The 72,089-nt window shown below is 39.1% G+C and overlaps 4 protein-coding genes across 4 annotated transcripts; 2 read left to right on the forward strand and 2 right to left on the reverse strand.

Moving 5' to 3' along the window:
* The first annotated feature begins 1,104 nt into the window (after positions 1-1,104).
* Positions 1,105-15,362, forward strand: rasgrp4 (RAS guanyl releasing protein 4). The gene is made up of 17 exons (XM_053320578.1): positions 1,105-1,200; positions 6,449-6,624; positions 7,335-7,446; positions 7,656-7,718; positions 7,838-7,969; positions 8,105-8,246; positions 9,082-9,255; positions 9,386-9,502; positions 10,264-10,539; positions 10,632-10,712; positions 10,958-11,062; positions 11,210-11,319; positions 11,450-11,600; positions 11,772-11,808; positions 12,668-12,796; positions 12,912-13,114; positions 14,689-15,362. Exons 1-17 carry the CDS (start codon positions 1,184-1,186, stop codon positions 14,803-14,805), a joined length of 2,142 nt encoding a protein of 713 aa, XP_053176553.1. The 5' UTR covers positions 1,105-1,183; the 3' UTR covers positions 14,806-15,362.
* Positions 15,363-16,012: 650 nt separating this feature from the next.
* Positions 16,013-32,136, reverse strand: hnrnpul1 (heterogeneous nuclear ribonucleoprotein U-like 1). Its single transcript, XM_053320577.1, has 16 exons — positions 32,056-32,136; positions 31,239-31,542; positions 29,741-30,058; positions 28,905-29,118; positions 28,227-28,300; positions 27,268-27,407; positions 25,322-25,421; positions 25,090-25,202; positions 24,603-24,869; positions 24,036-24,158; positions 23,815-23,943; positions 20,297-20,465; positions 19,114-19,377; positions 18,698-18,846; positions 18,360-18,590; positions 16,013-17,110 (listed from the first exon to the last, which is right to left on the reverse strand). The coding sequence occupies exons 2-16, from the start codon at positions 31,504-31,506 to the stop codon at positions 16,994-16,996; spliced, it is 2,676 nt and encodes an 891-aa protein (XP_053176552.1). The 5' UTR covers positions 31,507-31,542; positions 32,056-32,136; the 3' UTR covers positions 16,013-16,993.
* A 1,154-nt stretch (positions 32,137-33,290) lies between these two features.
* Positions 33,291-35,746, reverse strand: opa3 (outer mitochondrial membrane lipid metabolism regulator OPA3). Its single transcript, XM_053320973.1, has 2 exons — positions 35,599-35,746; positions 33,291-34,230 (listed from the first exon to the last, which is right to left on the reverse strand). Exons 1-2 carry the CDS (start codon positions 35,738-35,740, stop codon positions 33,893-33,895), a joined length of 480 nt encoding a protein of 159 aa, XP_053176948.1. The 5' UTR covers positions 35,741-35,746; the 3' UTR covers positions 33,291-33,892.
* A 2,450-nt stretch (positions 35,747-38,196) lies between these two features.
* Positions 38,197-56,390, forward strand: ppp1r13l (protein phosphatase 1, regulatory subunit 13 like). The gene is made up of 12 exons (XM_053320860.1): positions 38,197-38,377; positions 44,667-44,729; positions 45,999-46,569; positions 47,203-47,295; positions 47,404-47,492; positions 48,154-48,514; positions 48,648-49,114; positions 49,868-50,005; positions 51,932-52,065; positions 52,292-52,458; positions 53,501-53,694; positions 53,795-56,390. Exons 3-12 carry the CDS (start codon positions 46,143-46,145, stop codon positions 53,828-53,830), a joined length of 2,106 nt encoding a protein of 701 aa, XP_053176835.1. The 5' UTR covers positions 38,197-38,377; positions 44,667-44,729; positions 45,999-46,142; the 3' UTR covers positions 53,831-56,390.
* The last annotated feature ends 15,699 nt before the right edge of the window (positions 56,391-72,089 follow it).

Raw genomic sequence — 72,089 nt, forward strand, 5'->3', positions numbered from 1 at the left:
CACCTCTGCAGAATTGGGCACATTAATGTCCCCTGTTTGGTCGCCTCTTCCTCTTGGTGTGTTCAAACAAGGATGCCTTTGAGTCCCTCTGTCCAGCTGCACGGCTACATTCACAAGCACAAACACTACCTCCCTGTGTAATCACTTGCCACCCTGAGAAATGACAGAGGGAGTAAAAAAAAAGAAAAAAGAAAAGGAAGAAATCAGGATGATAGACTTGATTTGAGGGACCCTGGAGAGCCTAGATGAACAAATCTAGAAGGGAGACGCGAGTCAAGATTTAACAATGTTATCAGACAGCTGATTACTTTTCAGGAACTGATTCTTTTGCCAAGTTCAGTCCTTGAAAACTTCATGAAAAAAGTGACATTTAGGTGTGGCCTATTTTTTTTTCTATGTTGATGCTGTGAAAAAAAAAACACAAATGTCGCTTCCTGGAGTACACTGATGGTGCTCAGATGATTGCTCATCACTATCTCTCTCTGTAACTCTCCTCCTCCTTCCTCTATTGGTACTGCATTTGTGTTCACTATTCTCTCTCTTTCACCCGCTCTCTCTCTCGCTCTCTCTCTCTGTCCTCTCTCCCCTCCCCCTTGTGTATGCACACACACACACATATACACGCACACACACACACATACACACACACAGAAACTGATGTGAGTTCCCCTATCTGTCAGAGCCAGTTCCTCCATTTAAGATGCTGACTTGTTTATGTTGAAGAGGCAAGTGAATTACTTTTGTCAGACCTGCACTGTACTTCGAGGATCGTTTTGAGGCTTTTTTCTTCTTTAATGTGCCTGCTCTGTAACAGGTGGAGGGGCATGAAGTCTGTTTTGTTGCTGATTTGTGGCTGATAGACATCTTCAAATAGCAGGGAGAGAGACAGAGACAGGTTGACGTGCAGAGTGGTTAGATAAGCTGCGTTCAGGCGTGGAGTTTAGTCGATGACTGGTAGGTGGGCAGCCTTCACCCCCAGCAGCTCTCTGTCTCGTGCCCAGTCTCACTTCCCTGGGCACAGAAAAACATAGAGGACACAGAGGAGGAGAAGGAGGAGGAGGAGGAGGAGGAGGAGGAGGAGGAGGAGGAGGAGCAGGGTCAACCATGGAGCTGTAGAGACACGCTCAGATGCCCGTGGGAACACCAGTAGAGGAGGAGTGCCGCCGCGGAGAAGAGCTCTGCAATGAACAAGACCAAAAGGTAATTTTAAAAAAAAGAAAAAGAAAAGAAAAGAAAAGAAGAGGGTGCAACCAAACTGAAAGTCTGCTGCCGCTCAGACACGCTTGCAGTTCAGTTTCTCAGCAAGTGTAAGTCTAAGTATGTGTCAGCAGCAAGCGTTCTGTGTGCAGAAGAAATGTGTGAACTTGAGGTTATATCTGAGATGCAGTGTGGTTTGTGCGAAAGCTATTGTCAAGTCGAAGAGAAATGAGGGCATTTACTTTTATTTTCCGCTTAGTGAGTGCGTGTGTGTATGTGTGTGTGTGTCTTCTGCTGTTTATTTAAATCTAGCCAGAGTGCAAATGGAGACAGAGCAAGCTTTATGTGGTATCAAAGCACAGGTAGCAGACACACACACACAAGTCACACACTGGCACACGGTCACAGCTAATGTGTTTGACCTGCATATCAGTGAAAAATATCAACTTCTCAAATTGTTTGTGTGTACTGCACACAAGCAAGCCCTGACATTCAACAGTTGTTGCGTGCCTGTTGAGTTCTGCCTGCTCACCTTTCCATGGAAGTTCTGCTTTTTCCATTCTGTCCAGTAGTCTGAATTTACATGTCAGTTCAGGGATATTTGTGTGTGTGTGTGTGTGTGTGTGTGTGTGTGTGTGTGTGTGTGTGTGTGTGTGTGTGTGTGTGTGTGTGTGTGTGTGTGTGTGTGTGTGTGTGTATTTGAGATTAGATACTGTTGAGAAACTACATGTTAGCTAGCTTTAATAGCCCTAGATTGGTGCTGTTGTACTGTTGCTCTTATTGCCTGGAATGAAATGGTTGTGTTGAATATTAAAGTTAGAAATGATGTGTGATTGAGCTACCTGAGTTGGACTGAAAAAGTAGGTCACATTACTGTACATCCCCTACACTGTTTAGCATTAACACACAGGGTGAGGATTAGGTTTCGTTAACACAAAAACAAGAAAATATCAAATACATTTTGTTACAATGAGACTTGAGGGCAAAGGAAAAGGAAATAATAATAATGTATCAGTCAAGAACAAAAAGACGAAAAGGAGTGTGTGAGTTTTTAAAGATGCATTGATGCAGAAGGTGACTCCAGTAGTTCAGGTGTGGTGTCCTTGCCTCTCCACACAAAACAGATGAAGAGATTTATGGACTATTCCTGCAAGTTCTCTAATGCTAAGTACAATGGTTGGTACAGTGACTTCATGTTGGACCAAATAGATGAATGGCTCATTGCAGTAGATGCATCCCCTTGATGCAGAGGGGGGAACAAGAACGCAGGTTGTGAGAGGGGAGAGCGAGAGAAAAAGAGCAGCACACAAACAAGGCCTTCAAAGGGCCCTTGCTTCAATTAATCAATTAAGGGAAGAAAGAGAGGAATTTGCATATCCCCCCGGCCAGTGTGAGAGCGAGAGAGAGAGGAGAGGGAGGGAAGGGGACTGGATCTGTAGCCAGGAGTCCTGACATAGATGGGAAAGAGAGTGAGAGGGGGATTTCCAAAGAAAAAAAAGGAGAAGCTGTTTCCTGAATGGCTTGAATTGAATAAGGATGAAGAAAGAGGAAAAAAGTGGGTGGAAAAAAACAAATGAGTGATATGATGCTGTTAAATATAGAGAGGTGGTTACTATGTTTTACCCAAGTTCTTTATCAGATTCCTGGGAAAAGGTGAATTCAAATGTCCAAACAGTATCTAGCTGTGCTCAAATTTGCATGGGAGTTCGCCATTCTCTTGACGGTATTTACCAACAGGTCTCCTCAGCTCATTACACAGAAAAGAGACCATTGATTGCTCGGCTGCCTATTACCTGCTCAGCACTCAGGGGGAAATTCCCTGACAAACGTCATGACATCAATAACATTTCCCCATCAGCACTTCTGTTTGTAGTAGCGACGATTGCGTCTCCTCATATGAGCGATGGCTTCGACAGACCGAGCTGGATTCACTCTGAGTCAAAGACAGAGATGACAAGTTGTAAAGGGCACTGAGATAAGAAAATCAAAGAGAGTAAAGTTATATGATGTTGAAAGGATTACTTTATTCATCAGTTTGTTTATATTTAATAGGTCATAATCATTTAAGCCTTTTTATTATAGTTCATATAGTATAGTATAAGTCTTGCTATTTGCTTACACATTAGTTTACATGTTATAAAATACAAAAACCTAAAAAGTATATAATGCATATATGAAGATATTCACAGACTGTATATATACTAAAGGACAAAATTAAAAAAACAAAGCTAAATAAAGTCATTCATTCAAGCAAAAGTGGAATATTCATATTTATATTACTGTAATAAAAAAATATTTGAATATGTTACTGAGAGCTCTGGGAACATATTATGGTCATTTTAACAATTTATTGACATTTTATATTTTAATAAATTAATAGACTGATTAATAGTGGAAATAGTCATTAGCTGAAAACTTGGAGTCATATATTAATTTGCACAACGGTAGAGTTGAAGGAGCCCAGTGAGGCCCAGTGGCCTAATGGATAAGGCATCAGCTTCTGTGGTTGGGGACCTCTATAATAATGTATAATTTATACATTATCATTAAAAAGAAAGTGTCTATTTGAGATTGCTAGGCATAAGCTAAACATATTACTGCTATGAGATCAAAAATCATATAGAAGGAGATTAGAAGAACAGCCTTGTTTTTCCTCCAAGCTTGATATAAAAAAAAATTAAAAACAAAAACAAATAAAAACTGAAATGGAGATTCATGGATGGATCATTTTTATCAACTCACAGAGAGGTCGAGTCTCATCCTCATTGCAGAGTATCTAATGAAGGTACACACTGTGCTGTTTAGTGTTAGTGTTTGGGATTCAGTAGCCAGCTGGTGTAATGAGGCAGTGGCACAATCTGAATCCGGTCATGGCTGAGGGAGGAACGAGTAGTGCGATAACTGTGATGGCTGCATGGAACAGCTCGTCCAGGCAAGCAAGCAGCTGGTGGTATAAATACATCAGTGAACGTCACCCCGTACACCTGTATGAAACCGTGCATCCATGAGTGTCCGTTTATTTGTTGTACATAAAGCAAGAAACCCGACGATCTTGTGAGACTGGGGGTTAGATGCATTTGTATGTTGAGTAATATATTACTGTGTGTGTGTGTGTATGTTAACTCTCTGTGTGTGTGTGTGTGTGTGTGTGTGTGTGTGTGTGTGTGTGTGTGTGTGCGTGTGAGTGTGTGTGTTTGTGCTGAGAATGAGAGTGGGCTGGGGAAATGAGCCGCGCATACAAACACAGGTTAAGAGAAGGGGATGTAGGTCTGGTCATTCAGGGAACTTGTCACCAATTCTCTGAACTCGCAGTGTTTCCTGGTAATGTCATCATATTAGCTGAAATATAGAGACCGACAAAGTCTCACTGCATTACACGACGCGCACTGCTTCTGGCGATACGTGAGGACAAAAACTTGAAACCTGAAATTCTCAAGTAAAACACAGAATGACTGAAAACTTTTTGAAAGAGGTCGACACACTCATCAGGTTTCATTTACACTTTTATTTAAACTTTGGTGTCATTTAACAATTTGGCAGGAGGCCTGTGACTCAAACCTTTAAGTCCTCTGCAATCTAAAGCCAAGATACAGGTTTAAATCTAAAAAAGTATGAAAAGTCAGTAATTTACTTGTTATTGTGAAATACCATTAGACATTGCTAAACTGCTAAACTGAGCCCCTGATCTGAAGAGGAAGCATTAATCTTATCATGAAACAAGGGAGTCCCCTTTCAAAATGTTTAAAACTAGCTCCACATTAAGACTGCACAATTATACACATAAAAGGCTAGTTTTCATCTGACTTTCATGAGATCAAAATTCTTCTGTAGTTGCAAGTGGACCCAAATCAATCCAGTTTCACTGTAGGGTGGGTTAGGGTTAGGGTCAGGTGCAGCCAAAAAGTGTGATCTAACCAAACTCCTCACTGAACACAACTACTGTCCATGCAAATTGCTTCTGTTTGCAGAGTAATATTGAAACCTAAAGTGGATGTGATCAGCATTGACACTGTCCTACAGCTGTGGTGCCTTAAAACAAAGTGATGTCCTCTTGACAGCCTTTCTCACAGGTTCAATTGGGGAGTGTCTGTGAGCTGTGATGAGCTCATTGTACCAAAAGAAACCATACCACAGAAACCTTATAAAAAATAAATAAATAAATAAAGGAAGATTAGCTATTTAGCGAGGCAGAATTGTAAACATGGGGTGACAACACTGTATGTTTATAGCATTCATATATTTCTATTTATAGATTTTTCTATTAACAGCAAGGATTTGTCAGACAACTTTTTTTTTTTAAAAACACTTGCAAACAGATTTTGCATGCTGTCATTTCTTGCTGTTCAGGGTTTACAGGCAAGGTGTCAGATGGCAGTGAATACATATCAGAGGCTAAAAGGAGTTTCCTGAGGAAATCCTGAAGAATTTCAATGGTTTGCACTTTAGAATTAGATGTGTGATGTATTGTTGTACTGACCTCATCCAAATGTGATGTAATATTGCTCTGGAATAGTATGATTTTCAGCCTAATTTTAAGATTGTAAGTGCTGTAGTAATGTAGCTACATCTTCAAGTCACACAGTAAAACCATTTAATATACACAGCAATTTGTAAAGGGCGTTATAGTAGCCCTGATAATTATAGTTATAATAATTGAATTAGATAAAATATTATAGATAGTCATGAACTAATTTAACTCATTTCCTTTGTAGCAGTAAGATTACTTGAAAACAACACATGTGTGAAGTGTGAGAAAGGGAGGTTAGCACTTGGCAACCAATGCCAAAAACAACAAATGTTCATAAACACTTCACATCAACACAGAGAGGTGAAATCGAGTACACCTGTTTATGGCAGGGTCAATGTTGTGCCTCTCTTGACCCCAAACCCCGCCCCCCGCGCTCCCACCCCACCACACACACACACTGAAGTGATCCAAATCTGTTTTCTGGACTGTTCTGCCACTATCTGTCTGCCAGGTGGCTTCAGGGCTACTAACACAGAAAGCAGTGCGTTTGTTTGCAGTTGTTATGCCTGTGCATGATGGTTCAGACAGCTGCAGTGCTGTAGCACATCTTATCAGATGTGGGGAGCTGCATTTCCTCAGAGGTTGACCTGCACTACCTCACCACACTCTGCTCTACTTATTTCTAGTCTACTTATACTGTGTGTGTGCGTGTGTGTGTGTGTGTGTGTGTGTGTGTGTGTGTGTGTGTGTGCGTGTGTGCGTGTCTGTCTGCCTGCCTCTCAGGAAACCCAACGTGGAGAGCTCTGGTGTGCTAAAGAGCAGGAAGCTGGTCCAGCGGAGGAGGAATACATGTCCCAGTCCTCAGGACATCAGCCGGGCCCTGCAGAGCCCCAGCTCTGCTCCCAGTGCCAGTGCTGCCAGTCTGGATGAGCTCATACATCGCTGCCTAAACTGCTTTGGTCAGTGCCCGTCCCTACGTGTTTACATGTGTACCCAAAGTTTGTCATGTGTCCTTATTATCGAACACAGGTTATATAAAAGAGGACGAGCGAGACTGAAGTGGGGGAATCCAGGGTGAGAGAGACAGACAGACAGTGAGGGAGGGAGACAAAGGGCAGTCTCATACAATGAAGCTTTGTTCTGTTTGGCTGCAGAGACCAACCAGCTATTCCCATGCACTGTTTAACCATACCAATATCTCTCCTCTGCCGGTCTCTCTTTCAGTGGCCTCTCTCTCTCTTCATCAGTCAGTTCAACTAAATGGATACCACTAGAAGTACATAGCATAGCATAGGTTAATGGCTGGTTTTGAGATATTCAATTATGAGAATCCAGTGAGAGACATTTACCAAGACCTAGTAGCAGTTATGTCCCATTATGATAAAAATGATATAATGTATATAATGTATATATATATTAGCAGGCTACAGTCACCTAATATATCTCATACAGAAGGGAAATAGCAAAAACACTCAAGGAACGTTGTCATTCTTAAAATCCACCTGAGCTGCATATCTTTGGGTTTGACAGTAGAAAACAACTATGAAAATTTAAGCTCATGCATGCAGGCTCACTGAATGAAATCTTTAATGTACTGAACCGAACGCCACCGTTCAGAGTTTGTGTTATTGTTGTTTTTAACTGCACTAATCCTCCCTTGTGGTTGCAGATTTAGAGGGAAAGCATTCCAGCCCCAGAGGGTCCCAGCTGGTCCACATGACCCTGATGATGCACAATTGGGTCGTGCCATCTCAGACGTTCGCCCAGAAACTTCTCACTCTATATCCTCCACTGTCGCTCAGTGCTGTAGTCCATTCCACTGTTCACAATCACATGACCAAATTCATTAATCAGATCAGGAAACAGGCATGGCTTTGTTTTTTGTTTTTTGATTCCTTGTCAGCAAAGCAGATTTGAAGTATATACCCCTGCTGTTTAGCACTGGGCCATATCTGCACAGTGTGTTCAGATCCTTGACTCTTTCTCCCACCTATAAGGATTGTCCCTCGGATAGGAGAGGACTGAGGCGGGCACAGATCTGCCATCTTGTCAGGTGAGTAAGGGCAACAGGCGCCTGAGCGTATTGTATGATGACAATGAGCGTGACAGAACTGGTTGTCCTGCTTTTTTTTGCGAGTAGTAAACATATTTTCTGTCCTGCTTCGTGGCAAGGCAGTGGATCAGCCAGTTCCCAGCAGTATTTGAGGCAGACCCCCTTCTCGAGCAGACTATGGGGGACCTGTGGGCACTGGTCCGGTCAGACAGAGAGGAGACGCACTCGCAGCTCATCGACACCTCCTGTCTGTGAGTCTTGTTTTGATGTTTATTCACCATCATGCCCTGGAGGATTTGTAGTTTGCTTATTTGACCACAACACCAAAAAGTCTTTCTATAAATAGAAAACCGTCTATTTCTGTCACTTGGCTTTTCTTTTCCTAGAAACCCTCATGCAAACATATCCCAGGCACCCTCACCTTCTGTGAAGAAGAGGAAGGTGTCTTTGATCTTCGACCACATGGAGCCAGATGAGATGGCTGAACATCTCAGCTACCTGGAGTTCAAGAACTTCTGTACTGTTTCAGTGAGTTCAGAGAGCAGCTTCTCAGTATTTGCCATGCTTACTCTGTTTAATGAGGCCTCATCATGTTGACATGACTTGCAGTGATGTTGCTGCTCACAAAACAGAGACTCAACAGGTGAACGTGTATAACATGAATATTTAATAACACATTCAATTGAGTAATCACCAATTAAATTGCTAAATATGTTGCTGATGGCTGATTAAGACAGATAATTGTATCACCAACCTAAGAAAACATCATTTTAAAGCTAAGCAGAAGCAATCCTTTTTTCTGCATGTTGAAGCATATTTGAAAGGTGCATAAAACTCGACTCTAATGCACTGCTGTTTTTGTTTCATTTGAGTTTCATGCAGTACAAAGACAGTTTTGCCTGAGTCAATATGAAACAACAGGGGTGTGACAGTATCAAACACACTCCAATATTGTCACGCCACATGTTAGGGCTGCACCTTCCTATGACTTAACTTTTAGAAAGTTCAAGCATTTTATCAGCAAGATTAAATGGATAGTTTACTCAATTAACATTTATATCTCTACACTCAAACACCGTACAAAGAAAGTGGTAACACAAATTCCCTTTTATTATGAGGTCAGATGAGATATTTATTCCATGGCCTTGCTGTGTGTGGTAATAATGAAACACTGTTTTGGGAGTCAAAATGAGTTCATCACTCCAAGTCATGAATACAAGGGAGGAAACAATGCCACAGATATTGGAGATAAAAGTTTAAAGTAAAAGTTTAGGATGCAGCTTTTAAAGCCTGCTTGAACAGCTTGAGTGAAAGCGGTGCTAAGCTGCAGCCACCTGCTGACCGCTGCTATCTGATTGGCCAGTTCCTGGACTACCGCATCTACGTGGTACGAGGCTCAGTGAGAGACAACCCTGCTCTGGAGCGCTCGGTCATGATGTGTAATGGAGTCTCCCAGTGGGTCCAGCTGATGATCCTCAGCAGACACACAGCCCAGCAGAGAGCGCAGGTCTTCACCAAGTTCATTCATGTGGCTCAGGTAAAAACTGGCTGAATAATGAAAAACATCACAAAAACTGGACTATCAGAGAGATCTTTGTTTAGCTGCTAAGAGCTTAACTTTTTTTTTATTACTCCCTTCATTTACTCTTGTGCTTTTTCCTCAACAGAAACTTCGAGCTCTGCAAAACTTTAACACTCTAATGGCGGTAACTGGAGGCCTCTGTCACAGCTCAATCTCCCGCCTAAAAGACACAGCAAACCTGCTGACACCTGACATCACTAAGGTACGCTCAACATCACACATCGACTTTGAGTCAGCCTGTTGCTGACTGTACCTCACCACAAGGTTATGATGAGAGAACGTTTCTTTCTTGAATCATCCTCCTCCCTGAATTTTGATATGTATGACCTCTGTGTCAAATGTATCAGTGTCATCATGTCGTGCTGACTATTTAAGCAAGACCAGTTTTTGTTACTGCCGTCTGTCTGTCATGATATATCTCAGTTTAGTGAGATTTGGTGGCAGATATGGCCTATAACTATTAACCTAAAAACATACCAGTTTGTGTGCAGATCCCAGATATCAATTTTACTTTAATGAAGTTTTTGTCTTGTCCTTCATTCTCTCATTTTAGTTGTATGAGTTGAACAAATATCACTCTTCCCTTTCTTAAAATAAATAATTTACTATATGGCTTGATAGAAAGCCATTGGTTGTATTACAAACAGTAGATGCTACATTGAAGAGGGTTTTATAAAATGACATTTATTACTGTGCTCTTAAACCACTGAGATTTGTATAAAGTGTGAGCATAATTCAAATGATCTTGTTTAAAGGCACAAACAAGAAATACTTATTTATGTTTTATATGTGTCTCAAAATGATGAAACAAAACCAAATTGTCATTAATTATGAATTAAGAATATTGTTTGAACCAAATGTTGTTGTATGATGACTTCAATTTGTTAATCAGATCCTTTTATGGTTACATTAAAGCCAAACTAACAGAGACTCATATATCATCACTCTTCTGCTCTCTATCAGGCCCTGAGCGAGATGACAGAGCTTCTCTCCTCGAGGAGCAACTACAGCAACTACCGGCGGGTTTACAACGAGTGCAGCGGCTTCAAAGTGCCCATCCTGGGTGTGCACCTGAAAGATCTGATCTCGCTGAATGAGGCCCTGCCAGACTACTTAGACGAGGACAAGATCAACCTGGGCAAGCTTCAGCACCTGTACAGCAACATCAACGACCTGCTGGCCATTCACAGCTCCACACCACCGTTCGAGGCCAACAAAGACCTTCTGCACCTGCTCACGGTATGAGACAGAAACAAGGAGATGAGTTTTAAGGATTCAGATGAGAAGAGTCAACGAGGAACGTCTTAAGTTATGTTCTTTTAATGCTTCAGCTCTCTCTAGATCTATACTACACTGAGGATGAGATATATGAACTTTCATACACCAAGGAACCCAAAAACCCCAAGATCCAGGTCAGTAGATCTTCAGCTTCGCACTTGTTTTAACGTCTTTTTTTTTTCGCAAGAGGAGGGACATTGTTGCATTTTCTGTGGGTGTAACATTTTTGAAAATAAAGCAGAGACTAGGTGCTATAGTACATCAAAGTCAACCACATCAAAGCGCTGTACGTTAAGGGAAGCGTGTTATGTGGTGGGTGTGCTCTTTTTTTCCCCCATTGTTTCTCACATGTGCAGTGTGTGCATTTATTGGTCCACAGCCTGTAGCTCCAGTTAAGTCACCCGTAGTGGCTGAGTGGGGTTCGGGGGTCACACCTCGGCTCGACCCCGACACCATATCCAAACACGTCAAACAGATGGTGGATGTGAGTATGTGACTCTGCAACAGCCTCCTGTCTTTCACTTCCTTTTTACTTGGTGGACTAAAGCAGAACTAACTAACAGCTCCTTGATAAGTGCAACTAAAACTCTTTTCTTTTCTTTTTTTTTGATTGCTCTGTTGCCCCCTGCAGTCCATAATGAAAAACTACGACCAGAACCAGGACGGCTACATTTCACTGGAAGACTTTGAGAAAATAGCAGCCAACTTCCCCTTTTCCTTCTGCACTCACGAAACTGACAGGTGAGGAAGCTGCAACACGCATACAGGCCTCTCATCATGACGTGGCTGCAAAAGCAGATTAAACACGAGACAATTGTTGAATGGTCTTACTCACTTTTTGACGTGCACTTTGGAACATTTTTTTGCCCAGGCAGGGACAAATCAGCCGTGAAGAAATCACCTCTTACTTCATGAGGGGAATGTCTATATGTGCTAAGCTGGGCTATAACTTCAATGACGCGCATAACTTCCATGAAACCACCTATAAACGGCCCACTTTCTGTGACACTTGTGGAGGCTTTGTGAGTATCCACTGTTCTCATTTTTGGTTATACATATACATATATATATATATATATATATATATATATATATATATATATATATATATATATATATATATATATATATATATATTTAGTGGCCAATCAAACTCTAATATCACATATCATATCATATCTGCCCTCTTCTAGCTATGGGGAGTCATCAAACAAGGCTACCACTGTAAAGGTAAGATTATAAAGACAAACATTAAAGGTTCATCTGCAAGTTCTATATAAAATAAAAGGGGTTAAAGGGTCAGTTCACCCAAATTACAAAAAGAACATATTTTCGTAACCTCCAGTTGGTATCTTAACCTGAGACACCAGATGGTAGAGGCACATTTAAAAAATACCTGGTAGGTGACTGGATTAATTATCTGTCCATTACTTTGTGACGCAGTTGGATTTGCGAGACCACAAAATAACGCAAGATTCTTCATAAGACGCTAATATGTCAGAATCACCGGTGGTTCAGACGTAATTGCATAACTTGAAGCCTGACATGATGGAACTTGCAAGGTCATGATCTCACGAATCAAGCTGCCTTGCAAAGCAAATTTGATTTGGCCATGCAGATCATTTCGGTCCAGATTTAGAGATATCACTTTCTCAATTTAATTCAATTTAATTTAATTCAATGCCTTTACTGTCATTGCACAACACATTCTGTTGCCACCTACCATTGAAGTGAAACTTGTGTGGTTTGTGGTGCTCAGAACATGGAAATATTAGATTTGAAAAACTCAAAAGTAGTATGTCATTTGAGAAACAATGTCCTGACTACTTTCATAATTATTTATTTATTTATCTTTGTAAAAAAATTATACTAACTTCCAAATGTTAGCTGATTAATATTATTTGATGTACTGTTGTTGATTATGTTTGTCTGGTAAGGTGTCCTTGAGTGCTTTGAAAGGCGCATTTGAATAAAATACCTAATTATTACTATTATTATTATTATTATTAATTAGTTAGTTTTGTAATTTGAGTCAACTGATCCTGCTGAAGTTGAAGTTTCAACATTTTTTCTTTTTTCTGTCTTTAAGACTGTGGCATGAACTGTCACAGGCACTGTAGGGATCTAGTAGGAATGGAGTGCTTGAAGAAACATAAAAACACAACCGGGTCCTGCCCGTGCACCCCTGCGCCTGAGTCAAGAAGCAAGAACAGTTGGAGTATGTCAATTTTCCTTTTTTATATACAGTACACACACAAAATTCCCAATCTATGAAAGCAACATTGAATTGAACCCAATGAACTTACTGTATGTCTTTTATATTCCCCCGTCAGGTTCAGAGGATGAGACCTTTGTTTTCCCCCAAAGTAACGAGTCAGAACACAACAAGGGCACTTCCATTTGGAAAAATTACACCGATGATTCAACGCTGTCACACCGCTCCACTCAGACAGATCCTGGAATATGGACACCTGAGAAAAAGGACAGGAGGGGATACATCCACAACTCTCTTGTACACGCATCCCCAGAAAGAAGGGTGAGACACAGCGTTAATATAATACCTACAGTATGATCATACAGTAGGATGAGGTTTGTTAATCAGATTTTTAGGTTATTATCCCTCATATACTGCTCATATTCTGACCCGCAGATCATTCATTAAAACCTCATCAGTCACATACATGAATGAGTGATTGATCCTCAATGAAGCTTTCAAAGAGCAGAGTTCATTCTGTTTACAGAGAAAAAACATTTACAATCACACTATAAAATAGTCCTATGTTAAATTAAACAGAACATAATGATTTGATTTAATTATATTAAATATAATAATTTGTTTAATTATTTTCCATTAATTGTTCTATGAATTTCAAATGACCATAATATACTATAATAATTTAAATCTGAACTGTAAATATTGTTATTGATTTACTTTAATAGCTATATTAATTAAATGTTATGTTATTATGTTTTATCACTGGGTAACACATCATCACATTATTTCAAAATTGTTTCATCACTATGTAGCAAGATGTATCAAATGAAAAAATTACAATAAATAAAGTATTCTTCAAGAATATATATTAAATATGGGGAATGCAACTATATTTTCAAAGGTAATTTTTGAATAAATATGGGTCAGACAGTCTACAAAAATGTGTATCAGCTGCACAATTTCTTAAAAGTTGAAATATTTCCATTCTTTGTATATTTTGGTTCACAATAGTAATGAGTCATTTTATCAAATGAACAAATATATGCCAGTCTAAATCAGTCAATCAACAATATTATACCGGCTGGAGTTTAATCTTACTACTTTGGCTTCTCCTTACTATAATGTAGTATTTTCACATAGTTGTTGAGGACATATTAAAATAAATAGTTCCAATCTCCCGAAAGTACTATGGTGTAGCCAGTTTTGGAAAGTCAAGACTTACCTTGTAGATTATTTTGCTGTCATGACTCACTACATGTATTATCTTTTAATGATTAAGGTATCTTTCAAATTATTCTAATCTAATTGTCAAATTTCTGCCTGTCAGAAACTATCAGAACTATTTTATATTATTACAACTATGTTTCATTGTCATTAATTATGTTTATGCATCACTTTCCACTTATAGGTTTTAAGGGCTTAATGTTTCCAATTTTTACTATAATTGTTTTTTTTTTTAATTGTATGTTTTTATACTTCCAGTTCTTAGTGTTAAATGTTAGTTTTTATGTAAAGGACATTGAGTTACCCCCTGGGTATGAAATGCATTATATAAATAAAGCTGCCTTGCCTTGCCTTATAAGTGCCCACAGGATGAGTTATATTAATAAGCACTTCTATCTGCTTATAACTACATTTCAATATAGCTTCATCATGGTTGTAGAAAGCCAATCAATGTGTATATAGTGGGTTTTTATAGGGCATATAAATATAAATCTGCATATAAATCTAAAATTCTACATATCTCAGTTCAAGTATGATATTTTTGGAGATTTTTAGGCAAAACGAAACTTCATAAAAGCTTTTCTTACTAGAAACTGAAAGGGGAGGAGGGACTCCCCACAATATAAAAGGAGCAGTTTTTCTCGATGATAAATATGTCTCCTCTGTCACAGGTCAACACGCTGCCACACAGAGCTCGAGGCTGCTCCATGCCTGTGCCTGTTTCCTTCCTGCAGGAGAAGATGGAGGAGCTGCATCTCTACAAAGACAAGAGCAGAGAGCCAGACTGACCCCAATATCACGTTTAAAAGCCCCCCCCCCTCTTCCCCCTTCAACCCCCCATCAACAATGGACAAAATATCCAGATGTCACCATGTTTCTGACCAAGACGTGTCAGACTGGTGTTGAACTGATGAAGTCTTCTGGACGTTCTCTTTTTGAACGCCAGCAAAGATTTAACGAACTCCTTCGTGTTTCAAGTATGGTCTTGTCACGTTTTATGATTTTATTTTTTTGTCAGCCTTATTAGTCGGACGTGTTATTTAGGCTTCAAACAATGGATTTCCTACCATAATTTATGAACACCTCATTTGTCTCTAGAGCAAGTGCCTTTGGTTCTCTGGTGCTAAGATTCTTCACAACCTCAAAACCGTGTGGTTTATTTTGTCAACGATCTACAGAAGATGTAGGGATAAAGGATTTCCTGATCTTAAATACACACATATATAATAAATTATCCAGGGTAGGAAATTAACACTAACCACCTCAACAAATTCCTGATAACTTTGGCAGCTATATTTGAAAACTCAGCTCATAAATTTGGGAACCAGCATAAAATTGTAATTTGTTTGGCTTAGAAATGGATATGATGTTATGTTATATCATTTAATATCTCAAGAAGTAGATATTACTATACAATTTATAAGGGATCTGTGCCTTTAATATCTCTTGTTGTATTAAGCAATGATAATGTTGCAAAACATTGAGCAGTGCTTCTTTGTTGCAATATGGGATTTACTGGATTTTTCCATTTATGTGATGAGCTACTTTAAATTGTTAAGAATTTAATTAGGCATTTACTTTCAATTCATTTCCAGGAACAATTATTAAGCATAAATCTATTATTACTACCACTGTGATGGGAGACTTTCTTCATATCACTGATCTCTTCTTTGGCTGGTTAAGTTAAATTCATCTGCTGCTGTGACTCACAGTGGAAACAGTGTATTTCCTGCCCTAAGAACATTTTTGCCTTACAAATGTTTTCAAAAGTTCACTCACGGTTCAGCAGGACTGCACTGAAACTGTACTTGTGCTCCAAAATTGGCAATTATTTTTTAGAAAACATGTTTTTGTGTTGTTGTTTTTTTCTTTGTCCACGATTTCAATCTAGTTAAAAAAAAAAAAAAAAAGAGAGAAATACACCAACAGTGACAAATCATTGAGTATGTGTTGTGTTTGACTTTACTCAAAGGCAGAAAAAAAAGGGACAATATCAACATTTTCAGGCGTATACAATTGCATTTATTGTATAAAGACATGAAGACAGACAGCTTAGGGTAACTGGTCATTATCAGATTTTCATTTTTAGGTAGAAAAAAATGGGTTTAACAGAACAGGTTTTTAACTACTGGACTTTATGAACATCAATCACAAGGGGGATTTAAAAAACAAAAACAAAACCCTGCACGTACAACTACTCAACAAGAGTGGCAAAATATTCTGCTCAATCAATCAAAGAGTGGATTAACGCTTAAATACTACAGTATCAACATCTATAATAAAAATTTAAAAAAGCGGCATAATGTTTGAATTCTATTGGGAGTAAATAAAAATGTGCTCCCTCGATAACTGAAAAAAATGTAGAGCAAGACAAAGGGGGAAAAAAAAGAGGGGGTAATGAAATTAAAAAGCATGCATTTTTGTTCTTTTTGTTAAGCTTCTCAAAAAACAAGCAAACTTATTTAGGCTTTGTTGTAGTTTTTTCTTTTTTCTTCTTCTTCTTTTTACTGCCCCTTTTTTCACACTATTGCATCCTAAAAAATATACACAATGAACCTCTTCAAACCTGTTGGGGGGGTGGGGGGAAAATGTGGAGCTTTGCTAGTTCAAGACATCCACATTCAGATGCATAGAATGTGGTAATAGATAACATTCGTTTATGTTTTGATACCTATCATCTACCGCCTCACTGTCACTGCTTAAAAGTAAGACTTCATTCAGTTAAAAAAAAAGAAAAAAAAAAAAGGACAAAAGACATCAAACTGCATACATGTTAATGTGTACACTGATTGGTGAGGAATGAAGGCTGATGTGTTGAACCCTGACACAGACAGTCGTGGTAGGTGACTCATGGAACTGTACAAAAAGGTTGTTCTGCTGCAGAGATCTGAAGGAAGGAGGGTTTTTTGTTGTTTCTTTTTTTAGGACACAGGTGGTGGGTGCAGGGACAGATGCAAAAAAAGGGGGCAAAAAAAGCTACTGGGAACCTGAAGATGAGCCTTGGCTGCCCTGTCCAGGGTAGCTGCCGTACTGGCTGTAATACTGGTTCCACTGGTTCTGGTTCTGGTAGTACTGCTGCCACTGCTGAGCATACTGGAGGGCGAGAAAACAAAGAGGAAACAACAGTGAGAGCATTGTTTTTTAACTCCAAAATGTACTCACATTTTTTATAGCACATCCCCAAAGAACAGAGGATAACATTCAGAAGAAATACTCAATATAACCCTCACATACCATTCATATTCTGACCCATCTGTGTGAAGTCAATTCATTGATTTACTTCTAAACACATTATACATGTTGGAAAATGGTTACAGAAAACATGTGAAAAGGGCAGGCTGATAACTATGCAGTTGTTGTGGAGATAGAGCCTTATCATAATTTTTCCTGATTTTCTGAGCCTGCAAAAAAAGGGCTCCTCCATGACGTAGTGGTTTGCCCGTGTGACCTTGGCCCCTCCCCTACTATATAAGATCGAGAGGCCATTCTCCTCAGTTAACCCGCCTAGTGGCGAGATATTGTTACTACATCTAGCACCACTACTATTACAGTCTACAGTTAGCCAGTTAGCTGAGTTAGCAGAAGAAAGCTCTCAGACATAGCGTCCATGTTTCAGGTAGCTGTGGTGATTTTGATTGACAGGTGGCACTTGATAGGGGGCAAGTGTTCAGCGTATTCAGCAGACACGCCCACAGCGTTTGGGAGCAGTGACAGAGGCTGATTTTTACACAACATTGAACCCTAAATCATTCAAATGTGGCAGGGTGGTTAACAACACACTTTTCTGTGGTATGTCAAACTCAGAACACATATTTATACTTACTTTACATGGACTAGTATCCCTTTATAATTAATGGCTATACAAAATTTTGAACCACAAATGTATGTTTTATTCTACATTTGACACTATTATAGTGAAAACACATTCACAATCACACTTTATTATGTCATCTAAAATGAGAACATAACAGCCATAATTAATTCTGTTAATTTATTTAAAAGTGATAATATTGTGCAAAAAAACAGAATTTTAAAATATATATCCATTTTTGGACATTCTAAGCCATTATAGGAAAAGTTAAAGGTAAATAGTATGTAAGGGTTATGGTGTGGAAATCCATCTGGAATCACACTTCAATGATGCCATTTGCAGAAATTGCAATTCATGGGATTTTTTTTCCTGTTCAGACTTTATAAAAATCAATCTAGATACAGTCTGGATATGCAAAAAAAATAAATTTGAGCCATATTGACCTACCACAACAGATCCATGCCCTTCAATTGCTCCCTTGATTTGTTTGTTTTATGATTGTGTGTACAAAGCGAGGACAGACAGTGTTACCTGCTGATATTGCTGGTTGTAGCTCTGTTGTTGTTGTTGTTGCTGCTGCTGCTGCGGCTGCTGCTGCGGTGGCTGCTGTTGCGGCTGTTGCTGGTGGTGGTTGTACGTCTGTGCAGTGGTCGGCGTCTGGCTGTAGCTCTGGCTGTATCCTGGGTACTGACTGTAGTTGCTGTAGTAGTTCTGGTTGTAGCTGCCCTGGTTGTACCCCTGGTTGTAGCTCTGGCTGTAGCCCTGCACATGAAGCAAAAAAAAAAAAAAGAATAGATTCATTTAGAGCTACTTTTATTTTGTTTATTTATTTTTTTTTAAATTCATACATAAAGGTGATCATTTAGTACCTGCTGGTATCCTCCTTTGCTGTAAGGAGCCGGGCGATTGTAGCTTGCTCCTGACTGCTGGCTGCGGTTATATCCACCACGTGTGTCAGAGCCTCCATCACGGTAGTTGCTGCCCCAGCGGTTTTGGTTGTAGCTGCCACGATTGTAGCCTGGCAAAAACACAACACAAATTGGTACAGACACTTTTTATGAGGGGATTCTTAGACCGGGTCAAAACTGACCCAGAACATACTGTGAGGGTGTAGAATATGAAGAGTATGTAAGGGTTAAAATCACAGAGTTAAACATGTGATGATCTTTTTAAACCAATGTAAAGTATTCTCAATTTTAAAAGATGTTTTGGGAATTAACTTTTAGCCGAAACATGCCAACATATACCAGCTTTAAATGATGAAAATGCCGACTGCTTCGCTTACCTCCTCTGTATCCACTGCCTCCGTCTCCGCTGCGGTTCTGGTAACTACCGCGGGAACTGTCGCGGTTGTCGTACCGCTGGAAGCTACCGCTGCCGCGGCCACGGAAACCACCCTGCCTGTTGTCAAAGCGTTTCTCGGGGGGCGGTCCAGCTTTGCGACCCTCCTCATTGTACTGCTTCAACAGCTTGTCAGCCTCGTCGCGTTGCAGCTCAATGTACGTCACCGCCTCCAGGAAGTCGCAAGCCTCAGGGATAGTAAAGTTGGCTTGAAGAGTGGACAGAGGTGACCACACAGGAGGAGGAGAAGAAGAAAGAGACAAGTCCATCCAGCGAGAGACGGATGGACGAGGAAGAGAGAAAGAAAGGGGTAGGGGTGGGGGAGGGGGGGTTGTAGTGAAGACCAGAGCAGCCACACCACCGGAAGACAAAACGAAACAATAATTAGTAACGTACAGGGGCGGCTCAAATCACAGAGAAACTAAGAGCAGATAGATGAAAGCAGATGGCAAGGTACAGGGAACAAACATCACCTCCAGGGAAACATGAAGGAAACATTTGTTTAAGCTTGACACGGGAGAGGGAGGAGACTTCAGTAGAGGTGGGGAGAGGGGTGGGGGGGGGGGGGGCAGGGACAAAAAGAAAAGGACAACTAGAAGGTTGGTGAGAAGAGGAAAACAGCACTGCAAACCAAGGACTCCTAATTTTTAACACTGTTAACGAATGAACGTCCAACAACTTCGGTAGGTGGCTGCTTGTAAAATTTCCATCAGAATGATGAAAAGACCACATTCGGGGTAGGGAGGGGGGGCGGGGCCAATTGTGCAACATTAGCTCTACAAGTACACGACCTCAACCAGGCCCACGTCTCAGTTTGCAGTGCATTAGAGATAAGCTGTATGGCAAGTGGCAGATAGAGGGCAACAAAATAAGAAAGAATCAAAATATTTCATGTGGACTGGTTTTTAAAAACAAAAATGTCCAGGTCTGATATCAGGCCAAAGGCTATGATTGGATGGGGTGGGGTAGGGAGTGGGGAATGGGAGGTGGGGGTAAAGGGGAGGAGGGAGGCATCTTCCAAGTTTGATTTTTTTTTTTTTTAAGAGACAACACATAGAAAAAAGTTTTAAAAAAAGTAGATCTGGTGTTTTTTTTTTTTTATTTGTTGTTTTCCACAGCATTCCTACCTTTCATTTCTAAAACAGCATGATCGGGCACATCCTTCCCCTGCTCATTGGTTTGCTTTAATGTTCGTTCTTTTAAATCCTCGTCCGTGGGACAAATTACAATAGCCTTGCGTTGAAAACCTTCAAAAGGACGCATTTTTCGTCTCCTTGCTGATCCATATACATTTGTCTAGCAATGGTGACAAGAAAGAGGTAGAAGCTTGTTTGTTATTGTTTACTTGTACTGGCTTTCCACTGGAAGGAAGCTGGAACCCTGCAATAATGAAGTGAGAGAGGTTTGGCTTGGATATCAAGTCTACGGTTTTTACTCAGGTGCTAATGGCCTCTCATCACTCCACAGACTCACCTCACGCTCGTGCGTCCAGGTGCGGGCGCCAAGATGCCTGCTGATGAAGGTTAATTACGGACACAGAGGGGGACCCCGTAAATATCTAAACCCCGACTATATGACTGTATTTTTAACCCTCATTCACCCTGTAACATAAAAACATGCGTTTCAGATTAAATCAATGATGAATAGATATATTTATGACGTTAATGTGCTTTTAAGGGTTATGTTCTCATGACAATGTGCTGCATGTTATGGTTTAAAAATGAATTCTACTGTGAGGAACTGCGTGCAGTATTTTCACGGTCTATGCCACAATTTATAATGTACGCATGTTATTGCAAAACAGTACAAATAACATCCTAAATGCAGAGTAAGGATACTACAGCATACTTATGTGACGCTACTGCAATAGTTTACAAATGTGCCGCCTGTAGGACGTTACGTTTGAACCCCTCTCTCTAAATTAGTTTTTTCATTAATTTCAACTATTTCAGTGTGTAAAAATGGGTGTCTCACATTTCAATGATATTGCATCACTTCCCGTCTCTCGCTCTCTATAAAAAAAACTTCTTTTTACTCCACCTTCCAATGCAGCTGATTAAAACACTTCAGCTTTCTGACAAGCTCAGACAACATCTTGTAACAACTTGTTCTAATCTAGCACAAACAATCCTCAATACTGAGTCAGATTCTGGTTCCTACAGAGTTCAGGTTCAGATTTTCTCTTCTTTAAAATTATTAAAACATGTACAACTGGAATAAGAAAACATGCAAATACAAGCTGCCTTCAAGTATCGATTGTCATAAATTACGAGGTGCTGCAAAGCTCTTATTGGTTACACATTGAAGTATAAATATTATGTCATGCCCTATTTAAATTAGTTACATTGGTTACATACTACATTTCTGAAGCATTATAATAACTGGTAGCATCAAAGGTTCATTTTTATTTATATTAGACAGAATTTCGGCATCAAATTCTATAAAATGCTATTTATGCAAATAAATGCATATATATAAAAAAAACTGCACCCCTCCTATCAAAGTTGGGTTTTGCTTCTTGTTTGAGATTCATTGTGCAGAATGATACATTTGCAAAGTTTGACCCCGGAAGCTTTTCATTAATTCATACATTCATTCATTAACCTGCTGCAAGGAGAAAAGTCTGTGCTTAAATCTGCATTAAGGGCGTGTACACACAGGCACGGTTTATGATCTCACCAGATTGGAGCAAAATGAGGTCCAGTATGCAACTTGCACAAGTGTGATAAGTAGAAACTTGAAGCCTCCAGCACACATACATCGAAAACGAATGGATTTTAAATAAGACTAAAAAGCTTATCAGACACATGTTTTTACATCTCTTATAAACATATGTGGAAATGATCTTTTTTTGTTTATTATTTACATTATTGTGATTACACTACTACGGTCATGTATGAAACTTAGCCACACTAGCTGCACTATCTCTAGTCTGCTATATTCTAATAATTCATTTTCATTGACACAACTGTCTCCAATTCACTCAATAAATAAGGTTCATGCTAAATAAGGGAATTACATTTTACAACTTGACAGTAAACCTTCTTGTTCAGTCCAAAACTCAACAAAATACCAGCCGCAGTCAAATAATCACCCCGTTCACTCCACATTAAATCAGGAGTGTCTAACCTGAACAAGGCGACAGTCAACACAAAATGACATAACACTGTGTCAAAAAAAGCCATGCGGTTCAAACATGAACATAAAGACTAAAGCTCCTTTCTTCATGCACTACAACCCTTAGGTTTTCCGGACACTATCTGGAAGAGCTGTATGTGTGAACGCAAATTTCAAAACCAGTTGAACCGGACATTAAACAAAAGGTTTTACCCTGGAAGTTCCCTAATACAAAAAAGTCTGTGTAGTGTCATTATGTGTGAGAAAAAGTGTATACAGCAGGTCACTTTCCAAAGAATTCACAGCTAGCAAGTGGACGTGTTGATGAGGTTTCCATCACGCAACCAACGCTGGATAAATGCAGCAGGTCAACATTGTTTTGACTGAGCCTGAATGCCCTGTTGTGAATATATAGCCCTAATGAGAGTGAGAGGACTTCCTGTGTTATTTCTGGTGAAAGTTTAAAAATTCTGAAATACAACCACGGCATACTTTAAATGTCATGTCTTGCCTCGTGCGCACTCAACCACACACAATCGCTCGCCTAAACCAAGTAGTATTTCCAGTAGGCGACAACAAGTCTGACACGGACAGGATGTGAAAAGGGCTTCACATTTATAATTTTAAAAAACAGTAATTAGTACATAGAATAAGTCTTAAAAGTATTATGAACCATTTTTGTCGGTGTAACAGTTTCACTAATGTCATAACTACCGGGAACAACCAATCTTGCTTGTACCTAACATTTCCATTAATGACCATCTACAAATCATACACAATCTTCATCATTTTAAGAGTAAATTCTATGGGAAGCGAACATTAGAGCACGAGCCTACTCCTGACGGGTCCCCCACACTTACCTCGACTTACCTCATCTTCATACAGACTCTAGTCCCTTTCAGACAACAACAGACAGATATAACCTACCTGCTAATACTCACAGCATCCATGGCAAAGACAAGGCACCGCCCTCAGACCCACCTACCTTTTTTAAATCACATTTGCTGACCACAAGGTTCTGAAAATCTAAAATCTGTTAGTCATTACTTACCTTCAGGGTCAATTTATTAAAAAACACACTCAAAAGTTCCATGTATCTCACTTAAAAATAGCTTTTAACAAAGCTATCAACTCTGTCTTATGAAATTAGCAACAGAAGGTGTTTTTCTTACTCACCAGTCAGAGCTTACTTGTTTCTCAACATCTTTACATAGTCATGGTTTACTTGTACATTGTTGAAATTCACAAGACAAACAATACTGTAAATTATGACAAGAAATAGCAAGTGCAAATATACTGAGGGATGAAAACATGAAATATTTCTGTCACTTATGAGAGCCATTAATCATTTTCTGTTACAATACATGACAAAGCAAGTGACAAAAAGGGTGATCAATGCTTCTTCTACTCTATAATACACAGAGCCCCCCTGAAAGATAAATAAATAGTCCATTAGAGAGTGATCATCAGGGCACATTGACTGACTGTGGTGAGAATCAGAGCAGAAGTGTGGTTGGGAGGGCAGTACCTGATCCAGGATGTAGTTGCGCCTCTTGCGTGCAGCGATCTCGATCAGCCTGTTGAGACACTGGGTGGCCTGCTGTATCAGGACATCCCACCGGCCGGAGTAGTTCTTCTGGCGACGCAGACCCATCACCTGCGGAGCAAAATAAGCAAAATGAGCCAATGATGGAATGTGAAGCTGTTATTTTTTGTTTGTTTCTGGAGTGAGTGGTGGCCCAAACCAACCTTCATCTTGTCCATGATGGCGTTGGTGCCCAGGATGTTGTACTTCTTCTCAGGGTTGGTCTCTGCGTGCTTTATGGCCCAAGTAGTCTTTCCACAGGCGGGCAAGCCGACCATCATCAAGATCTGAAAGTGAACAACTGGTTAAATTCTGAATGAGCATTATTACTTGATAACCTTACTTGACATGAACGTCAGTTGATTCATGTATTTGATCTTAACATATTTAATCTCTCTTAATTTATCAAAACTTTGTTTCATTTACAGCTTTTTCTTTTCTTTCTCTTTCTATTTTTATGTACTTTGTTTTATTTTTATCATAATTGAGTTTTTTTTTTATTGTATGTTTTAATGTTTGCAATTTTCACTATTCAATTGTACTTTTTAACATTTGGTTCTTTTTTTTTTATGGTATGTTTTTATGCTTCAAATTCTTACTGTTAAATCATCTGATATTTGTTTTTGATGTAAAGCACATTGAGTTGCCCCTGTGTATGACCTGTGCTGTACCTTACTTTTATGTGTTATGAGAGTTGTATTTAGTGCGTCATAATTTCAGCACTGCCGTACCTCGCATTCAGATTTGCTGGCAGGTCCTTTTGTGCCTCTGATCTTGTCCTCCATGTCGATGTTGTGGATGTAGGTGTATCCCTCTGGCGGGGGAAAGTAAGGCTCCCCCTTCTGGCCAAAGTTGAACTCGACGGCACAATTTTTCACTAGGACGTGAGGGAAAAGGGCCCGACCCGCCAGTGCTTCCTTGGTCGTCCGGAAAGCAACGCCCAACGACACACCGTTCTTGGAATAGCCCATCTCCACCTCTTCACCGCTGTCGAAGTCCTGACATTAAAGTCACAGGGGAGAAAAAATAAATTATTTAAATAAATCTTTAAAAAACAAAAAAAACAACAACACAAAATCAGTTATGAAATAATCAAACCGATGTTAATTACACTTAGTTGCCGTAACATTAGGTGATTAAAGGTAATTTGCATCATTACTTCAAGTCCACATGACGCTATTAAAAGATCAATCTTAAAGTACTGTTTCAATTACTTACAATATAACAACCGATGACATCGTTTTCACCAAACTTCTCGCCAAAGTCTGCAAATTTACAGTCAGACGATTTCTTTCCTGTTCCTCCATATCCAAAGGAGAAGGGCTCCTCACCTGAAAACATAACAGAATGAAACGCATTGTTTTTTATTGAAGAGTAATGTACTCAGTTAAAGAAAAAATGAACTCATGCCAAACATAATTTTGACCCTTCGGATAATTGATCCTCTCACCAAGCTGAGTGCTGGTGTGGTTGATGGACCATCCAATTCTGACCACGTGGGGGTCTGGCTCACTGCTTGGCAGGTGCTTCACGGGAATTTCCTCATTGATCTGAAACACAGCAGAGAAGTCAGGTCAAAAACAGCTAACCTACTACCTAAAAAAAGCCACCTACTTAGAGGGTGTGTAACAAACAAATGACTTAAATGTAATTGTGTATTATTTTAACAATTTCCTAAGTTGTGTGAAAACAGAATGTTATGACAGCTGGTGCTGATTAGGTAATGCATGATATTATCTCCATTCTTCATTTGTACGAGGATGCTTACATTGACATCAGGCCAAAAGAGTACTGTAACGCTTCTATATAAAAAGATACTGTATGTTCACAGTAGAAAGAAAGCTGCTCATCCACTGTTAAAAAAATAAAATAATAAATGTGTACTGCTTGTCTCATGTTTTAGGGATTGTTATGTCATGTGTGGACACAGCACACAAAAACATTTATTTACAGAAGCTCAATGTTTCACCACATCAAATTGTTGTCACAACAGAAAAATTATGAAGTTGATGCGATACCCGCCTAAACAATCAATCCTGATACTGAAACAATAACACAACGACAACCTGAAACACAATGTTTCCTCTATGTACCACCGCTGTTGAATTCTCAGCGCCACTGCAAAAATGACTGCTTGATCACTGCTCGATTTCATTAGAAGTCGCTAGCAACTAGTTAACCATATAACTTCGCTTTTGGCTTCGGTGGAGGTTAGGCTTCATAACACAACCTGCCCCCTCCCTTCATAAGCTACTGAAGTAGGGGGAGGATAAAAGCAGACATCCCAACTCTCCCACATATTGATAGCGGCTCCTTGATGCCCACAAATGAGACACAATCTCCCGGAATCTGGAGCGAGCAAACAAGAGCGCGCACTAGAGTGACTGAGCACTAGTGTGTGTGTGACTATCAATGCTGCGCATGTGAGAGCACAGCGTCTTGATAGATCTGTGTTGCTGCTTATTAGACCAATCGCACCTAAATCTTCTCAAGTGTAGGAACAGTTCACACTACATAAAACTAGAAAGTGTGTGCTGGATCCTGCCGAGGTCGGCACGAAGCGTGTTATTTTGTTAAAGCTATCAGACATTAACTTTTAGTTGTTTTGTTTAAATTATTATTTATGATATAAGATTACTTTAACTCAGGGACGTCCAAGAAGCAATATGTTGTTTGAGCACTTTTTTTGCATTGTCAATTTGAAATAATGTTTTGTTTTTGAATGAAGGGGTGGAAATTTATTTTTTAAAATAAATTATATTTAATAATAATCGACTGATTAATCGATTATCAAAATAATCGTTAGTTGCAGCCCTATTAGTGTTGCTAGGTTACCAACACACAGCACCACTGCTACAAAAATTTCTAGGGGAAACACTGTGAAACATCATAAAAATAAAGGAATAATATTCAGTTTGGATGTGAAACTTCAGTCTACATTTTATAGACTTGCACTGCAGGCTTGCCCAGACTGCTGGCTACGTAAGTGAAATACTGCCATATTTCACTCTGTGCATCTGCTTTGTCAGCAAGTCGTTGATGGTCTCCAAGAGGACTTATTCTAGCAGCTATGCCCCCTGTTCTGTCACCATAAAAGCTGCGGTGGGAGTAGAAGCAGAGCGCTGCACACACAAACTGCCCCAGTGTCACACATCAATGCAAATCATTCAAAACACGTCTCTTATAAAAACACTGTACAGTCATAAAGTACATGTAATAATAAAAGGTGTATCACCGTTTTCAAGGGCAGGGCTCTGCAATACATTTCTAGTATCGCTATATTGTGCAACACTGACCCTTAGCTCTGTCATAAAAGCTAACGCAGCCATTTTATCGTTTGTATGTGTGAAACATATGTCTGCCATTTAATGAGTGATATACTCGTGTGTAAATTACCTTCATCTCGTAGCACACACGACCCTGGGTGACACCATGTGTAGCTCGTGCTCCAGCCCACAGGTAAGCAAAGCCTTCGATCGTCAGTGGGTAACCGCTGTAACGATCTCGGGACACTTTGAAGTGCAGATCACAATTGTCTGAAAAAGAAAAAGAAAAAACAGATATTAAGATATTATTATATATATCTTTGTGAAAATCTGGTACAAAGAAAGTACTGAAGCTCTAAAATAGATGACTGGGCCAGGACAGGGCTCTGACTGGTTAATGGCAATTGTACAATGCCCCATGCCCCACTGGTACATTGAAATTTTCACAGCAATACATCAAGTGGTTACTGAGACATTTCACTACATGTAGATCAACATATTGAACAGACAATATTATGCTAATATGGAGAAAATATTAAAAACTATGTAAAAAATATATATTTTTAGAAAGTTAGAAGTAAAAGGAGGACAAAAAACTAAGATAGTTAAACCCATTGGTGTGTACAGCAGCAAAAAAAAAAAGAAATATGTTGACGTAAAACTGCTTAAGCACTGTATTGACTGGGTGTACTCTAATTTCATCCCAAGCCGGCATTTCTTTACTGCACATGTACTAGTTACTTTGAAGAGATTCAAAATCTGAAAGCAGGATATGATGATTAATTGTTGCATTGCTATAGTCTCAACTGCACAACTGTATGGGGGCGGGGGGTAGATTAGGCGCCACTCAGACCAGCTTTCACCAAACACTTCTTGTGCAGTAAAGTCAGAACTGCAGCCTCTATGGCGAATAACTGTTTGTCGTGTTATCCCAACACCTCCAAATCTGTCTTTAACAAACACCGCCGCAATTTACGTAGCAACCAAAAATATTTGAAAGGAGAGAAAGAAACCTCATGGAAAATGCCTAAAGGATAAAAACCTGTTAGTTTACAGTCAGAGGGCAGAGATTTTCATCTTCTTACTTACACGTATCAATTGTAACAAGCGTGTCATCAATGTTTTCTTCCTCATCTTCTGCGGGGGGCTGTGGTGTGCGGGATCTGAACAATATCAACAGAGTATGAAGTTAACAGCCATAACAGACGCTTTCATTGACAAAATTCATTTTAGACTCATCAACTTTGTTTGTTAATGATAATAAGAATAGCACAAAAACAAAAGGTTTTATTTTGAAAGCTTAGACCGGAAGCCAACGCAGCTCCGTTAGTTTGACAGAAGCTGAAACACACGCAAAATGTTTTTAACTGTAAATAGAAATGTACATTTTCCAGCCTACGTTAGACAATGCCGAGTTTACTGACTAATTATTAAAAACCAGGATGTGTTGCGTGAACTATCATCACCTTAACCCGCTCAGCAGGCACAGATCTTCTGCTGTTTGTTGAGCGGCAGGAAGCACTAAACACTGAAAAGGGTCCCGTCTGAAACAGTGTTGCGAGGCGCAGCATTCCGAATGTTGTGTAATGAAATATGGCGGTACATTAAAAATTCATATCATAACGAAAATATACACTGGTATTCGGTGTGAACTGGTATACCGCCCAGCATTAGAATATACACTTCACCTATTCTCCTACCAGTGTATTATACTTTTGTGCTAATTTGAAACAGCCTAAAATGTTAAATACCACAATGTATAATCACCTCTTGTCCTCGCGGTGCTCATAGTAGCCGTAGCCCCTGTTCTCCTCATATGGTCTCTTGCGGCTGTAGTTCCCGCCTTTATCAGCCTCTACTTTAACTTGCTCAGCCTGAGCTGCGCTGTCTTGCTCATGCTGCTGCTCCGTCCCATGATTATCCTGCTCTCTGTCTACAGGAGCTCCAGAGTCATCTTCAGTTTTGATCTCCACTTTTATTTCTGAAATGAGAAACAATGACAATGAGGCACATGTAATGACTTACAGTCAGTCAGTGTGCAGGAGGAAGTTTTCCTTTGGGAGAGATAATTTGCGATTGAAAAAAGGTAACGAATTGCAATGTACCGCAGCATATTACAATATATTTAAAATCGCAAATTTATTGTATTGCGACACAAGTATCGTGATAATATCGTACCTTGGAGCCTTTGGTGATTCCCAGCCCTAGTTTTTACAAAACTCTAAAATACTAGCAGTGTCATCATGATGATTCAGTTTTATAGTAGACTTGTGAATTTACTGACACAGGGACTGTCTCTCCTGCTGGAAATGAAGCTGGCCATTTGCAAGTTCTTCTCTCTGATGTGATGTGACAATACAGATCTTAAAGCTCTCTCTTCTGCTTAGGTTTGAAATGGGAAGAGAGTTGCGATAAAGTACTTTACCAACTACATGTATTCAATGATGAAGATGGAACTAACAAAGTAATACAAATTAAGCCAAATTAGTGAAAATACCTGCACGGACAGACCATGTGTGTAGGTGCCTTAAAGTACAAAGCTTCAACTTAAATAAAGTATACATATTTCCTTGCAGAATCATTTATGACAGCAGGAAAGTCACCTTCTTTGTTCTCAACTTTCTGCTCTGGCTCTGGCTCTGGTTCTGGCTCTGGTTCTGGTTCTGGCTCCAGCTCCGGCTCAGGGACAAGCTTGTTCTCTTCCTCGGGCGTCACGTTGGATTTGTGAATGTCGACGTCCGCTGTGAAGTCGGGCATGCTGTGACCCGAGTCTGAAGCTGGTTGACTTTCGTATGGCTCACCCTCTGCCTCCTCTTCCTCGTAGTAACCACCTGAATCTCTAGCCTCATCATCTTCCTCTTCTTGAGGCGCTTCACCTTCACCTTCACCATCACCATCATCGTCCTCATCCTCAGCTGCTTCTACACAAAAGAGAGATAGAAAGAAAAATGTATGGTGAGTTTGATTTAATTGAATTAAATCAGAATAAGGGCCAATCTTATACAATAATTCTCTTAACGGTACCATTTTGATCAAAGGTGTGGTCAAAACCCAATGATAATATGCAATTGATTATACTTGGTGTCAAATATGGCTCGACTGATACTTGATTTTTTTGGGTCAATACGGATATTTAAAGGTGAAAATAATTCTGACATTAAAGTGTTGGATGTATACATTAACTTATATATGCAGAATATATACATTAACACTAATTTCTTGAAATGAACCTTCAAATATGATTATGAAACACTTGACAAAGATATGTAATGGAGCGATCATTACATTTTAACTTAACAATAAACTTTAATGTATAAAATCACTGTAGTAGCACTGAAATAGCAAGATTTACTGGGAATTTAATGATTATAAATAACTATTATATAAGAAACGCAGAACATAAAAACATATGTACATATATTAAACCTTAATCAATAAAAAAGATCAAATTTGCATAAAATTCTGTTTATATAATTTCAAAAATAAAAATATTGCCGCATATCAGACAACATATACAACGATACCGATATATGTGCAATAAGCCAGTATTCGCCGATAATATCAGCTAACCAATATACCCCTGGCTCTAGTGTCAAATCAGATAGGTGAAAGGGTGTAAGCTAAACTTAAACTAAGCTTAAGGCATAAAACACTCATTATTTCAGTAGTGGTCTGTTTAAAAACTGCATTTCAACTTCAGTGTCACACATCTACAAATTACATAATAACATAAGATGTCCCCCCCTTAGGAAAAACTCAAATAAATAGTAATACAGTGGAAAACAAGTAGCAGTGTAAGGGTGAAAGTGTACTATATACGATAAAATAAATAAAACACTATATACAGTAAACTGGATCTTTCAGTAAATAAATCTGCAATATATCCTGAGATCATGTACAGAATATACCTTCATGTAGATAAAAATAAATGTGCAATGTGCAGAAAATCTAAGATATACATGTGCAATGTTCCTGGGACTTACATAATAAGGTGCTTTTAAAAAACGTGTCTGATTTTAACTGTGAGTGAGAGGTGTATGGTTTAAGTCTTAATCCTTAAAGGGCGCAAAATATAGAGAAATACCATGAAACCAGGCCCACCTTGTTGCTCTGGAGCATCCTCTCCATCATCGTTATCTTCATTATCTTGGAAGTCCTGGCAGTATTCGTCGCCCTGCTCCTCCTGGTCCCCCTGCTCCCCCTGCTCCCCCGGCTCCCCCGGCTCCGAGGTATCAGCCTGAGCTTCAGCCTCCAGAGCGGCTTTCAGTCTCTCCACCAGGTCCGCCTTCAGGCCTCTGGTGTCCAGGCCACGACGCTGGAGCTCCTCTTTCAACTCGTTAACTTTCAGTTTCTTCACGTCAACGCTCATTGTGTTACTGGTATTTGTGTGTTTTTATGTGTTTTGCTGTAAACGAGCAGAGAGAATAGACAATGGTCAAGTACAGTTTACAACACAGCTATATCTAACTTTCAAATGGGTGTCCTTATCGCGGCAGTGCGTCTTCAGCCCAATCGGCTGCTTTAGCTGGTCAACGTTACCCGGGCTAGCAGCGTTGGATAGATACTGTATTTATCCCTTGCACCACTACGCGTTTATAAGCATTTAATCGAGTACTTACAACTACCCCAACCAATATTATAATTGCTTGCGAAACTAAATAATCACTAGATCATTTATTACTGTTATTATTCAATCTAAATCGTCGCTACGTGGCTAACGTTGGTAACCTTATTAGCATGTAGCTAACATACAAACAACCGCTGCAGGACGAGTTTAACTTTATCTGTGATGGATTTAAGAGCTGTGAGCGTTTCTCTAACTTAACGTGCAAGTTCTTTGGTTAATGCACGGTTTGCTCTGGTCTATAATATTGTCAGAATGCAAATTTAGATAATAAATAACAACGTTGAGGCCTACCTCCTCTTAAGCGGTTTGCGCGGGTCAGCCGTGGTGAAGATTTGTGACGCCGCCTAGCGACGAACACCGCCGTGACCTCATACCGGAAGGTAACCGTACGTGCGCGCCCACACCGAGGCGCGCGCACGCGCGCACACACACACACACACACACGTTCTTTTAAAAAACATTGCGGCGCATTTATGTACCTATTTTTACACGGTGACACTTTGTACTGCTAATAATTGTTAAAAAGCCACATTTAAAGGAAATTAGTTTTGATAGTTTGTTCATCATTGGAACCATAGGTTGGAACACTCCAAATTAGGAAGTGATGTAGTGTTTACATGGAATGCATGCTGGGTAATGTAGTGTATAACCATTTTAATCACAAGTGTTGGGGAGTAACTATACACGCAACAGCGTTCGCAATTTAATTACAAAATACATGTAACTTGTTATACTTACTGAGAAAAAAAATGTAATTAAATTAGTTACTTATGAAAATGTTGATAGTTTCAAAGGGGGTTGAATCTGAAGTCAGGCCTAGATTTTGCTCAGATTTTCCTCTTTTTAAAATATTTAACATGTTACTGAATACATACGTTGCTGTTTTTAATTCTTTGAAATCAATATTTCCTTATATTGTGTAAATAAATCATGACATGGGCTTATTTGGTGTCACAGTAGCAATTAAGCCCATGCCAGACTTTTGACTTTTTTCATCAAATATCTTTATTTTATATTCCAAAATCTACATGAACTAATGAATACATGTTCAAATGAGAGATAAAGCTTGCTTTATAAGAAATGATCTCCCTTATCCCTTATCATGTCAGTATCCATGAAAAACAGCTGAATTTAGATTTTGGTGCTTAATGGGTACATTTACAGTACCTTGACAGTTGAAAAGATTCATCAGAAAATTTGAAAAGTAATCAAAAAGTAATAACATGTAATAAGTTACATTACTTTGATTAAGTAATTGAAATAGTTACATTACTATATTACATTTTAAATAGGGTAACTAGTAATCTGTAACCTATTACATTTCAAAAGTAACCTTCCTAACCCTGCTAATCACAAGAGGCAGCAGCAAGCAGTTTGAACTTTTCTTACATGAAGTGAAGCACAATGTAATCAAACGCCTGTTAGTTCTGGAGTGAACCACAGCAGGGTGGGGGTGATTTGTCTCAGTTCTTTATTTTCAGTGCACTTTCTATTCTCTGAAATAGTGTGTACAGAAAACTCCCTACTAACAGACAACATACCATTTTCTTTATTTTACACCATCCTCTTACAGTTTTCATCACATCCAATGTACATTTTTTGGCTTTCAATGGAGTGCATGAAATGTTTGAGATATTATAATTCAGTGTCACTCATAACCAAAGCCTCTCAACTAGAGTTCCAAGAGGATTATGGGAATTATGATGTTCAATGATTCTTCTTAGATCACTGAAATTAGATTAGAGAATATTGGAAAAAGTAATATCCTTGAGCTGTTCAATCAAATATATTAACTTTGCGATCACCACTGCCTTACACTGTAAATCTTCATACACTCAACTTCACAATGAACATGCAAGGTCAGTCATAGAAATACACTATGAATATCATAGTAATCCCCCTTTACACAGTAGTTGCTCAAAACATGAGCTAATTATAAACACCCAAATCCACAGCGCACTGATATGTTAATGTCCACCTCTGACCCTGCTTTATGGTCAGAGGACAGTATGTAAAGCAGGGCTGTTATCAGGCTGTATATATATGGCAGTACTATGTTGGTACTATGTTGTCCCCCACACTCATCGACCAACAGAGAGTACCACGATATAGTAAAGAACAAATGTGATTATTTGGAAACAGATTGGGTGGGAACAGGAAAAGACAGCAGTTGCCTGTTGATCTCTCTCAGCTGAGCATCTAGAGTCTCTGTGGTTAGTGCTAGCTCTGCTAGTTCAGTCCGTAGGCCATTAATGGTCTCATTCAGCTCGTCCTCTTTACGGCGAGAGTTAGTAGCCTGCCTGCTGTACTCCAGCACCATGCATCCGCCGCCGATGAGGAAAATGATCGCCTCCCCCAGCAACTCTGCGCCCAGCTCTGCAGCCGCGTCCTCGTTCAGTGGCTTAATGGTGGAGCCCCGAAAACCCATGATTCTCATCTTTGTTCTCATCTCAATCCAGTGATACACTGTGAGGACAAAGAGCATACAGCACACAAGCACATGTTAGGTTCTCCATATGCACTGATGCATCAGAAGTGAACAGTCCTAAATACATGGAATAATGCATGTATGGTCAGAGGTGTGTATATTTTGAATATGAATTCATTGTAAACTTCAATTTAAGACTGCCAAGACAACTTTGTAATGAGCATATAGTATGATAAACTTCTCAAGCACAGTTTGTTTTCCTCTTAAATATATCAGGGAATATTTTGCAGTCTGCACCTGATGCCAAGCCCTAAACAGCCCCGGGCCAGCTGTGAAGCACAATTGGTTTCAGCTAGATCTTGACACATTGAAATACTACAATAAGTGTCAATAATCACATGTCCATGTTACTGTCCTTTTATTTCATGCTGTCACTGAGGCATGGCAAGATTTTCTCCATAACGTAATGTGTTATTTTTTCTTACTCTTTGTTTTGTTGTTCTGTATTTAACTTTGTGTGAATTCTGTATTTTATCACTAGACCTTTTTCTATGTGGAGTCATTTGAGACAGGTTTTCTTTTAGAGCACCTCAGTTTAAAAAGAAAATGGTATTACACTCAGTTACTTGAATTAGACTGAAATCCTCCAAAACTAGTACTACATGTCAACTTCATAGCCTCTTTCTGAGGTAATAGCCATTTTAAACAAGGACAGCAAGTCTATAAGATTGCCACCTTATCTTCACCTCCATATCTCACTCAAATTCATATCATGTGTATAGTGTATATTTGTCTGTCCTTCGCGGTGTGTTTATTTTTACCTCTACATATATATTATGTTAGTTTATTTACACTCAGATTTATATTTATATCATTGGCATTTATACTTCTTTTTTTTATTCTGCTACTTTGGCACACACATAGTTCTTATTATGCCAATATGGAAACACTACCACTGCACAGAAATGTAGATTACTGTCCTTTTTTTTTGTTAAAGTTTATTGCTTTTTCTAGAAGACATCCAGGCCACACAGACACGTTTTACTTGCTGCTTGGCAAATAAATCTGATTATGAGAAGATGAAACAATAGGCCACAATCTCTGGCTAAATATTTATACATCTATTGTCACATTTTGGACAGGATTAGGGGTTAAAAAAGACATTCAGGTTGCTAATCTAAAACAGGCTTAATACAACCTGTTCAATGACAGACACAGCCCGCCCTCTACGACCTTGCCTTGGCTGTTATTGGTCAACCGGATACACCGATGGCTATGATTGGCTAAGCGGTTTTGACAACTACAATCCCATTGGCTGTTAAAACCGTCCTAGCTTGATGTGTATCACCCGGGTGTCCGACCATGAAATGTAGCGGTCATTGAAAGCCGTTAGCTCGGTTACTCACGCTGAGCCGGCGGCAGACAGACGTATGTCTTAAAGAACTCGCTTCTCCGGGCCCCGGCTTTGATCCGGTTCGCTACGGGCTTGCTCATCTGCCTCACTCCGAGGTAGAGGAGCTTGGCGATAGGGAAGGCACCGACAACCATCTTGGCGGAAACAACTTCAACACACTGAGGGGCGGAGCACGTCGACCTTACGTGATGACGTTAGAAGAATACGTAAAGTCAATAACCTGACGCAATGGGGGTTTTGTTTTTCCTAGGATGGCAAAGTCATGAACTGCCATACTATACAGTACATTTTATTCTACTGGAAGCCAATCAAAGGCAAAGCCAGGCGGATTATGATTTCGCCGTCCTGTGAAAAAAAAGCCCAACCTGAACCGTGAAATTTAACAATAATAGAATCGATCTTTATTGTAATTGCAAGTATACAATGAAACTCCGTTTGAGCAGTCCTATTGCAGCATAAAAAAATAAAATAAGATATACAATATATACACATAACACACACACGAGCCAAAACACATCTCACCCATACACATTGATACCCATACCCATAAAACTTAACATATTCCCAGTGGTATTTATTGACATTTCATACAATAAAGTTTATTGTTAAACTGTAATATATCAATATCCATTACATATCTTTGTCACAAGTGTTTGATAACCACATTTGAGGGATCATTGCAAAAAAAAAAGTGTGTTTATGTATATATTCTGTACATATAACATTATCCAGAGGTGGAAAGAGTACTGAAATATTTGACTCAAGTAAAAGTACCACTACTTTGATGAAATTTTACTTGAGTACAAGTAAAAGTACTGGTCTAAAAATATACTCAAGTAAAAGTAAAAAGTAGCTTGTTAAAAAAATACTTTGAGTAAAAGTTACTTAGTTACTTTTATAACTGGGGGGGGGGGGCTGTAGGACAAAGTGATGGCTCATAAATCTCTAACTAGTTGTTTTAATTAAAGATAAAGGTATACATTTACAAATTCAGTTCAATGACAAAATATGTCACAAGTGTTTGATAACCACATTTGAGGGATCATTGCAAAAAAAAAAGTGTGTTTATGTATATATTCTGTACATATAACATTATCCAGAGGTGGAAAGAGTACTGAAATATTTGACTCAAGTAAAAGTACCACTACTTTGATGAAATTTTACTTGAGTACAAGTAAAAGTACTGGTCTAAAAATATACTCAAGTGAAAGTAAAAAGTAGCTTGTTAAAAAAATACTTTGAGTAAAAGTTACTTAGTTACTTTTATAACTGGGGGGGGGGCTGTAGGACAAAGTGATGGCTCATAAATCTCTAACTAGTTGTTTTAATTAAAGATAAAGGTATACATTTACAAATTCAGTTCAATGACAAAATATGTCGACACACAACATTTAAAACATTTATGGAGATATGGGTCATTTTAGTGAAGACCATCCCATAAAACATTTTCAAATAATACAACCATTACATGGTTTTTTTGCTCCTTAATATCAGTATCGGTGTCGGTCCCTAAAATCCAGTGTCAGTCAGGCCCTACTCTTGAGTATCTGATTGATTCCAATATTCTGTATAATGTATGTTTTTTTTCACAAATATAAATTTCCCGAATCTAATTTTTCTCCTAGAACTAAAGTATCTGCTTAAATCACACAGTTTATTAAACAATATCTTCATTTTATGTTCTTCATATGTATTTGTTATTCAAATCTGATTTCCATGTGATGCAACTGTATACTTGAATGTTTGTATAGCCTATTACCTATTTGTAAAACCTCACCCACCCACGTGCCCAAATACGCAGTACTTACTTTTCCACTCGCATATTGCCCCACTCGGCTTCTGATTGGCTCTTACTCAGATATTCGTCCCTCATGCCTGAATCTAACCAATCAAACCAACGAAGGCAACTAGTATTAGCCAATCAGAGGCAGAGTAGGGTGGGTCTTCGCTGAATACGGGTGGGGAAAAGAAACAGTGCAAATTTTTAGGTTTTCTTAAGTCTCTATCCGCATTAAAGTAATGTCAATTTACACAGTCCATTGGAAGTGGTCCATTTCTTTTCACAATCAGTGATGTGGTGATGGACCTTAATTTTGCATCATCTTCTTTGGCATCTTTTGAGAACATTACCCTTAAAGAAAAACAGACACATAATTTATAGGGCTTAAACTGCCATATAACACAGAATAAATTCATTAAACAGCGTTGCCTTAGATACCAACTGTCATTAGAGTTGCACAGTAGCCTGTGTAGTACCAAAGGCATACTTTACAAGATACACTATGCAGTTATGTGCGTTACAATATATAGGACAGTTGCCATAATTAAATAAATAGGCGTAGGCTAAAACACATTAATAGCCTTTGAACATGCTCTGCCATCCTTATCCTACTATATCATTCATCATCAGCATAAAAAGTGCTCATAACTCTCAATCATTTACAGGCTGTGTATCTGCCACCAAATCTGCCCTACCTGTACAGAAAACGCAAATTAAAAGTTGCAAACTCAAACTATGATTCACCTGGGCCAGCTGTGGAAGTAACACCTGGCTCGGGTTACGGCGGTGTAGAGAGTCAGAGGGGCTGGACTCTGTGCCAAATAACTCAACTCAGCACGCAGATAGGACTGTAAATGTCTGGAGACACCGCAAGAGACACACAGACTCAGTAACACACACGACTTGAGGAAGACAAGGAACTGGAACAGGACGGGGAACTTTCCTCTCGAAGTTTTAGGAACACAAAAAAAGAGGCTCTCATTTTTCTGAGGTAAGGAAGATTTAATGCACCCATACCGTGCGCACCTCTCTGCGTAAGAACCGTGTGAGGTGAAGATTCACGATGAATAACACTTTTACTGTGTTGTACTATTAGTGTGTCGTTGATTTTGTCGTTTTAGTCGCTTCGTAGCTCAATTCATAGTAGTGAAAACGCCCTTTTCTCCTTTCTGGATAGTTCTTTCCAAGATTTTCTACTTCATTGTGAGGGGCAATGAATGTAAGGAGGAGCTTATTGTTCTCAGACTAATGAAAATCAGATGTTTGCCTACTATTTTTGTCTTGTGTCTATAACCACAAGAAGTGCAACAGTTATAGTGGCTGGACATTGACAGACGAAATTGCAGCAATGTAACAGCTTTCACCAATCACTTGAAACTGGCAGTCATACAATATGCAGCTATTTACTGCATGGAAACCACTTTAATCAGGAGTGACTACCCACAGGAGCCTATAGGGATTTTGAAATTAAAATAGTGGTTTAAAAGTGATCTTAGTGTGATATTAGGATGCTCATCATAATATTGTGACCTGTAGAAGCAGAGTTTGGTTTAATTTGATTAGGATCCACATTAGCTGCAGCCTTGCTGAAGCTATTCTTCCTGGGCCCAACCATAAGCATACAAGAACATAACGAATACAAAATATAACAATATAACATAATAAAGTAAAAAAGAAAAAAGAAGAAGGTAGAGTGTGTATATATAATCACTATATAGGCCAATATATATATATATACGAATATATATATATATATATATATATATATATATACTATATATACGAATATGTATATATATATATATATATATATATATACTATACTATACTATACTATATTATAGTCCTATATATACATATATAGTGATTTTAAGTGTGTCTGTGATCCTTTAATTGCTGGAGTTCCTTATATTCTGCTTCTTGTGACATTATAGGACAGACATGTATCAGTTATTTGATTCATGTAGGCCACTGTATTAGTAGGATAGATCAATGAGCCTAATCTGTAAGTAAACCAAGTCTTCCTGTAGAGTAGGATTTAATTGGCATTTAACCAATTTAGGAGTTCTGCTGTGGGTGTAGTTACCACATCAAAACCAGCTGGGTGGCATTGTATGATGCACTTGCTGTAACCTGTTGCCCTAATAGTTTTTTACTTTCTCATAAGCTCAATTCCATGCAAGAAGCTCTTGTCTCTTCATTTTATGCATCCTGTTTTGCACCTTGAACACACAGAGTAGTTTGAACATGTAACTTCCCAAAAATGTCTGTTATGTTGTGTCGCGCTGAGAGATTCCTGAATCACATGTGGTGGAGGACAGTGTGGCCCCAGAAGCAAGGAATGTACCCTTGATGTCTGCAGAGAATGGTTGTTTCCCTCAACAACTGCATTGTTAAAGATTGTTTTCTTTGGCAGTGACAGTTTCTTTAATGAATAGAGTCGACCATATGAGTGTGTGTGAGTGTGTGTGTGTGTGTGTGTGTGTGTGTGTGTGTGTGTGTGTGTGTGTGTGTGTGTAGTTAGAAAGGTTAAGCATTTCAGTGACTAACCAGAGAAGAGGTGAGGGTGTAAGCATTGTTTTCATATATACTGGGTGGAGTTTTATTGCTAGGATTTATATTTGTTGCAACGTGGAAGTAGAAGTCATGATTAATGTATGAGCCATAGATCAGATGTCAGTGTGGATCTCATCACTCATTTGAGTCAGCTGTAACTGAACAGCTCATTTTGCTGGGGAAAAAAGTAAAAAGTAAATACAGTGTTCTGCATGGTGGCAGTTTCCTCATCATTTTATAACCTGTAACACCTGAGGCAATCTTTGGATTAACCTTTTTTGGTAACCCATATGAATGATTTCCCTACTTGAATGACGTGACACACATTCTTAATGTTTTACACAACGGCTACACAGCACCTCCAACCTGTAATTGCGCAATTAGCCTCAGTATTAACTCACCGCATTGCACGCCAGTGTGTAAACACTACATTGGATATTACCATGGACTCCTGACATGAAAATACGTCAAAGGGACTTTAAACCTGACAGATATGCCAGATATTTCAAATGTGTCACCACAGCTGCATAAAATCACATCTGGGATCAGTAGGAGGTTTTTTCACACCTGTGTGACCTATTTTAGTTTGAGTTGTCTGCATGGTGACATCCTGCCAGACTTATTTGACAGCCTGCACTCCATGAAAAAGAATAGTAAAGTGTTCAGTTGTGTCAGAAGAATATTTTTTTTACCATAAGTTTCAGCATTAAGTTCCCGGCGAGGGAGGAAATGAATGGATGCCTGGATTGAAAATAAGGAGTACAATAGAAACTAGAGAATCAGTTAGATGTGTAATCGGGTTTGTTTGTGAAGGACATGAAAGGGTTGGGAAAGAGGGAGGGACTGCTAGTAGTCATGGTCAGACACACCCTGGCATTCTGCAAAGCTAATGATTATTGTCTTTAATCCTTCGGTCTCCCTTCTGCTGCTCCCAGGATCTATTTACTTTTCTGAGTGTCCACTAACAAAGTTTTAAAGTTCCTCTGGAATGCAGAGGTAGATTTTTTAAGCACTCCTTCCTGTTTCTATCTGGTGTTCTCCTGACACTACCGCATGAGAGAGCTAGTTGTTGCATGTTTAAAATGGTTGAATTGGCTGACACTGTTGTCTAAGTGCTGAAAAGGAACTGGAAAGAAAATGAATACGTTTTCCAAAACTCTTTTAAGAAAGCAACAAAAGTGCAGCAGCAGGTCAGCAAGCCTGGAATAGAAGATGGCACTGCTGCAGTGGTCACAGCTGACAGCCCGTTTTAACTTCTCAGATTTTTAATATTTTCCTGTCAGTATTTAAAGATGGGAGGCCACCCTCCTCTGTACTTGTATATTTGTGTGTTTGTGCTGAAGTACTACAGTTTCCTCCTTTAACTTTCCTTTTAACAAGTCTGCCCTAGGCTGTTTACCTCAGTCTGTTTGCACAGTAATAAAATATGCTGATAAGAAACACAAATGAAGACAAGATGCAAATGTCCAAAACATGCTGTCAAGATCAAAAGAGATCATAGAAAGTCTATTATTGCGAAACCACCAGACAACAACAAATGATGCGAATCCAGAAATGTGGAAATGACAACAAAACACAACATGGTGGAACATGATCCATCATGAAGCATAACATCCGTAAGGAAATAAGGCAATAGCTTTGGTTCAGTGTATTAATCTGTGGATTTACCTTTCAAAATGGCTAAGATGTTGACAATAACACTGATGAAGATAGTTTTTAGTTATGTGCTGTAACACCCTTTTTCTTAGCAAGTAACACCTTGTTATAAGTTATCATGTAATGAGTAAAGACAAAAAAGATGAACTTCCTTACCAGATACAAACATAATTAAGATAAGATGATCCTATATTGGTCCCACGATGGGGACATGTACAGTATAGCATTACAGCAGCAAGTGGAAAGCAAAAATAGAAGAACATCACTAATAAAGGATAGAACATTAAATAAGTACACAACCAATAAAAACAACTGGAAATAAAAAACAACAGTAACAGTATGCACATGAGTAATATTGGGAGTAATAATTACTCATTAACTCTAAGATGAAATGGAAATGATAGTTTTGTTGTTGATAGTTCCAAGTAACACAAACAATAACCGACGCAGTAAAAGTTGTCACAGTTCCAGTGAAGCGAAAACACAGGAAGGCCATACTGTGCTGAAGAGTTTACCAGGGAGGGAAGAGGTGGGGTGAATGAATTACTGAGCAGGAAGCCAAGAGTTCAGTGAGCGAGAGAGTGACCTGACCCCTGTGAGTCAGTGAGAGTGTCATTTCTTTTTGTGTGAGCTGCTCTTGACAGAGATAAGTGTCCCAGACTGTGTAAATGCCTCACTGGGTGGAGTGGTGAGGAATGTGAGCATGCAACCTGGCCTGACTGAAACACAAAGAGCCCCTGCAGTGGTTCAGCAGAGCACACTGTGTGAAGAACACCTATTATCTGACAGCACCAAACACTTCACATTGATCGTCTTATGTAACATGTTGTCCCCTTGCAACTGTCTGAGGTTAAACTGGTTTCGGGGAGCCGTATTGGGGAGTAACAAGTTAGATGTAACAGCATTACGTTATTTAATTATAAAATAAATGTAACTGTAATCCGTTAAGTGTACAGTTATTACACTTAAAATGTTGAAGTCAGGCCTTTACAATTTTGCTTAGGAGGGTTTTTTCCTTCATTTTTAATATTTAACATGTGACTGAATACATATATTGCTGTTTTTATTTCTTTTAATTCCATATTTTTTAATATAGTGTAAATCATGATATGGGCTTATTTGGAGCACACATGATCTTAAATGGTGTCACAGTACTAATTAAGCCCATGCCAGACTTTTTTGATTTTTTTCATAAAATATCTTTATTTTATATTCTACAATCTAAATGAATTAATGAATACATGTTCAACTGAAAGATAAATCTTGCTTTATAAGAAATTATCACCCTTATCCATTATGTCAGCATTCATGAAAAACAGCTGAACTTAGATTTTAGTGCCTAATGGGTACACTTACACTAACAGCTGAAAACATTCCTTAGGAAATTAGAAAAGTAATCAAATGTAATAAGTTACATTAATTATTACATTTTAAGTAGGGTAACTAGTAAGCATTTCCAAAGTAACCTTGCCAACCCTGTCGGGACATTGACAGTGACTAAGAAAGGTATGTTTTATCAGTTGGTGTTTACGGCCTGCATAGTTTTATAGACTCAGCAAGGTTTTCATGTACAGACACAGAAAGAAACAAATGAAAAATGTCACTGCGCCTTCTCTCTTCATGCCTGAACTAAATCCAAAAGGCTTCAAGGAATTGTTCAGCTTTTTCAGAAATGTAATCTAATAAGTAAGATCATTATCAATTTAATCTGAGCTCCTCATGTGCTAATACAAATCTTGTTTTTCTGTTGCTCTCGCTCTCTCTATATGCAACTAAAGAAGACCGATTTGACATTATTGGATGGTGTATTTTTTCACCTCCAACAAGCGAAAGGTTGTAGATAAGAGCTTTGTCTAGGCATGTAATGCACTGAACACAACATACTGATGATATATTACAGTTTTTAGAGTAGCTGTGGTTTGTTTTTGAAGTGGGTAACGTACCATAATAGCTCTCAGAAATGTTGCGCGGTCAAAAAGCAGGCCAGGCAGTTGAATCATCAGTGACAGTGGATCCTGTGTTTTCCGTGGGCTGAGAGACTGACCTCACTCTCTGTTGGTTTCTGTATGACTTCACGTCCATGACCATTGTTAGCTAAACTAGGACTTGACTGTAAATGACGCATAGCTGGCTCAAAACATTAGGATAAACATATGATTTCATTGTGATTTGAGATATTTCAGTCGCCCCAACATGCACATGTGTATTATTAGTCATAAACTCAATATTAAGGCTTTACAGTAGTTTAACGAAAAAGATGCACTAATAATGTATATACTGTATAGTTCATGAAGTAGTTTGCTTTTCTTTTTTTTCTTTTAATGTCTTTTGTAAGGAATAATCACAAATTAATCCAAAATATATTTTAAAGTTGCCAGACTGATTGCCCCTTAATTGAAGATCACAATTCATCTACCCAATTCACAAAATCTGATATGTTATATTAATGAGAAGAAAATAAACTCTAAGTGTTCAATTCTAAACAGTTATTCTCCATGTAGATATTTTAAGTAGTTGTTAAACATGCAGGAATTCTTTGGTATTCATTTATTTATTTTCCACCCAGTAATTGACCAGTTGACACATTCAGTTGTCTGGAGTATTATGTGTAATCTAACATCCACTAGACAAGCCATGTGCTCCACCTATGTGTCTGTCTGACCGAAACTGGCTGTCAGACAGACCAGGCATGTTAAGCTGCAACACCTGGTATTATAAATGCTGTGGTTGAGTCAGCAAGAGCAGTCTGAACAGACAAACGTAACCTGCTTTTCTAAAGGGGCCTCAAAGGGGTGTGATGTAATTTAGTGGTGGGATCAGTTGCAGAATTTGTATCAAGCTTACCTGCAAGTTTTTTTTGGGGGGGCGGGTTGTTTGCAGTATGAGTCTCTCTTGTTTAGACATGAAGGGTGTTCTTGCTGGCTCTCTCTCAGAGCAAACCCTGAGGCTAGAGAGCAGGGCCTGTTTGTACGAATGTTAGAGCTGTCACTGTTAATTGATGGTGTTAGACTCTTTTCGTAATGCCTGTGCTGTGTTTCTTTTTTTTCTTTCTTTCTTTCTTTTTTCAGGAGCCAAACGCTGCTAACCCACAGCCATGAGTTCTCAGACAGGCTTTGGCAGCAGCATGCTGTGTGAGTTTTTCCACAAATCCTTAATGTGCCTCTGTGGCTTTGTTTGTCTTTGTGCACTTGGGAGTAATAGTCTGTGCTAATTGTCTGTGCTGACTTTTGTTATTTATATTCAGTCCAGAGCATAAATGATGACCTGAATGCATCACTGGCTACAGCAGATGAGTTGTCCAAAGAGTTCAACTCCTTGCTAAACCAGGTCTCGTCTGACAACAATAACACCAACTTTGCACCTGCTCAGGTATAGGCTACACACACACACACACACACACACACACACACACACACACACACACACACAGGCACTACCTCAAGTTTAGCTCTTTTTTCAAAGCATTATGAAACAATTATTTTCTATTTATAATAGTGTTTGAATGTGTGTAAAAATGTGAGCATGTCCCTATTTACTGAGATAAAGTCCCTTACCCTATCCGTGCCAGCCTCTAGCATGTTACTGCAATTCAATGGGTTTTCCATTAGAAGATGTGTTTTAGTATTATTTTATTAAAAGATTTAAAAAAAAAATATTGGGCTTTTCTGTCCATGTTTGAATATACATGGGTTTGTTAAAATGTACATTTTGTATTTTTGTTGGTTTTATGTCATTTGAAATGACATTGCACCATTGTTTACCAAAAGTAAGACTGAATGCTCCTGAAAATGTCAAATGGTATAACCACAAAAGAATGATAAATATTAAAGATTTTATCCACCTACAGTGTATTTAAGTGGACTAATACAAATAATAACTTAATTTTAAAATATTAAAATTGACATGATTTCCCAGATTAAATGTAATATTTTTAATTGTATTCCATTACCTTTATTTAATATAAAAAAGGTTATAATGTAAGATCATGCCAAACAAGTTGATATGATGTTTTATTGAGAATTTAGTGTTTTTAAGTTTAATTATGGTTACACCACTTATACATTTTTGCCATAATCCTCTAATATATTCTCTCAAAATGGATTAAAAGCAGATAATGCTGTGCCCACAAAAGAAGAATGTTCACAAGTTATTGATATGTTTATTTTTTTAAATTTTAACCCCTTTAAATTTGACTAAACCACATGGACACAAAAAAACGTCATTGGCCCATATATCAAAACATCATTTTGTGTAGTATTTAGTCGTATCCCATGAGTTGAGACCATGGGCTTGCTGTCAAAGGCCAATGCTGACAAAAATAACACATTGTGCAAACTTTGTGTTATCATTACAGTACAGTAGTAATCATTCATTATTCATCTATAATAATTCCCCCACAGACGATCTACAGAGAGAAGCCTCAGTCCACTGGGCTGTCCAGCACCTCCAGCATCAGTACGAGGGAGTCAAGTGTCAGCAGTAATGGCAGCTCCAGCTCTTACCCTTTCCCCCAAAGCTCAATAACTACCCATCCTTTGGACTCCATGATATCCAGCAGCAAAAATGTTCCACCCCCTCCTGTCTTCACCAGCCCGCACTCATCCCCCAAGATCCAAAGGGGTTCACGCTCAACAGTTCCTCGATCTGGATCTGAAAGCTCGTATGGCCAGCAAAGCCCCAAACAGTCACCCCTTAGCCAACGGCGAACTTCCAGCCCTCATTACAACAGGAGCCCGCGAGGTTCAATAACTTACATAGATAGAATCCCTTCTCCGAGTCCCACAGCTGTTTCCTTTGACCCGTCACCTCGGTCTACCTTGCCCCACTCTTCCTCCAACCTGCTGAGCCCTTACGACAGCAACCAGATGGGCCGCAGGTCACCTCGGCCAGACAGATCGCCGTCTCCTTTGTCTTTTAATCATGCAGTGTCCAACACGCTTCCCCGAAATTTTGGTGGTTTCAGACAACCCGGTAAGTGAGCTGTTGTTATCTAGCAACAAGATAGGAAAGTTTTGGGGCAAGTAAATGCAGCAGAAATAATTGAATTATCATGGGATTCAATTGACTGTAATTTTGAGTTAACATCATGGGCGAGGCATGAATCCACCTGAAAGATTGTCGTACTTTATAATGGAAACACAAGAAACCACAAGATGCAATGAAGGACTTTGTGCTGTAATATTTTTAATATGATCAGCTTTATTATTGTACTGCTCACTGCTCAAACAACTTTCAGTGTGATGTAATTTTTCTAATTCAATGACTCTGTGTAATGCCTTCTAATCTGGTAACAAATAAGATTGGTATACATGTGCCAAGAGAGTGTCAATCACAGTCCACAGATAATTAGTCTGTTATGTTAATGAATCATAAACTGTTGGTTTTCATTAGAAGTAGGTGTAGCGGTCGGGAAATTGACACTTGATTAAATTGAGCTCTGACAAAAAAAACAAAACAACAAACAGGCTTCATAAAATTATAATAATCCTACTAATTTGTAACAAAAGAAGTTCATTACCCTCACTTTCTAAACATTTAAACTAAAGGAGCTATGAAAACACATTGTAATCTCTCTCTTTCTCTCTTTCTCACACTCTCTCTCAGATGAGGTTGTGCAACGACAAAAGAGTCCTGGAAAGTGGAATGAGACAGATCTGGACGTCTCCTACGAGAGGAAGCCTCACCACAGCTATGACAGTAAGCTGATTTCTACCATATTTACTTTTACGTGAAATTGTAGCGTTACAACAAACAACTTAGGTGCTCTTGTCCTTTCTCCTCCTACTTCACACTTTCCTGTTGCAGAGACTGAATGGCTGCGGCCGTCTGTGCCAAACAGCAACTGGAGAGAATCTAACCTTGATGGCCCTCCTCCGTCCCCAAGCCCCAAAAAGGTGCCTAGTGTTGACATAGAGTTTCACTGCCAGTATGAGATTTGTGTGAATGGCTTTTTTGGGGCCCAAAAGATGTTTTTCTTTGACACAGTCGATCCACTTTCACAGCGCTCTATCTGTTAAGCCATTCCTTGAATTCCATTTTCTTGAGAGGCCACAGATATTCATCAAAGGGGAGCCATCTGGTACTGTTCACAGATAACAACAGAGTGAAGTGGTTAACAGTGTGGGCGTGATATACGAGTCAATATATTTAGAGATGACACACCTTGCAGTGAGGAATAGTCAACACCATATTTAGGCTTGTTAAGATGCAATGGTTAATGTGTCAGGAAGTCTAGTATTTAGCCTCCTTTTGGCTAACCCTAACCCTAACCTGACCATTTGGTGCTTAGTGGGTACCGTACAGTGGGTTTATTAGAGCATTTTGCTGCAGGTAGTTGACAAGTGGTTGCCTAATGGTTGATGAAAGAGGTGAGATTGAGACATACAATAAGTCAAAACAATTAGCTAAAACAGGCTTAACAGTACCTTAATGCTGAGTTAGGTGAAAAATGATCAGTGATTTAAGCACAATGGCAGATCCTTTCACATTACACAATCTTATGAATAAATGAATTGGGATTAGTAATAATTTACTCCTCTATCTCTCCTCTTCCAGGATCCTCGCTCTCAATCTCTCCAGTATTCCCATGCTTCACTCCCCCGTAACTCACGTATATCAGTTCCTCCAGATGTTTCATCCGCTTACCACCCTCAGCCTATCCTTTCCCGTATTTCTATTCCTCCTACATCCAGTCAGTCCCGTCAACGTAAGCCCATCCCTCTTTCTGTTATCATGCGTCTCCAAAACCCCCACTGGGGCGCGATGTCAGCACACCACCCCATAATGCTGGGGCCAGAAGGTGACATGGTGCCATACCCACCTGGTATGCCCATCCCCAAGGAGTACTTCCACCAACCTAGATTCCCGCCTCAGCAACCCCCACCTGAGCTGAGACAGCCAGCAGTATACCCTGACGGTAAAACATATTTGACATTAGCACACATCCCCTAAGAATCAATGTTCACAACATCTTTGTTCAGCCAGTTTTGCCTCATAACCGTGTGTGTGTGTGTGTGTGTGTGTGTGTGTGTGTGCATTCATCTTGGCAGTGCTCAACCCAGGGGATATTGAGGCAGAGTTAGAACGGCTGGACTTTGTTCATCACATGCCTGTGATTTCGGAGAATCCCAGCACGCATGGCAGTGCAGTGGCTGAGCGTGGCATGCAGCCAGCTCCACGGCCCCTCAGCCCCACCAGGCTGCAGCCAGTGGTGGCACCTGAGGCCCAGAGCCAGGAGATCCCAAACCTGGAGGAGGTGCTCCGCATGAGAGCAGAAATCCCCCGGGCCCTGAAAAGACGGGGCTCTGTGGACCAGTCACGTCCCCTGAAGAAGGCATCCCATTACCAGCCTAACCAGTACAAAAATCTCATCAACAAGCTTTTTCACAGGAAGGACCACCGCCAGAAGGGGGAGCAAGGTAGCGATACAAGCAGCTCTTCAGAGGGAGAGGACACCCCTGCACATCCTCCTTCTGTACTTCCTCAGACATCCACGATGGTTCCCCATGACTACAGGGTAAGAAATGGGTTTTCAGTAACTGATGATGTAAAAATGTCTGGATAAAGTAGAAATGTCTTATGCTGTAAAAAATAAATAAATCCTCTAAATTGGTTGAAAATGTAAAGTTAATACAATATGTGGCTGTATAACCCAAAATTATCATAGTATCATGTTAAGAATGTACTATGTCAAACTGCATATGAAATATAAATCTTGATATATAATTATTATGCTTCCATTGGACTGCAAAGGGACATTTATCTGTGACTTCATCAGCTGGCAACCATTATCAATAATAGCAGTCTATGTTACATTATGTTTTAAAGCTTACATACTGTTCAGGGCCAAATTTGACCAATTTTTACATTTAAGAGCTTCTTTTAGCTGGACTTCTTCTAATGTGACCTAGAGTATCCAAAAATTGATCTTTTGTGCAATGGGTACATATTTTACCTACAAATTTGACCTTTGTTTATTAAGGAACTTCAAAAATCAGCATTCAAACAGGTCATATTGTATAAAATGTTCTCCTGGACCATAAAATAGAGATTGTGAATGTTTTTTCTCCACAATATTAATCAAACAGAAGGATTAATCAAACATTTATTAATGACAGATGGGGGAATTTATGAATGTGAATTGGTGTAGGGACTAATTATGAGTCAGAAAATGAACAGTATGTAAGTGTCAAATCCATGTGTTGAAAAAAAGTTCTTTGCGATCAAGTGTTTTACTTAATGCAAGCTATCATCCTGTTTTCCCCCTCAGAGCTACCACTCCATTCTGCGGCGGTCCAATCGGGATTTTAAAAGTACTGGGAGGCGAGCTCGGCTCAGCCCACTCGTCCTGCTGCTGGATGGAGCGTTGGTCGGAGAACTTGAGACGGTGCAGAGGGCCGTTCAGGAGGTGCGTATATACACCCTTACACATACATATGCCTTATCTACTGTCACTGACACTAGAGCTACTACTACTGTACTACTACAACTACAAATACACTGTTCTTACTGCAACCCCCAGTTAAAGTAATCATACCTACAATCCTAAACCCACTCAACCAAAATTAAAAACAAATGTTAATATTGCTTGATAAAAATAAAGCTTTGATTCATTAAGGGGAGCAAAATCACAAAGCACGTAGACAACAACAGTAAAACTGTTTCAAAGAATTCCAAAATTTAAAGACTACAAACAATATTTATATAATACAATAAAGCCACAAGCAACAACGAGCAGGGTTTAGGCATCAAAAAGTTTTGTGTTTAAAGGAGTCACACCAACAACATACTTTTAGCATTTAGCATTTCAATAACTGCCCACTCAAAGTTTGCCTTCATTGGGTGTGAATGAAATTTGGTGTGTATATTCAAGAGATAGCAAGGAATGTATTTAGTGAGTTTAATCAGGATTGCTCAAAGCTGTCTTGAGCCATTAGCAAATATGTGTTAGGCCACACCCACTTGCACCACTTGCAGTTCAGATTAGACACAATAGTGGCCCACAGAGCATGCACAGCAATTTTGGTGAAATTCTGTCCACTGTGCTTTCAGATACACATCTATGGTGCCCCCTATGTGCCAGGCTCAAAATGTTCTAGACCTATTCCCAAATACTGTCTAACATTTTATACAAATATTTATGACGATTGGAAAAATGGTTAATGAGTTATGGACAATATTTTCTCAGCTACACCCTTTGAGAAGGTATTTTGGTTGATGGTGGCCATGTTTTTTTTAACCAGTGTATCTCAGTCTCTCAAAGGTGTATACTGAAATAGGTGTCAATTGATCAAAAATCCAAAAAGTAGACACATTATAATTTTTAACACTATGCAAATTAGCAACAAATGAAATAAGAAAATATATATATATCTATATCATGGCGGACTTTTGTGGTCCAATGTAGAGCACATTGAGGTGGACTTGTGTGTGAAATTTCAAGTCAATCAGACTTACAGTGTGAGGGGCATTGCTTTTCCAAAAAAAAAAAAACTTTTGGGCATTAATTACAGCACCACTATCTGGCCGATTTAGTTTATAATTACTGGGAAGCACATGCACATACTGAGCGAAGTTTGTTGGGTTTAGCTCTTTTCAGCCCATGGCAATTTAAGCTGCAGTAAAAGACAAGAACTACTATTAATAATAATAATAATAATAATAATAATAATGAATTGGCACAAACACTAACTGAACAGAATAATATTAGTTTACACATTAAGCACCAATGCGCTACAAATGTCTATATTGCATTTGTCATTATTGTTACCTTATTTGCTATATTTACCATCAATATTAAATTTTCAAACTAAAGTTCTTTTTAGCTTTCATGAGCTGCCTCCATAAATACATTTCATAAAGTTAAAAACTTGTTCAAACCAGTCTGAGCAACCCCAGTAAAGTGAAGTGCCATAGTCGATGCTCCAGTTGTGGAAAATGACTTTTAAGAGCTGTTGACAAATATGTTATAGAGTATCAATCAAAAGTTTGGCACACTTTATCATTGAAGTGAATGGGAAGGTGTGTCTGGTACTGTATATAAAATTTATTTGTCACAGGGAAGGGTTACCGAGCATGTATTCACTTGTTTAACACTTCTCTCTTCATATCTTCTTTATACAGAAACTGATTTTACCTGAAAGTAGCTCCGTAAAACAGCTTCTATTTGTATTTTATCAGAAAGGTTAAGCTGAAGGTGAAGGCTGATAAAGTGGATAAAGTTAACTTACAACAGACATTGTCCAAAAACAGTTCTCAAGTATAGGTATAGTATAGGAATGACGTTAAATACAGTTTAGCTGATGAATCCTCTTTTTCTGTACGTGTTGTTTAGATGAACGACCCCAGCCAGCCCAATGATGAAGGCATCACCGCCCTTCACAATGCCATCTGCGGAGGTCATTACAATGTGGTGGATTTCCTGGTCCGCATTGGAGCCAATGTTAGTGCACCAGATAGCCACGGATGGTAAATATTTACTTATCCTTTTCTGCCTACTGAATATCCTCTCTCTTATTGACTTTGGCCTTCTATCGCAGGTTTTGTGTGCCACAATGTACATAAAGAGTAAAAGGTGGCGTGTTATTATCTCGTGGCACTGCGGATTTCATCATATGTTCTGGATATTTTCAGAATGACAAAGTTGTACCTCGAATATTTCATCACTGGTGATTTTTTTTTTTTTGACTTGCAGGACTCCACTTCATTGTGCAGCCTCTTGTAATGACCGTGCTTTGTGTGAGTTTCTGGTGAGAAATGGAGCTGCTGTCATGGCCGTGACAGAGAGTGACAATGCCACTGCCTCTCAGAAGTGTGATCCTTATGCTGTCGGTTTTGAGGAGTGTGAGAACTTCCTGAGAGGTGAGGCAACTACACACACACACACACACACATACACACACCCTTTGATCCTGTACTCTTCATGAATGTATAAGAACTGGTTACAGAGTCGTGGGTGGGGCCCCTATTCATCGCTTTTAAAGTTATTCAGTCATGCGTTAAGTCATTAAGACCGCTGCACCCAGGGAGCATTTTCACTTTGCTAACTTTAAGTTTAGCCCTCTGGCTAACGTGAATGAGGGTACAATTGTTACGTCACACAGCTCTTTTAGACTTTTGAAATGTGATCAGACCAAATAGATCAAATTCTGATAGTGAAACGATTCATTTTGCAGGGTTGTGATGCTCAGCCGCTAATTTACAGACGTCTCTTTGACAATGTCTGTGGGGAAAAGTGTTTTCGGGTTTAATAGCATCATGTAACATGATAATTATACAGTTTAGCTACGATGTCAAATTGGTTTCAAAGCCTTTTGAAGCGCTGTTCTTATAGCCACTTCTCTTTATACATCCATGATAGTCTTACGTCAGTGCTGTAAGTTGCTACATTTACTGTTTGCTCTGATCTTTGCACTTTTAATCACTGGTTAGATGTGACAGGTTTAAGCTTAGTCTCACATCATAAAACCATGAATGCTCATCACAAAATGTGAAACTATCACACTGTGTATTAGAAATTTACATTTATGTCCCGCAGTATACATTCTTACTTAGATAGGTGTCTTCAAGGGAGAGGATTTAGAAATACAAGAGTTTTTTATACATTGTCCAGAGTTAATGCCACTGTCAGTCTCTATATCATTTGTTAATTAGTAGGAAAAACTCTGGGAAACATAAGACTTTTATATAAGAAAATACATTAAATGAATAGTTCAAGGAGAAAAAGGTTTTTAAAAAAACAATAATGCAAATTTTTATTTTCACTGTTTTACAACTATGTAACCTGTAATCTTTTAGGCAAGAGATACTAGTCACTCTGATCACTAGTCTAAACGACCACTTTCTGCTAAAATAAGTGTTATTTATATACTGTATACTTATGTCCTGTTTTTTATGATGTCAGGTGTGGAGGAGGCCATGGGCTTGGAGAACAGCGGGGTGCTGTATGCGCTGTGGAACTACCCGGCTCAGGCTGCCGATGAGCTGAGCTTCAAAGAGGGAGACATGGTCACTATTCTGCAGAAACCTGAAGGGTCGGACTGGTGGTGGGCGTCGCTCTGTGGCAGGGAGGGATTTGTTCCAAACAACTACTTTGGGGTAAGATTGCAATTTCCACATTAAATGTTGAAAAAGTCAGTATAGTATTCATAATGCAGGAAAACGATCAATATTAATGTTTGTCTGGTTTTATTTTCAGCTTTTTCCAAAGGTTCGACCAAAGTCTCTCTGCTAAGCAGTGTCTTTAAAGTGAGGTCAAACTGAGGACTGTCTCAAAAACGTCTTTCCAGCGACACACTAACGAAAGGAGTTTGTGGGATTATGAGAAGACTGTTGCTGCAGGGCATGAGAAATGTTTTTGATCACTTCGTAAAGGACAGTTGAAGGGGAAGTCTGACAATAATCTTTTTAGGAGGATGTTACTTGTATTGGCTTTGCTCTAAGTGTTTCATTTTCTAGTGAAGTTGAGCTGTGCTAAATTAGTCTATTTATCAAAGGGTTACAAAAGGGACATATTTTCTGTAGTTTTGTTCAGTTCTGTACCAGTCAGAAGTTCATATTTCTGACTCACTGGCTGGTTAGTTATCACAATGCAAACCGTGGCTGTTGGTGTTCAGTCCACTCGTCAATAGGTCAACTTAGCCGTATGTGGTCGACAAACATGATCCATGACTGCTCCATTTAGATAAAGGCTGCTTCAACTTCAATCTGAGTAAAATCAAGCTGCTGGAAATCTTTGAAGAGAGTTTTCTGTGCTGCTACATCAAAGACGCATCCTCAAACTCTTGAGTAAAAAAAGAAAAAGCGGTCAAGAGTTGAACTTTTGTCTTTTATAGTATGTACATTTTGCTGTTTTCTTGTAAATAGTTTCTTGGATTATTAGTGTTCTTTTTCCTCTTCTATAGCTGGCCTCCACAGTCTCAATAGCTGCTGAAACTATTGTGTGAATCAACTTCCTGTTGGATCCTAATAATAACCACACCTATAGCTTTACTAGCCAAATACTATTTTTAAGTTTGAAGAGTTTTTTCTACCAATACGACTGTAGACTTAACATAGTATTTTTCAATCAGCCACAGCAACAATTCGCCCGTATTTAGTTGGTTTTCACTTGGCTTTAGTCATTATACATCGTGTAGGTATTCTGTTATGCTGCCTGTATACATTAACCTTTTAACCTGTTTTCTGTGACATAGGGCCAGATGCAAGAACATGTTCGTATTTTTCTTCTTAAATCTGTCGTACTTTTTTCGTGAGGTGGAATTTACGAGTGTGCCACGTCGGATTCACCAAATACTCGTATCACCAGGAAACAGTCATAAATGATCTTCGTAAACATGATGAATCCCACCTTTTCTAAATGAACATGCGTTCCAGAGAATAGTAAATTAACATGAATGACGTCCCCAAAATACCATATAAGGTCAGACGTGTGGCAGGTTGTGGAGAAGCTCCATTCATGAAAATGACACTAAAGACTAAGAATAAGAACTTTACGAGCTCTCAGACTAAGGTCCTGCTCTCAGAAATAGATCAGCAGAAACACATATTATTATTTAGTGTTAGTGGTGGAATGAAAGGTCCAGAGAAAGACAAAGAATGAGGAAAAATGACCCGTGCTGTGAACGCTGTCTCACCTGTTGCGCACACCATCACAGAAATAAAAACAAAAATGACTGAACATGAATTATGCCAGGGGATGTCATCAGCCAGGGAGTTAAACTATTACTTCGATAAGCAATATTTCAATTAAATGAATAAAAATAATTAATAATCAGTTTGCATTGTGGAAAAGTAACTGTGGACAAGTTGCTTTGTAGTTTCAACCACTAATATTTATATTGTAAGCTTGCATTATATCATAGTTTCAATTGTCAATTTAAATGACAGATCTACCTAAATCGTTGAACAACCTACTTCTTTATACTAAATAGCCTAATACTTTTGCAAACAGAGTAATGTCATCATAATTATGGATTCAGAAGTGCAATTTAATGAACGGGACATATTAGAAGAATGGGACACTTGCCCATTGCCTACATCCCCTGTAGTTCACATCCATTACTCAGGAGCTTGGCTCCCCCTGGCTCCCCCTTTTTGCGGAGGGGTCTCTAAAATACTGACAATATAATATGCTCAGCCTGAAAGATATCCGTGTGGAGGTGTTATGTGTTCATTTATTGATCATCATATCTTGACATAGATAACTATGTCAGCAAAAAGTTCCCCCAAAAAGACATGATATCGACACTGCCATTAGACAATTAGACAGTAACAGTCATGTTTTATTGCTTTGGAGGACTGCAGGTTGGTTGTGCGTGACAGGTACGACAGGTCTGCACCACTCGTAAATGTTGTTCGTACCTAAGAGAAAATCCAAAATACGAGAAAATTGGTGAATGTGGCAAATCCTCGTAAATCACCCGTATGCATGGTTTAAGAACGAATCTGTGCGTACGAGTGGTTCTTGCATCTGGCCCAATGACGCAGCTATTTTTGTGGATGTGCCAGCATCTTATGTGATAGCTCACTACCATTGGCATGTGAGAAAGACCGTGTGTGTGTGTGTGTATATGTGAATGGGTGAATAAAAGACACAAGTGGATAGCATTTCTATATAAATGCAGTCCATTTACTAGATGCATTTGTTGTCTGTTTATTTTAATGTTTGTTTTTTCAGTGTTGAGTGTAACTCTTTGTTTACTAGGGACTGCTGTACACTTGACCTGTAAACCCCTCCAGATGGGTCAAATGGTGACCAAATGATTTAATATTCAATAAATAGATGAGTCACATGTTTTGGGGGTTTCTGTTATTATTGATGAGTATTTGTGGATTTAAACAAGACTGAAATGTCATTTACTGACCAGCAGATGACACTGTATGATCAAGTATGACCCTAGCACCAATTTGTCAACACCACCAACAAATAAAGTAATATATAGTAAAATGAATTTTATCAAGATGATTTTCTGTACTTAGTTAGTCCTCTATGTTGTGCGCTTTATTAAATCTTCTAACTTTGTCTCTGCCTCTTAGAAGTTATATTTATTCTTATGTTACACCATACACCATTACACCATAGAGCATCAGAGCCACTGCTGTGATTCTTAATTTATCAATTAGCTGCACTATTATGCATAAGTGTAATTACTCAAATAAAATAAAAAACTACGCATGATTAATATTTTTTTAATTAAGTCTGACGCAAGCCTTTTGATCTGAACTATCTTTCCCCCCCTCTGTAGTATTAAGAAAACACCAACGCGTGCACACTGCATCACAATCCCTGAGGAAGATTAGTGTCAACGTTGTTTGAAGCTGACAGCTGTTCCCCCTTTTTAATATTTTTTTTATTTAATTTTAATTTTATGTAGATTACAGAAACATATGATGAAAACAAATGAACACACAATTAAACACGTGTTCAATACACTCACACACGCCACCTGTGAGTTAGTGCAGTGTTGCGGATTTTGTGGTGAATAATTAAGGTGATTTAAGTGGACTGAACCGTCCGCTGGCCTGTGACAGCATACATAAAGCTCCTCTGAAACAGATCTCCTCTTGGCCTTGACTAGAGGCGCGTGGCAAGAAAATTGAGTGTACATTGCAAACATTTCCACATTAAGTCTGATTTCTATTCATATAATATATTTCTTGAACCACTGAGTCAACAACTCAACTCAAACAGATGATTCACTTTTATTGCTGTAGTTTCATTCAGAAGCAGAATAAATCAATTCATCAGATTCAAATATAATCAATCAAATAGAGGGACATATTTTAACTCAGGTTTTTCATACTTTCTGTTAAGTAAGTAAAACAAAAAAAAAAGATGAGCCGCAGTCATTTAAATCTGTGTGTCCCCATGAAGGTCACAGATAAATCTGAGGGGGTCACAAGATTATTAAAATCATAAGTCATTTTTTACTTTTATATAATATTTTATTGTGAGTTTTTGGAACATTTTGCTTCGTCAGACCTTTAAGAATCTATTCAAATGAAGTAATCTTTAACTCTTTGGCTGCTTTGGTGCTCACAAGTCATAGAGCAGCCTGTGACATGGTGTTGTGCCTCTGATGATTTTTAAGGGTCACAAGCCAAAAAGTTTGAGCACCACTACTTTAAAAGGCTGCAATATAATACAGAGCAAAAATGAACACAACATTTATTTTTGTCATTCATTTTTTATTGGAACACCAACATGTTACAGACAATACAACAGGTTACATTAGGATACTTACACCTTTACAAATACAGCAATCTTATTTAGGTAGCAGGTCTTTTAAGTTACATGTCAAATTTGTCCACAATAACCCTTACATACTGTTCATATTCTGACTCATAATCAGTCTCTACACTAATTCACATTCATTAATTCCCTCATCAGTCATTAATGAAGAGTGTATTCTAATCATTTATGGGAAAAAAGACATTTAAAATCACTATTTTATAATCCAGGATATTTTTTTTAGTATATAAAGAATACAGCAACATGTTTGAATGGGGAGTTATGAATTTTGTATGTGTATCAGCGGCACAAACATTTTAAAAATGATGCTTTTTATCTCCATTTTCAGGATCACATTAGGAAAAGTGCACCTAGAGGAAATGAGTATTGGGTATTTTAACAACTCTTAAATGTAAAAATGGGTCAAATTTGATCCTAAAATGTATGTAAGGGTTAAAATAGTCTTTGGTTGTGCATCGTTGACTCTTGCTGACAGCTCCAGGTCAAAAATATCCAAAAATCTCTGAAGCCATTGAATGTTTAAAATGTCATGAGGAGGTTTCTAACACTAGTCTACAGTCATCTAGACTTTACATGTTTTATATTCTACAAAGGAAAGGTAGGAATCATCATTACGAAGGCGTACAGCAGGGTCCATTGGTAATTGAACCACTGTTAGTTCTGCCAAGGTACTCATAACTTTCTCCAAAAATCAAAAACCCCTGGACACTCCCATACAACATGTTTAAAAGAGCCAACAGTTCTGTGGGACCAGAATGAACAATAAGGGTCAGGTGCCAGTCCCATTCGATGTCTAATTCTCTGTGTTAGGTATGCTCTATGACAAAATTTCAAGTGCCTATATAGATTTGGGTTTTTTAATTATCCCAAATTGCATCCCAGTCTAATTCTTGTCCCATCCCAACTTAGATAAATCCCTATTCCAAGCTTTCATTACTGATTCCTATTTAGTTCATCATAGATATTGTGACATATTCTGTTTTGGAGCACTCTGTACCTGATTTAAAATAGGATGGATAAATGTTATATTTATGAAAGTTTGCATTATCAAATATTATATTTATGAAAGTTTGCATTATCACTCTCTCCCTCTCTTTCTTTCTTTCTCTCAAACATATCTATAGTAGGACACTGGATTAAATGCTTTACATTGTAGACAGAGGTTTCTTTTTTCCTTTTTTTTACCTTTTTCCTTTGGCTCCAACAGCCACAATCATCTATTCAAACTCATAGCTCTTCTTCTTCCCTGTTTCTCTTTGACAGTGCTGCACTGGAGAAAGAATTGTATCTGCAGCAGTGAAGAGTTTTGTGCTGAACAGTGATTCTGCTCAAGCAGAACTCATTTGATGCCTCATTGAAACCCCATTATAACCACGATGGAGCAAAATGAACTGTTATTGACGTGGTCTGCATCAAGCTGGTTCGAGGTAGCAGAGGAACTTGCCTGGTCTGCAGCACGGTTGAACATTTTTATCTCATTCTCATTCTGCAGAGTGCATTCAATTTTGCCTCACTGGTCCCCTCACCCACATCCTACACACCTACACACATATATACACACTTCAGACATGCTGGCTATTATCTAAGCAGCCTCTTTGGCCCATTAGGGTCTGACAACACCACTTGACACGACAGGCAGGCCTTCAACCGTTGCGGACAAATAAACACTTAAGAGCAGTGAGAGCAGATGGGCTTTACTGGCATGAAGTAAAGAAAAAGAGAAAGAGCCAGGCTTTACAGAGACATAGGAGACACTGATATAAGGAAGAAGGGAAAGTTGAATGAAGAGAAATACATTTTTCTGTTTGATGGGATACCTGTCAGAGGAATGCAGGGATAATCTTTAAATCACTCAACCATGTCAAATGCACTCTATTGTACTAGAAAGCAGAATCAACTATTGCCATCTGAAATAAGTTCTGATGGTGACCGAAAGAAAGAGAAAACTATATATAAAAAAGGCAGGGGTTGATGTCATACTTTCATGTTTTTTTTTGTTTTTGACACGGGGTTGAAATAAAAAGGATATGATGCCTCTGTCTTAAGATGGCAACCAGTGGACCCACAGGTCATCAATGTTGTATGGTTTTGCCTTTTAAGTATTGAACAAACGCTCCTCTCAGTGATACGACTGAGAGGATTAGTTCTGTAAGACAGACGGCAGGAAAGTATCTCATAATGTGATCTCGCTAAGAGCTATGCTTCATTATTTAGGGACAACAGACAAGTGTGTGCATGTGTATGTTTGTGGCTGGGTGACAAATACAATGATACAGCATGCCATGCCTGTTTTGACGACAGTCCAGACCAGAACTGGACTCCCTTTGCTTTATAGAGAGCGGCCTATCGTATGTGACAACCAGCAAAGTGCCTCGCAGGGAAATCCTGAGTGCGTTCATTTGCGTGTGGTTGTGTTTGCGTGTGTGCCTGCCTGCATTTTTTTGCATGCATGCTCCCCTCATTCAGACATTGAAGTGAGCAGACAGATCTGTGGCCCTGCAGAAACGCAGAGCTTGACTGAACCCGGCCAGCCCTGCATCAAGGGCACAAACACGCACACACACACATGCGAGAGCAGGGAAACAAACAAACTAAAATATCAACACACACACAAAAAGGAGAAAAAGCAACCTGCAAAACAATCCTCTCCAATTCTGTTTCTTGCTTTTTGCAAATTTGGCTTCTCCAGCCATGCTCCCACTCTGAGCTTTTGTAGAGTGATGAATAATAGAGGAGTGTTTGTCCTCCCTCGCTCCCATAGTTAATCAGAGCTCGCCTGGCTGCCCTCTTCTCTGCCACTCCTCACGTTAATAAATCATACAGGCCTTCAGGACGACAAGTACGTCAGTGCAGGCTAAGCAAAAGGCATGCTGGTACAAACTCTGCCATCTTGTCTCACTACAACCTCCTCCCTCCTCCACTGCAACACCTCAAACAGCCCTTTCTCATCTCGCTATCATCTCTCTTTCCTCTGCATGTCCTTTACTTTTTTCAGTTGCCCCATCTCTCACATCCCACTCTCACACTTTTTTTTCTCTTTACAACACAAATCAGAGTTGCAAGGAGTCCCGCTTCATTTCTCTCTCTCTCCCCATCTCTCTGTCTCTCTTTCTCTCTCTCCCTCCCATGGGAAACCATTTCACTTAAGCTCTCACTCTGCCAGGGTTCAACCCAAAGCCTATGTTCTCATTCCTCAACTCTTTCCTCCTTCTCGTTCTTTATGCCCCTACTCTCTTCTCTTTCTCTCTCTCTGTCTCTTCCTCTCTTTGCCCTCCCTGCCTGAGCAGAAATTCCTGTTGGGGATGACCTCCTATAATGGTTCAAGGATGCAAAAGAAACAATGCTGGATGTGCTGAGAGAATAATTTCCCTACGTTTTTTTTTTTTTACACCCAGTCAATTAACTACAATGAACCATTTTGCTATTTGGAGGGATGCAGCAACATTTAGAAATGAGACATTTTATCATGGCCTCATGTGTTCTCTTTGTTTCCAGTGTGTTACTCCTGTTGTTCAGTCATTTGTTTTTTTGCTTGTTTAAATTTGGTTTGATGTGTGTTTTCTGGGTTTTTGATTTTCAATTTGCTCTGTGTTTCCCTTCCTCCTACACTCCTCTCCACACCCTAACCCTGCATGTCCTCATTAGCCCTGCCCTGCTCCCAGCCTGTTCCTCATTCCCTCATTAGTCCGGTTAGTATTAAAGTCTTGGTTTTCTGTTCAGTCTTTGTTCCTTTGTCAGTTCTTTTTGGCTTGTGTGTCCCAGTCTAAAACGTTTTCACTTTAGCTGGTAATTTCATTTTTAGGTTAGGACAGCCACAGGTACACACTCTCAGGGCCCCACGCATAATACTACAACACTTGTTAGACCGTTATAACCATAAATGAATAGCTACGTAGGTCGGGTGCAACGCCAATTTTTGTCAAATCTGTTCAGATCTGCTCTTTTGGCTTTTGTTACACATCCCAAGAATAAAGACTGTTTCCTTCAGTTCTGCATTTGGGTCCACATTGGTTTAAAACGTTGCTGAGTTGATTCCTTGGCTGTCATAAAGAACATGTAATTAATTAAGTAACACTTTCACCTCCACCAGATACTAAACTTACCTTTGAGCAAAGCAACGGACAATCAAGTCTACATTATGTGTCATCCATCTGTAACATTCAGCATAATCCTGGATTAATTTTTGGCTCCAACTTTGCCTCAGGCGTGCTTCGTCAACCTCTATTTGAACTATTAAAGTAAATACAGTTCCTGGCATTTTCCAAAATTCATGAATTAATTGACAGCCTCTCTTCGGTTATGTGAATTAAACACTGCACATTTATTATTGCTTATTGGTGAATATTTGTCATGCATCATTGTAAAATTAGAGCACAGACCAAGACTGAGCTGTTGATTTAACCAAACATAACTTGATGTTTACTTTTTGTTTGTTTTTTAAGACAGAAGAAATCCTGCCAACAGCTATAAAAAAAAAATACAAAGACAACAGTCACACAGTCGATATTCTGCACTTACCGAAACTGGACATCCTCTTGATCCCTGTGTGTACAAGCATATATAAATATAATCAAGATACACCCAGTTGAATTTTGTTCAGAGTTATGAACGTGTGCAACAGACAAGATTTCTGTGATGTTGTATGTTGTTAAGGCATGACTCCAATGTATAAGCCACAGCAATTGTTACCTAAAACCTTAGTGTCTTTCCACCTACTTACCTTTTCTCCCCCTGCTAAGCTATAGGCTTAATACATCTATGACATCGATGCACAGAGGTGAACTAGATATCAATCTCTGCATGTCAGTCCCCAGTAAGACTACAAACAAGCAAGGATCAGGTCTTTATTATAGTAAAAGGACTATCAAGGACAAATGCCAGGATGGATTTGTGGCAATGGGGGGAGGTAGGAGAGGAGGGGGTAGGAGCAGGATTTGAAAGCTTTTACAAAAGCCCTTGTTTGCTCCCTACTTGGAAAATGCCCTGTCACTCTATGTTGTTCTCCATTCTCCTCTCCTCCATTTCTTTTCCTCCCCCTCCCCTCCCTCTCTCCCTCTTTATTTCAATATAATCACAGATCCTCTCTGGCATCATCACTTTTTTTTCGTGAACAACCTCTGCATCTAACTTTGTCTTCCCTCTCTTCGGGTATTCTCAGCCTCTTTGAGCCCTTTACAGCCAGCCAGCACGACCAGCAATTATTCTTAATCTGACTCCATTAACCATGCCCCCCCCCCCCCCCATCCCATCCCATCCCATCCCATCCTCTCATTCTCTCTCTCTCTCTTTTCGGATGTTTCTCTTCTCTGTCTCGTTCTTTCATTCTTTCATTCTTTCTTCCTTTCTTTCTTTCGTTCTTTCGTTCTTTCGTTCTTTCTTTCTTTCTTTCTTTCTATCTTCTCCTCACTCATCCTTCTTTTGTCTCTTACTCTCTCACAACATTAGCGCTCAAATGATTCAACTCAAAGCTTTTTTTCTTCATCAAGGCTCGCCTCTCACTTTGCACATCTAATCCCCTTAAATGGCCACTTAAGCATTTATTTAATTATGTACTGCTATTTCATTACAGTCATCAAAAACCAATGGTAACTCTTAAAAGTAAAGTGTATGTGTGTGTGTATTAAATATGACCTGGTATGTGTGTGAGTTTGGTATTTTCTTGCTGTCTGATCTGATTAGAGGGTGTTTCCACTGTTCCTTCCAAATGTTCATAATGAGGTGCTGTTTCAGTTCACTGTGAGGTTAATGAGTAAAGAAAGGGGTAAATAAATTAAATAAATAAAAAAATAAAAAATCTCCCGATGTTACTGGGCATGAACCAAAATGAGAGAGAGCGTGAGAGCACAATGGGCCGTGGAGTGCAGAGGAGAGTTGTGTAATATCATCATTTTGCGTGGTGACCTCAACTAAATAGTGCAGTCTGCCTGTGAAACACTCTACGTTAAGCCCACCAAAATCTAAGTTCAGGTGTTTTTCATGGATACTGACATGATTTATAAGGGAGATCATTTCTTATAAAGCAAGATTTATTTCTCATTTGAAAATGTATTCATTAGTTCATTTAGACTTTGGAATATAAAATAAAGATATTTTATTAAAAAATGTCAAAAGTTTGGCATGGGCTTAATTGGTACTGTGGCACCATTTAAGCCCATGTGTACTCCAAATAAGCCCACATCATGATGTATTTACAAAATATTAAAATATTAGTATAAAAATAAAATATTATAATATGTACAGCAATATATGTACTCAGGTTTGAGATGTTTGTAACTGTATTTAATTACACATTTTTTTCTCAGTAACTGTAATGGGTTACAGTGACTATGTTAAAATGCTGATGTTCCTCTGGGATAATTATTATAGTGTTCATCATTTTTATTAACATTTGATTTCTAGCACTATATTCCCAAAGTGCAGCTGAGGTTGATGCAATGTCATTAGTTTTCTGGTCATGAAAACCGAAGCATGTGAGAAAATTGTTTGGGAGTTCATTTTGTGCCAATCCATCCAGTCAATGGTTAAATATTTTACTGGATGAGCGAAAGTTGTGACCCACTGGTGATACTGGAGGAAAAGTCAGAGGCTCTCTAAACTCATCAGGATTTTTTCTCTGGGCACCACTTCACTCAAAACCGAAAAATTCAACTTCACAGTGCTGCTGGAGGAAAAGTTGGGGGAGCACCAAAGTCATTAGGCTTTATCCTCTGGGATGAAGCCTAATGACTTTGAATGAATGCATGGCTGTGTATCCAATACTGTGTTTGTTTCTTTTTTTTTTTGGACAGACCTCTACTTTATTTTCTGGTTCTTTGATGTTGGTTACATCTCCAAGTTTGATGTCCATAAAAAGCAAATAACTGTAAATCAATTCAAAGGTTCATTTTAAACACTAATTAGAAACTGCTATAAATATGTGAGTAATGTAAACTTCGGTGTCAGCTGCTTAGGAGCTACAGTGATACTTTAATTTAAACTAAATAAATCATGACTGCCGCTCTCTTCTCCATTTCAATGTCAGTCTCAATCAGATAAGATAAGATATCCCTTTATTAGTCCCACAGTAAAAATAAAAGAGCGTCAATAAAGACGAATATAAAACAACAAATAATAAGTACAAAAGCAATAAAAAAAACAATAGCAGTAAAAACATATAGTAAAAAAATAGTAATATTACAAGAGTAATATTGGTATTGAAAGATAATGTACCTATCTCTGTCAGGGAATTCTCCATCATTTACATCAATCACTGGCAGGCGCTGGGCCAAACTAGGCTCTGCGGTCATCGCGAGGCCACACCAAACTTGGTTTAAACACTGTCTCCCCTTGAGATAGTGGTAAGCATAGAGTCTGCTCTTTTTGGGGAAAACAGGAGGCATTCTGATAGGGTTGCTATAGCAGCCGAGGTCAGATATGTGTTTGACTGTTTTCCCTGAACGGGGTAAAGATAACTGGAGTCAGAGCTTTAATTTTGTGTTGGATGGAGGACAAAGGTCCAGAGTGAGGTCTAAGCAATGTTTTGTCTATAGACCAGTAGACTAAATTCTGTATATTGTAGTTTTGTTGGATCTGCCCATATTTGGACGTGGCTCAACTTGTGGCATTATCTATGTGGTTTAAAGTCTATCCCCGGAGGAGAGAAACTTCAGAATTTAAGGCAGCATCATAACATAATATGTACTGATCATTCATTTACTTGTCCTTGGCCAAGTAAATAAACCTTTTCAATACAAGACATCCTGGACTCCTGTCTACTCTCTCCACTGACGTATGGGCTGCATAATTAAAAATCTCTAACAATCTCCACTCTATTAAAGATGGATGGATGGCCTCACCTTTGTCTCTCTGGGGGAGAGTGTAAACACTTAAAATTAATGTTCAAATTTGAGACAAAAAAGGGCACACAAAAAAGTTTATTTCAAGGATTTAATAACTTTGCACAGGCAGAAGCATTTGCAAGGAAAGACAAATAAGAGACAGATTTGGCTTTTTCTAATCAGATTGATCCACTGGTACCTAAAAGTTTGCCTGTAGGCCAGATGATTGTAAATTTTGAGGTAAAATGACTTGTAATGGTGTGGTTTCTTTACCAAACCCACATAATATTTTCTTACCTCCATCTGGTTGAGGTCTTTTCCAGGCTGGTGTGCTCTCATGTTCCTCATCGGTATGGATGTTAGAGAGGAATGAAACTGACTGTGACTATGCCGAAGAGATGGATGAATAATCCTCTGGCGTCCTATTTCAAGAGGATCGAGCTGCTGAAGCAATCACCTTTAGCCAAGCCAGGAGCTGTGTGGCCCATCAATAAAGTGGACAGGACTGTTACTCTTTGGGTGGTCACTTTCCAGGACACCGTTAATATCTCTGCCTCTGTCTCCCTTTCAATCACTCTCTATTAAAGTGATACTCCACCCAAAATCTATCTTTTGAGGATCGAACACTTCATCCCTTGTGGGCTTGAAAGGTGGCTGTAAAAAAAAAAGTTTGTGGTGATCAGCACTTCAAGGAGTTCAAACTTCTCAAACTACTGTAGATTTTCATCCTTATTCGCTATATGTTCAAACATTCATTATTTAACCACAATATGGTTTCTGTGTTGAGTTTTCATCACTAAAATCCATATTACAAAGTGCTTCACAAGGCAGCAAAATACACAGATCATAAAATAATTGCATGATAAAACAGAACAATAAAAATAATTTGATGAATAAGAATCATTTAAATGTAGGAAAAAGCAAATATAGACACATTTTAGACATATTTAAACAAGATTAAAGCAATTCATGGAAATTTTTAACTCAATTAAAATGAGAACTCAAATTAAATAAGGAAAGGCTCTCCGATAAAAGTATTTTTAAGTAAAATATCTCTTATAGGCTCTGAAAAGTTTTTTTTACATTATTAATATTATTATTAGTAGTAGTGGTGTAAATGTAATACTTGTTGGCAATAGAGTAACTGTACAGTATGTTCTTCAATGAGTAGTTTTTAGTGTGACTGGTACCTATAGGTAGGTGTGACTGGGTTCATTTCCAGTGAGTTTAGTGCTGACACTTAAACCCTTTTGAATTTAACACTTAAGGATTGATTAAGGACACTTACATTGTCACATTGAAACTGCATTCCTGTCAATCATGTAACTGTGTAATAGCAATACAGCATACCCTAAAGCACAACAGCTTTAAAGTGAAACAACCTAAAAGCCAGCATGTTCTTTTCATGTCATGTAATACAGAAAACATAATTTGATGGACATGGGTTTTTTTTTTTAATCTAAAGATTGATGCCATAAATGATACACCTTTAATCACAGCCCTGGTGATGAAACCGAGATCCCGACGGTAAGTGTTTACATCACAACAAGCTTCTGTTTTGACTTGTTGGTCCCCAAACTCTGCTCCTCAACAGTGCATCACTTTCTGTCCTCCTCACAGCTCACCGTGTAATCAATTTACTGCTACATTAATCTCTCTCATCCTGAGAAAGCATCACACCTCCTCTTGCTCTTTGTCTCTCTCTCTCTATCTCTCTCTCTCTGTCACACACACACACACACACACACACACACACACACACACACACACACACACACACACACACACACACACACACACACTCTTCCCTAAGGTCTCTCTCCCTTGTTACACAGGAAGACCAACACTCCAAATATAGAAAACCAAAGATATCTCCGAGCATGTAAACGCTGACACTTTTTCAGGCATCCGTAATCACTGAATCATGCATCCATATTCAAACCCTCCATCTGTATGTGTGTGTGTGTGTGTGTGTGTGTGTGTGTGTGTGTATGTGTATGTGTGTGTGTGTCTATTTATGTAAACATGGCTGCATGTGTGTGGGTTGAGAGTGATGCCTGACATTTACATGTACAGTAGTGTGTGTGTGTGTGTGTGTGTGTGTGTGTGTGTGTGTGTGTGTGTGTGTGTGCGTTGCGTGTGTGTTTGTGTCACGCTGAGCTCTCTGCATTTTAAATGTCCTTGTGTTTGTTAGCGTTTCTTTCCTTAGGCCTGTGTAAAATAAATAATTCAAGCTTCCAAAAGGCTAAGAGAGGCAAAGAGTGATGCGAGAACATTCGTGGGAAAAAAAGAAAAAAAAAGAGTCATCAGCGTTGACTTTCACCATGAATTGTCTCTTCAGGGCGGGATGGAGTACAAAGGCTGTATTTCCTCTCTGCTGTGGTGGCATGTAAACTCCTGCTGTACTGCAGCGTGCACACACATACACACACACACATACACACACACACATACACACACACACACACACACACACACACACATACACATACACATACACATACACATACACACAACTCAACCCTCATCAGCTGTGTGCAGCCTAGACTGGAGATTGCATTTTGCCTAAAGTGCTTGGCGCACAAATAGGATATCTTGTTAGCCCTTCTCTGTAACAAGGATAATAGATTACATCTTGCGAAAATATCGATATGTTCCCGAGGGGTTCTTTTACAAAAAAACCCTGACAAAACAAAACAAAAAACATCAGGCTTGAGAGAGAAAAAAACATCTTTGACACTTCAGCACAATCTTTTTTTAAAATCTGAATTGCATAAATGAAATCTGCAGGCCAGCCACACACATTGAGCACTATCTAGCAATAATTATGTTTTAGAGCTCCAAAGTGGTTTTGTTTCCCCTCCTCAGTGAGTATTGGATTAGCTGTATTTTCCCTAATGAGCTGCTCACCGCCTCAGGCTTTCACTCCCCCACCCTCTCCCTTCATCCTCCCTTCATCCTCCCATACTGGGTTTGCTGAGTTGGCCATTCAAGATGTTGCTGCCATTGCGCTCCTTATGGGAAAATGTCAAGCGTTGCTCTATTCTAATGCAGTTTTTTTTTCTTTATCTAATTAAGAATATTGTATTTAAACTCAACTTTGAGTCCCTTTTAATGTGTGTGGACTGAGGGTTGCGTGTGTATCCGAGGTGATGGTCTTTGCTTTTCCAAAATGGTCTCAATCCCCCGGTTAGCTCATTATTGTTAAATTGGCTTGTAGAAAATGACTGACGGTGTTAGGAGTTAAGAGTCTTATTCTCAATTTGTGAAATATCCCTCTACAGCAGTCAGTGGCATGCAACACACACACACACACACACACACACACACACACACACACACACACACACATACACTAGGAAACTGCAATCCAAATCCTTTATATCAACTTTCTAACCTTGCTGGAAAATTGTGCATACTGGACTCCAACTTAACTTCTGACTTTTCCATCTTTTTACAACTATTTCTATTTGATCTTAGTGTTCATTAAAGACTCAAGCTGATATAGATGCCTTTGGATTGAAGTCACTTACATCTGATGTTTTGTGCCAACGGCCAATTTTTCCAAATCATGCGTGCCAAAGTATTTCAAGATAATATTAGGATCAGGACTAAAGAGGTGGACAACATTTCTGCTGTAATATCAATATTAGTCTGACGTGAACAAAGCGATACGTCAGTCTGACCCTATGCAATGTCATTAGTGCCCTCATCTTGGCTGTCCCCTCTCACTACTACCCCCTCCCCCTTCCACCAAATCAATCCTCCGATCTCCTTCCCTGTCCTTTACTCTGCAGGCTTCTACTCTTCTAATAAGTAAAACAGAGAGATGGAGATGGGGATGGAGAATGAGGAGTGAGAAAGAGATGGAGAACATGTAGGAGGAAGAAAGAGAGAAAGAGAAAGAAAAAAAGAAGGAAAAAGGAAGAAAATGGAGTGATGGGAGGGAGGATGTGCTCAGAGTAAGCAGAGTGTATTGATCCCTGCTTCATGATGGACTGAGAGGCTGCTTGTCACTCTTGACAACCAAAGACAAATTAAGCATCGGATAGGCGGCTTTGTGGCTGTGCTGACCAGCTGTAAAGAACAAAAAAAAAGCAACAACAACAACACCAAAAAACAGCCGAAAGGTTAAACCGTTTCTGAGGGAGGGGGATTCTAGCTAAGAGCAGTGCACCTCATTAAATACTCAGCGTAAGCCCTGTGGATTTCATTGATTGCTGGTGTCCAACGTTGCCTGAGCTTTATCCAGCACGGCATCCCCCCTGAAAAGAGGCAAATGAGCATGAGCAGGAAGTAGCAGGGGCGATTGTTTTTTTGTTTTTTGGGGGATTTTTTGCATCTTGAGTCTATTTCCAACTTAAAGTGGGCAAGCTCGGCCGGGTAAAGTGGGTCACAGGGTGAAGCGGTCATGAAAGGGTTGACACAAAGGGGAGTCATCCTCACTGGAGGCATCTTGCTGCCTAATACATACACACACAAAGCTACTGCACCGCATAACAACAACCCTCCTAATTCTCCACCTCCCCCACCTTTTGGTTTGGTTCGCTTTTCTGTGTCAATTTTTTGTGTTTGCCACAGCAGCATCGAGGAGATTTTCATCTCACACTTGCACCTTGCTGTATGCTGAGAATATTGCATTTGCAGCTTGTCTAGAATCCCTACAATCCACTGGCATCCTAATAAACACACACGCACACACATTAGTGTTGCTGAATGAAGCTAACCTTAAACCTACTACATCCCTATAGTCTTAACCTCAATCCCAATTCCAACCCAAAAAATCAAGCTCTGACCCCCACTAATCCTCTTTAAGAAGTAAGAAAAGGCAAAATGTCCTCACTTAGCTATGTGTTGTTTCTGTCCTTATGGGGACCTCAGGGTAATTGAAATACAACTCACACATGCTCAGGAAATGCACCAACAGACTTTAGGACCCAGTTTTTCCTGCCCTAATAAGGTAGCAAAGCTGAGGAAGAGCAAAAAGGAGAGCGTGGCAGAGAGAGAGAGAGAGAGAGAGAGAGAGAGAGAGAGAGAGAGAGAGAGAGAGAGAGCTAGAGGTAGAGGTAGAGGAGGAGATGAGAGGAAGAGAGCTGTAGTGCAGTAGATTTAGGAAAGTCAGAGAAAAGCTGAGAGTGGCAGAAGAAAGTTGGCACGGTGGTGGTGTTTTTTTTTTCTTTTTTAAGATGCACCATAACCGCAACAAGGATTAATGGCAGACCTTCTCCTTTCCGTGAGGAGGAGAGAGCGAGCTGAGCAGGATGGGAGAGGAGATGTGCAGGGGGAAGGGGAGTCTTTGACAAAGCATGCACATCAGCGCTGCCAGGCAGCACAGGTGTAACACAGGAGCAACATCTGCATTACATTCAACATCCGCATCAGCTCGACTCGCATCCACACCACCACACAAATACACACACACACACACACACCTTCTGCACATGCCCAGCTGCTGGAAGCAAATGAAAACAATGCTGGATCTGGATTGTTGAAACCGGGACATTGGATACTCCACTTCCCCCTCTTCTCTCCCTCTCCCTCACTCTTAGGACTCATCCTGAGGACAGGACAGGACAGGATCTGAGTCTTTTCAACGCAAAGGTGAGAAAATACTGAAAGGAATCAAGAGGAAAAGCCTGAGCCAGCTACTCTATGAGGGTATTTAAGAAAGAGAGAGAGAGTTAAAGGAAACTCTGCATTATGAGGATTTTAATGTTGGCAGTTTTAAAATGATAGGATTGTTGTGCATTATTAGCATTTAAATATATTTTAAAATAATTTTGTGTTTCTCTTTTCTGTGCATGTGCAAATCGTTGTGGAGACTTATAGATTAAGAAAAATGAACTGTATTTATTTAATTATGAAATGATGAAACAATTGCTATTGCTTAGGCTGTGTAGACCTGTTAAGTCTACATATTGCCATACTAAGCAAGTATAACCTGGATTGTAAAAGAGGTTGAATTGTTTTGTCAATTAAGGGTTTAATAACTTTACTTATGTTCAAGTCAGCAGGCATTTGATAGCAAGTGGATCTCCATTTGGACATAAAATCTTTCAATTAGTGAATCAGAGCTATGGTTTTTGAGAAACTTCATTTATTAATTGTGATATCCAAATTAATGTTGTTAATACTCTATATATAAATACCTTTTTGTCATAATCGCTCCACCTTTTCATAATCTTATATTAAGATCAAGATGCCTGTACATCAGGGATTAGAGCATTTAATATCAGTGTTTATATTTAATTGAGCTGAAATGTCTTTTTTTCCTCCTTTTTCTGTGAATACAAAAGAGAATATGCTGCTTCAGATTGTATTTACCCCAACAGGAGAGCTTGTATAGCAACCCCCTACTCCCTCCTTCCCCCACCCCCCCTTTACAAACACACGCAGCTCTGCTCCATTGTTTATGTTTGTAT

Source organism: Scomber japonicus, chromosome 6, assembly GCF_027409825.1.
Source record: "Scomber japonicus isolate fScoJap1 chromosome 6, fScoJap1.pri, whole genome shotgun sequence".
Taxonomy (NCBI): Eukaryota; Metazoa; Chordata; class Actinopteri; order Scombriformes; family Scombridae; genus Scomber; species Scomber japonicus.

Excerpts from the sequence above, each read along its gene's own strand:
- rasgrp4 (XM_053320578.1), top strand. Across the intron at positions 8,247-9,081 it reads AGAACTTCTGTACTGTTTCA|TTCCTGGACTACCGCATCTA; the intron begins GTGAGTTCAGAG and ends CTGATTGGCCAG. Across the intron at positions 9,256-9,385 it reads AGTTCATTCATGTGGCTCAG|AAACTTCGAGCTCTGCAAAA; the intron begins GTAAAAACTGGC and ends TTTCCTCAACAG.
- hnrnpul1 (XM_053320577.1), bottom strand. The coding sequence starts at position 31,506 with ATGAGCGTTGACGTGAAGAAACTGAAAGTTAACGAGTTGAAAGAGGAG. Across the intron at positions 18,847-19,113 it reads AGGCAGTGGATACAGAGGAG|GCTACAATCGTGGCAGCTAC; the intron begins GTAAGCGAAGCA and ends TGTTTTTGCCAG. Across the intron at positions 17,111-18,359 it reads ACAACCAGCAATATCAGCAG|TATGCTCAGCAGTGGCAGCA; the intron begins GTAACACTGTCT and ends CTCGCCCTCCAG.
- opa3 (XM_053320973.1), bottom strand. The coding sequence starts at position 35,740 with ATGGTTGTCGGTGCCTTCCCTATCGCCAAGCTCCTCTACCTCGGAGTG. Across the intron at positions 34,231-35,598 it reads CTGTCTGCCGCCGGCTCAGC|TGTATCACTGGATTGAGATG; the intron begins GTGAGTAACCGA and ends TTGTCCTCACAG.
- ppp1r13l (XM_053320860.1), top strand. The coding sequence starts at position 46,143 with ATGATATCCAGCAGCAAAAATGTTCCACCCCCTCCTGTCTTCACCAGC. Across the intron at positions 48,515-48,647 it reads GCCAGCAGTATACCCTGACG|TGCTCAACCCAGGGGATATT; the intron begins GTAAAACATATT and ends TCATCTTGGCAG. Across the intron at positions 50,006-51,931 it reads TGCAGAGGGCCGTTCAGGAG|ATGAACGACCCCAGCCAGCC; the intron begins GTGCGTATATAC and ends CGTGTTGTTTAG.